Source organism: Peromyscus californicus, unplaced genomic scaffold (genome assembly GCF_007827085.1).
Source record: "Peromyscus californicus insignis strain IS unplaced genomic scaffold, ASM782708v3 Scaffold_5__1_contigs__length_169319896, whole genome shotgun sequence".
In the NCBI taxonomy this organism is placed as follows: Eukaryota; Metazoa; Chordata; class Mammalia; order Rodentia; family Cricetidae; genus Peromyscus; species Peromyscus californicus.
Window position 1 is genome coordinate 34049966 of NW_026294573.1, and position 70840 is coordinate 34120805.

Consider the following 70840-nt stretch of genomic DNA (forward strand, 5'->3'; position numbering starts at 1 on the left):
TGGCTGTGGAACTGCAGGACCAGGGCAGGCCAGAGAAAAGTGTCTGGCTACATATGGTGCCCAAATGTTTGCCAAGAATTTCCATATAAAACCTGAGAAACCTTAAAAAGGGGTTCTAGAACACATAAACGGGGCCAAGAGCTGCTTCCTAGTTCGTGTCTCTCATATGGGCCAAGGTATAGAGACGCTGTGGCATTCAAGCATGGTTGATTCCCACTGCAGTACACAGAGGCATTTCCAAGCCATGCAGCACACAATGTGATGGATTTAGCTTTTGCTAGTACAGACAAAAAAAAAAAAAAAAGGTGTCTGGGCCACACTTTGCTTGATGGAGGCATAGACCCACTGCTTCCCAGAGTTGGCGGTGAGCATGGCTCCCAGAGCCATTGGTAAACATACCTCTGCCATGTTGGGAAGCCAAATGGGGCAGAGCCAGCAGCAAAAGCCAAAGATTCAGTCCTAGCCACATAGCTCAACAGTTTAAAAACTCTCCTGGTCAGAAAAGGATTACAGATACACAATAGGACAGATTCAGTTGGGAAAAAAAAACCTCTAAACAGTTTACAGTATGTGTAAAAATGTACATAGACTTGGGAAAGAAAAGAAAAGGAATATAGGCAGTTATACAAAGAAATAAATAGTTTTAGAAAATAAAGTCTTTAAAGAGACAATAAAAGTAATGTAAAAGAAATAAGCCACATAAAAATGGAAAATACACAGAGAGTCTTGGATTATGTATATTATTATGTTTTCTTTGAATTTCTTGACTGTTAATGAGCCAACTGCAGAAAGACATTTGATTGTAAAGGCTGCTAAGTTAAACCAACATATATATTTTAAAGGCATTTTGACCTTGGGTTTAAGCATATGTTGCTTTGGCAAAGAGGTTCTGTTTTTGTTTACACAGAAGATGAGAACCAGTGGATTGCTTCCAGGTTAATATGGTTTGATCAAACAAAACCCTTGAAAAATCTCCAATGGGAACAGATGACTCAGATGATCCAACATTTCAGAGCACCTCTATTGCAGTTTCCTCTGAGTTCTGCATCCAGAAAGGCTTCAAGGCTGCTGGCTGAGATAATTCAGCCTCACAGACTACTCCAGTCAGGACTTGACCATAATACTGAATTTTCTCAGGGTCCACCAAAGATTACCAGTGCCCCCATTCAGTAGGAAGTAGCCTAGAAAATTATGCCCACATTCCCAAAATATGGATTATGGATGTTTGTCTTTGTTTAGGGGGCTTGGTTACAAATTGTTATTGGTCATAGTCAATTGCTTTCTGAAAGGAGAAAGGGGGATATGATATGGGAATGATATAGATAAAAATATAGATTATTGAATCTACTTTGATCCAAAAAACAGCTGTTAATATCAAAATACTTTACATTGATATGGATTTTGGTATAGTGATACAAATTTAAAGTTAATTTTGTTACACTGTATATATGTTTCTATCCTTGTTTAAAGGATTTTTGTATATTGATACAAAATTAAGGTTAGTTTTGTTACAACATATTGTATATATGTTTCTATTTTTGTTTAAGGTATTGTACCTATGCAGTTAATTTAAAATATAAGGTAAAGTTCTAATTTTTGAAAGCTACTACTAGAAACTATTTAAGATAATCAAAAAAATAGGTTAGTAGTTAGTCTTCTATAACAATCAAGTTTGTAGATATGTTAGGTATGTTTTCAGGATCATAAAGAGATATATTTTAGATAGATGGTTTTCAAATACTTCAAAGACCTGTAGAATATTGTATTTAAAATATTTTGTTAACATAGGTTTTTTTCATGACAATATGAGACACATCTGCTCCTGGCAGTGCCAATTCACGTCAGAGAAGATGATGGGCATTGAAGAAACTCTTTGTGGAGTTTGCTTTCATTGTGGCAAGCCTAGCCATTTGGGCAAGAAACTGCTTTTGCTTGGACTGCTTGACAGTATGTTGTATAAATTGAGCATGCAGGACCCATGGGAAAATGACCACTGAATTTTGCCAAAACAGAATGAGATGGTCCTTCAGTTTCCTGCTTCACAGAAAAAAACTGCCAGACATTCTGCATGACATAGAGAAAAGCAACTGACAAACTTTGCCAAAATAGGCAAAACAGTCCTTCAAATTTTTTGCTTCACCAAAAAGTATGCCAGAGACTCTAGGTCTGTAGGCTCAAGATGGATGCCCCAACATTACAGAGGAACTTTGGGTGTCTGTCTAGGCATCCAGATGTATCTGTCATTTCTAGACTTTTGGAAGTTGCTTACAATGCACTTCCTGTTTACTTAGGTAATATTATATCCTTCTGGGGTCTTTGATGGAGTTGAAGACTAGATAGTTGTAATTATAGTTTTCCTTAGTTATGATAAAAGATAAATTAGATATAAAACTTTAGATTCACAAAAATAAGATAATTTTCTTTAATTTTGCCAAATACAAAGAGACTAGATATTGTAACTGTTATTGTAACTGTAATTCTTGCTTAATAACTGTTTTGTTATATGTAGCTTTACTGTGTTAAAATGAAAACCTCCTTTTGATTAGACAGAAAAATGAAGTGCTGTGGGATGGTTTTTCTGTATGTTGTGTGAATATGTGTTGCTACCACTGGTTAATAAAGAAGCTGCTATGGCCTATGGCAAGGCAGAATAGAGAGTCAGGCAGGGAACTGAAGCAAAGAGACAAGGAGAAGAAAGGCAGAGTCAGGGGAAATGCTGAGCACTGCTGGGGGAGCAAGATGTAATGGAACACAGGTAACACCACAAAGTCATGTGGCAAAACATAGATTAATCGAAATGGGTTGAATTAAGTTGTAAGAACTAGTCAATGATAAGCCTGAGCCATTGGCCATCAGTTTTTAATTAACATAAACCTCTGTGTATTTACTTGGGACCAAGCAGCTGCAGGACACAGGAAAACTTCCAGCTACACCACATCTCTGTTTAAAATCCTGCAAGCTCTAGGACCTTGGCAGAAGTGAACATCATGGTTATGGAGAAATAGTGTTGCAAGTTGGGAGCCAAAATTTTCTTGGACTGCCTTAGGCCTTTCATGCACTTTGAACCTTTGCATCTGATGTAAAACCCTCATGACTATTAGGTAAAGCATAGGGATGTATCCTAAAGCATAGCAAACTGTTAGCCTCCAGTAACGCAAAGCTAAGATGCGCAAACAGTTGAAACCTATAGAAAATGTCCCCATTCTGCTGTAGCTCACCTGCTTGGCACTCCACTGATGCATTGATAAATGTGTTTACTTACGACTTTCCTTGCTCTGTGTCATGGGGTAACTTGAGTCTGTGTTCCCTGGACGGGGTAAATAAACAATGTTCCTATATCCTTGAAAGCAGAGAGGTATTTTTTTCATGTTGATGCTAGTGACTGGTTTAGGTGTGGGAAGTCTGCCTCAGGGCTTCTGAGAAAGGTTTTCCTGCTGATAAAAAGCTACATGAAAAGTGTTGGTCCTGACTTGTGCTGGATTCTGTGTGGCTGTGACCCCTGGCATCATCCTCTGGGTGTCAAAAGTGAAAAAATGGAAAAAGGTCTGGGTCCCTGATGCCAGTGAGAAGTTAAATGAATAAACTGTAGAGGTCACTTCTCACTGTTTTTGTTTATATGAGATAATACCTTCCTCTTATTGTGGAAGACAGTTGAATCTGGAATGGATGGGGTTTAATTGCAGGAACACTGGAACAGCAGACCAGCACCCTTTCATATGGCTGAAGCTCAGAGACATCAGGGTTAGATATGAATTTGGAAATCATCTATAAAGAAATACTGCATACAGCCGGGCGGTGGTGGCGCACGCCTTTAATCCCAGCACTCGGGAGGCAGAGCCAGGCGGATCTCTGTGAGTTCGAGGCTAGCCTGGGCTACCAAGTGAGTTCCAGGAAAAGGCGCAAAGCTACACAGAGAAACCCTGTCTCGAAAAACCAAAAAAAAAAAAAAAAAAAAAGAAATACTGCATACATAATATGTATTAATTGGCATTACTATAACAAAATATTTGAGATAATCAGTCTATAAAGCAGAACATTCATTTTCATCATGATTTTGGAGGTTTCAGTCCAGGTTGACTGAGCTGCTGCTTTGCAGCCTATGACAAGACAGTCTATTCTGAGACACTTGGCAGAGGAGGCAGACAGAAAACGGAGAAACTAGGGAAGGGCTGAAGTCCCAATGCCCCCATTTCCAGTGACCCAGTTTTACTAGGATCCATATCTTAGATGTTCTTCCACCTTGCAATAGCTTCACAGCCTGATGACCAAGACCTTAAGGCACCTGGGTCTCCAGGGGGACGCTTATCCAAACCACAGCATTGCACATCTTAGAAAATGGTCTTCCATTGGGGGAAACTACTTCTGTGCTTGAGGAATTGTAATGATACAACAAAACATTCCACCCATAATTGAATATGGCCATAATTGAATCCTGGACCAGGAAATCACAGAGGTGTTATTAACTGCCTGGTGAGGAAAGCTCATGAGAAAGTGGTTTTAACATCTGAATCCCCAGAGGCTTCTTGGCTTAAGCCTGGGTTGTGTGGACCTTGGTAGTGATTTGCTCATGACAACATGAGTGTGATGTCTTTGAAAGCGGGTTATAAGCAGCTTGAACTTTATTGATTCTCATATTGTCCAGCAAGTTATCATCCCAGCTGGATTATGATCTCTTCTAGATATTGTTGGAGGAAGTGTATGTAAAATGAAGCTGCAGTCATGTTGAAGATTCCACAGACTGCTTGACCTTGGTTGAGTAGAGCATCCAGGTGGTTGTGGACAGTGTAATGTCACAGGCTGGATGCCATAATTACGTTGGTATATCTTAGTCTCTCTAATAGCTGTTTGCCTTCAGGCTCTGTGACTGACCTAATCTCCTCATGACTACTGGGTAAAACTCTTGGAAAGCATTACTAAGTTTGGCAGACCTCTACCAAACCTAAAGCTGAGAATCTCTAAGATAACCTTCGATATTAACAGGAGGGAAGATATTATGGCCAAGAAAGTCATCTCCCAGGACAAGACTTACCCTTTGCACCTGGGAGGTGCTGAGCCAAGATTTCCCCAAATGCAGGAAAGTCGACTGCGTACTTTGTGGTAGTGGGAGATTGTGTTCATACGATCTCCCATTCATTAAAAAAAAAAAAAAAAAGATAACACATGAAACCAATAGAAAATGTTTCTGTTCTTAGCTATAGCTCACCTAGCTGATGCCCTACTTTACTTATCAAATATATTGATTTATGACTTTCTTGGTCCTGTGGCTATAAAAGTTTGTTTATCCTTTCCCGTGGCAGAATATGTCATTCAAGGTAAGTTGAACTCATGTTTCCAGGTCACTCATATTGGGTTCAAAATGAGCAATTTTTTCATGGCCTTTTACAGCAGAGCTCTTCTTTTTTGTCAGCAGCTCTGGTCTAATGCTACTAGACCCGTGTGAGGAAACCCAGCCAGACCTGTCCAGAGTCTTCACGGACCCTCAGTGCAGCAGTTCTTCCTCCTGGGTTGGGGCAGGATCCTTCCCGGACTAAGGATCATGTGACTGACTAGTAGACAAGGAAGGACAGGTCTTTAGGGTCCACGAGTATATGGAAGAGCGGGGACGTTATCAGCACATTTTTAGGTTTTACGTTGTCTTCTAGGAAGAGGTGATCCAGACTTTATAGCCTGCACTGGGAAAAAGACTTCTGGTTTCTATACCCCGCCTCGAGGTAGCAAGGGAATGGTAGTAACAAGGTCAGAGGGTCTGGAAAAGAATTTGTCTCTGCTCTCCTTCCATTTCAAAGTTTTCTGAGCCCTACCAATACCTGGTGGGTGACTCTGTAGAAGCCCTGTAGAGACAAGGCTACACAAAATACAAAAAAAAACCAAAAACCAAAAAACAAAAAACAGGCATGGTAGCTTGTGCCTGCAATCCCACTTCTCAGGAGACAGAGGTCAGAAGATCAGAAGTTCAAAGTCATCCCTGGCTAGATAGCAAGTTCTAGGCCAGTCTGAGTTACACGAGACCCTGTCTCTAAAAATGCCATGGAAAGCTGGGCGGTGGTGGTGCATGCCTTTAATCCCAGCACTCGGGAGGCAGAGGTAGGCAGATCTCTGTGAGTTCGAGGCCAGCCTGGGCTACAGAGTGAGTTCCAGGAAAGGCACCAAAGCTGTACAGAGAAACCCTGTCTCAAAAAACCAAAAAAAAAAAAAAAATGCCATGGAAGGTCGGTTGGGCATTGTATGACACACTACCTTTAATTCCAGCACTTGGGAGACAGAGGCACACAGATCTCTATGAGTTTAAGGATAGCCTGTAACACAAAATCTTAAAAGGTCCTATTAATCAAAAAGAAAAAAAACCCCAGAGCCAGGTATTGGGGTGAAAACTGAGAGATCAGAGGAATAGAACAAGCCAAGCTACAAGTTCTTACTGCTAGGAAATCCTCAGCCCAAGAGAGCTACTTCCTGTATACTCACGCCTATATACCTTTTGGTGCCCGTCATCTTACTTCCTCTCTCCACCCAGCTACATCACTTCCTCTTTCCGCCTAGCTCTATCACTTCCTGTCTATCTGTACAGATCTCCAGACCTCTATGGTTAACTAGTGCTGGGATTAAAGGCATGTGCTGCCATGCCTGGCTCTGTTCCCAGTGTGGTCTTGAACTCACAGAGATCCGAATGAATCTCTGCCTCCTGAATGCTAGGATTAAGGGCGTGTGCTACCCCTTCCTGACCTCTATGTTTAATATAGTGGCTGGCTTTTTCCTCTGACCCCCAGGGAAGCTTTATTGGGGTGCACAAATAAAATATCACCACAGTAGCCTGGTCTACATAGTGAGACCCTGTGCACCCCCCATCCCATCCTGCAAAACCATGCAACCTCAAGGAAATGGCAAAGGCAAGGTAGAGCCTCTAGCTACAGGTAGAGCTGTGGTTAGACCACCCTCTTTCAAAGCACTAATTATAAAACACTAGCTTACAGGTCTGTCACTTTAAGAAAATGCAGTCAGGGTCTAGGGAGATGTTGCAACCTTATTGCTGCAAAAAAAAAAAAATTCTTTTGAAAGCCCACTTATACAGAACTTTCCCAGAGTCGTATCTTAGTGAAACATGATATTCACAGTGAAATGGGCACCTTACCCAAAACGTATTGCCCATTTATAGATATCATTGTTGAGTTTGAGCTTAAAACGGTAAAACTCCTTTTGCAATAAAATAAAATAAAAAGAAGAGAAGAAAGAAAGAAAAAGATGTTTTAGGGACAGCAAGGTGGATGAGCAGGTAAAAGTGTTGTTGGACAAACCTAGTGACCTGGAGTCCATCTCAGAAGCCCACCATGGAAAGAACCCATTCCCCAAAGCTGTTCTGTGAGCCCGGCAAGCTCTTGGTGGCATTCACGTGCCCCAGTACTCAAACACACATCATAGATGCATAAGAATAATTTTAAAAAGAAATTTTAATGAGCTGGAAACGCAAATGGCTACAGTCAACCCCATAGTTATTTAGATGTGTTAGCTAGGAGCTGGTGATATGGCTCAGAGGGCGAAGGTATTGCCGCCAAGCCGGATGACCTGACTTTGAACCCTGGAGCCCACATGGTGGAAGGGGAGCACCAACTCCTGCAAGTTATTCTCTGACCTCCATGTGCAAGTCCTGGTAGCATGTCACCGGCCCACCTTGTGCACCATAAATAAATAAAAATACAATTAGTTTATTTTCAAGAACTGAATACCAGGTTTCACACTACTGTTTGCAGGTAGAATTTGCAAATGGCTAGGACCAAGGACAATATGTAAAGATGACTGGGTTGTAGGGTGGAGGCGAAATGAATTGTGGACTGGGAGGGAGGGGAACACACCAGTGTTCCTCCTAACTCAATGGAGTCTTAAACCTGTTTTAATGACACCGAGGTTATGGTAACCCAGAGCTGGTGCAAACCAGGAGAGGATGCCCAATGTAAGAAAACCAGACCCCGAGAAAAGCATAAGCATCTTTGAATTATCTGAACGCGACGCTGCTAAAATCCCAACTGCCTCCACCTCCCAGCCCAGGCTGCAGGCCAAGATCAGGGCAGACGAATCGCTCTTCTAAGGGTGAAGTCCAGCTGCGCAGTCCAGCCGTGTGACCTTGCCAGGCCGACAGTCGTTTTTGGAAGAGGCTGGTGGAGCATCTCTGTCGCGCCTCTCTGGGGGTGCAGCGCCGCACCCACCCCGCCTGCGGCCCATGGGCTCCGGAAGGGTGGGGTAGGGGGGTGGGGGTCGTACCAGCCCCGCCCGGCCGCCGCAGGCTGCGCATCTCCGCAAGCTCCCGGCCGCGTCCTCCCGGGGCGCCGCGCCGCGCTGATTGGCTGGGCGGTGGCGGCGGCGGCGGCGGCGGCGCGAGGCGATCCGGCGCATTCTCCGGCCGGGGCTGCAGAGGCGCCTGGCGCACGGCGCGAGCGGAGCCGCGGTGCTCGCCCGGGACGCGCCAGGGGGTCGCGCCGGCGGGCGGGCTGCCGCCGCTTCGGTCGCCATGTGCGCGCAGGTCTGGCTGCTGACCGACCGGCTCATTCGCGAGGACTACCCGCAGGTGCAGATCCTGCGCGCGCTCCGGCAGCGCTGCTCCGAGCAGGACGTGCGCTTCCGGGCTGTGTTCTTGGACCAGATCGCCGTCACTGTCGTCGGCGGCCACTTAGGTGAGCGCAGCCCCGGAGGGGCGGGAGGGGCGCTGGGATCCCGTGAGCCCCTGGCTCTCCGCATTGAGCCCCTCTCAGTGGTAGCCCCTCTTTGCAGCACGCTGAGGCCAACGGTAGAGAAGATGCTAAATTCACTGAGGAGACGGGTTAGTGGGGCATTCACATTCACCTGAAGCTAAAGGCACCAGACCTCAAATTGTAGATTCTCCGTGCACAGGTACCCTGCCAGGCGGGACTCAGAAATTTGAGGGATCAACCCAGAATTCACAAAATTGTTCTTAGGGTAGATGTTTGGGAAACTTTTCTACCGGTATGTGTGCACCACTGATGAATGCCTCAAACTGGCAGCCTAATTATGGGAGACAGCTGAGATAGATTGGGATTGTCTCTGGAGTTTAAGGGGCGAGAGGAGACATTTGATGATTTTCATTAACTCGTCCTCCTTCCTAAACATGTTAAATTCTGGTTCCAAAATAGCCAAGTACACACCCTTCAGACTTTAGTCATCCTTCTAATGCCGGGTCCAGGGGAATTGGGGGGTGGGGAGCAAGACATGGTTGTCATCCCTGATTCCTCTCAAAGCGTTCTGTTTTCAGATATTCTTATTATCCTCAATACAAACCGGTTTTGTATAAGCAATCCATGACTTTGGAAACTCATGTTCACTGGCTTACAGTCTGTGTTCTCAGTAAGCCCTGGAGGTATTCAGCTATTCAGGGGGTCCAGAGCTGAAGAGGGTTTGGCCCTCTTGGATACTTCTTGGAGTGCTGCTATTCATATTTCATCTTTATCTAGTTGGGTAGGAGGTCCCTTCAGCAAGGGAAGGGATTCCAAATTTTGAACAGACTACTTACAAGTGAGGTTTTGAGTACGTGTTCCTAAGTGAAATAGCTTAGTTGAACATTGTTCATCCATAAGTGTATTTAAACCTTCCATGTGTAGGATCAGATTGCATATACTTTGTTGTTGTTCTTCTTCTTCTTCTTCTTGTTTTTTCGAGACAGGGTTTTTCGGTGTAGTTTGGTTCCTGTCCTGGATCTCACTCTGTAGACCAGGCTGGCCTCGAACTCACAGAGATACACCTGGCTCTGCCTCCCAAGGGCTGGGATTAAAGGCGTGCGCCACCGCTGCCCAGCCTAGATTGCATATACTTTTGCAGAAGTATACGCAAGTATTAGACACCTCACATTTCAAAGAGATGTGGTTAAGTGTGAAGAGTACCATCTCTCAAACCTCGATTGCTAAAACCCTCCCAATTGGTTAATGAACTACATTCCTGAACAGAGAATGGGAAGGACTGTGTTCTTCTTACAGTTTTTCCGTTGGCTTTGCTTTGTGCAGATCACTTTGATTTTGATTTGGGGTTTTGTTTTGTTTTTCACGTTTAATTTTACGTGTGTGGATATTTTGTCTCCATATATGTATGTACCATATTCATGCAGTGTTTGCAATGGCCAGAAGAGGGCGTCATATCCTCTAGGACCTGATGCTACAGACCGTTGTGAGCCACCATGTGGGTTCTGGGAATCCAACCTGGGTCCTCTGGAAGAGCAGCCAGTGCTCTTAACCACTGAGCATCTCTTCAGCCCCCATCTCTTTGAATCTTGTGTCTCATATTGGAGCTGAGGTTCTTCAAGCTTGAAAAGTCCATGCTTTGGGTTCCATATTTAAGTGGAGTGATCAGTTATACTTTGGTGATCTAAATTAAGTTGCTCCAGAGATGAGTTGCTTGTTTATTTTACAGCTTGTAGAGATGTCATTGTTGAGATATGGTAATCAGATTTTCTTATCATTTGTTGGACTTTACAGGCACATCAGCAATTTAGAAAATGCTCTCTCTGTGTAACTAAAACTCCATTTTAAAGAATCAATTTTAAGAAAAGTGAAAGTTAAATCATAGTGATTCAGAAAGCATTTAAACAATTAAGTGGAATTCATGTGTGAAAATAGCTGCACTCACAAACCAGTTATTTCCTGATAGCTACAAGAAAATCTATATAGCTGCTTGCTTGATGGATGGAGAAATTGAAGACAGGCTTTTGTTGTTATTGTTGTTGCTTATTTTTGGTTATTTATTTACTTATTTATATTTTGATACAGGGTCTCACTAGGTAGCCTTGGCTGCTATGTAGACCAGGCTGACCTCAACTCACAGAGATCCACTTGCCTCTGCCGCGCAAATGCTGGGTTAAAATCATGTGCCTCCACACCCGGCTCTGTGATGGTTATTTTTTGCTTCAGTGATCTACCCTAACCAACCTAGATTTGGATGGGGGTGGAGGAGGGACTCTTAGGGAAAGAGCCACAACCTTCGGGTGCCTGAAGCAGTTCTGTGGAAAGCACCCCCTTTAGACTCTGATGGGTTAACATTGTGAAAAGCACATCTACTTTGCTTTGTTTCTTTGAGAGCCTGCAGGTTATTCAGTAAGTGTTTATTTTCCTAAACACAAATGGCGAACAAGATCAAAATGCATATAACAAATAATAAGAACAGTAATAACCTAGTCACAGTAGTAGGCACTTACACATAGACGTGTGGTTTGCGCTAGGTTCTTTTTACTTATTAACTCTCATAAACACAGTGAAGTCACTGTGCACACAGCACCAGCTGGAAATTACAGCCGTACTCAGTGGATCATCTGGCTTTTCATGTGTTAGTCGATGCTGGCTCCACTGTTGTCTCATGACTCTTGGGCCTCTACTAAATATCAGTCTGAGGTCCCATCTGGTTCCTCCCAGATGGTGGAATTTCATTCATCCCTCAAATCTAGCTCAATTCGCTGTGTCTCCTGGAGTTTTTCCCAAGCTCCCTGCCCTATCCCCATGGAGATGCTCTTCCACCTGCTACCAAACAACATCAAAGTAGCACTCATTGGATTGTACCGTGATTTATCTGTATCCCCCCCCCCCCCATATGTAGGATCCTTCAAATATGTGTTCCATACCTAGTACACAGTAGGCCTTCAGGTAATGTGTGTTGTCTGATTTGAAATATGAAGCTTGTACTATAAGTACACAAGGCTAGGGGATCATGATTGGGTGTGTGTGTGTGTGTGTGTGTGTGTGTGTGTGTGTGTGTGTGTGTGTGTTTATGATGAGCTCTTATCTGAAGACAGGTTTACTGATGATAGTTAGGCTTTCCGACCAACCTCAGGTCAGAATCATTAGCTGACTCGAATAAAGGATCGTTATAAACTCATCATCCAAGAAAGAGAGTGAGTTTGACCCGGGAAAGGGGGCCTGTGAGCATTTGTCTCCTAGGAGCAGCATGATTCAGCATTCCTTGCGCTTTCGGAGCTCAAGCTTTGGTGGCCATATCTGTTTATTTATTGATGTTTATGCAGCCCTAGGGGCTGGAGCGAGGGTCTTGTGCGTGCTCGGCAAACGATCTCCCCCTGGACATCTCCAGTGGTGTAGAGCACTTTCTGGGTCAGATTCTCTTTTATCTGTGCTACTAAAAATTGAACTCAGGGCTTTTTTCGTGTGCTAGACGAACACCCTGCCACTGAGCTACATGGCTCACCTTTTATTTTTTATTTTAAGACAACAGAGTCTTGCTTTGTTTCCAATTTAGGCTGGCCTTGAATTCAAGCTCTTTCTTACCTGGACTATATGAGACCCTGTCTCAAAAAAAAAGTGAGTGTGGGGGTGCTGATCATGGTGATCTATGCCTTTAATCCTAGTGCTTGGGAAGCAGAGAGGCAGGTGAGTCAATGTGAGTTTGAGGCCAGCCTGATCTATATAATGAGTTCCAGGCCAGCCAGGGCTACAAACTGAGATTCTTTTTCCAAACGAAATAACTCAAGACTTCACTATCAGCAAGCAATAATTCAGTTATGCTCATTTGAGGATTGAATAGAAATGGTGAGCCTTTATTCCTGTACCTCTATTATTAAATTTTAATATATGTTTTATTCTTCCGATTTCTCCATTTTACCTGTTTCGTTCAGCAGGTGTTTATTGAGCAGTGTGCCAGGCAGTGTGCTGGAGATATAGAATGGCAAATAAGAGCAGACATGGCCTTCACCCTCACTAACTCATGGGTTTGGTTTTTTTTTTTGATTCTGTCACTGACTGAATGTTTTTCTTCTGCTGACTGTATGTAAGGAATGATTCTAGGTGCCTGAATCACAAGGCCGGAAGTCACTGCCTCTCCGGGATATTGCATTCTGTATTGAGGTAGAATATAAACAAGGTAAGTAAACTACACAGACTATTTCTGAAAAGGCTGAAGAGGAAAAAAGCAGGAGGGGGGGAGTGGCTGCAATATCAGGGTGACTGGGGTGGTCCTCACCCACAGGTGTGTTCTAGTCAAGAGCTGAAGGAGGTCAGGAAATATACTATTGGATTTTTTTGTTTGTTTGTTGTTTGTTTTTAAAAAAAAAAGCTTATTTGATGAGGGGCAAGAGCTGCATGGCTCTGTGGGTATACGGATAAGCATTGAGAGTCCAAGTAGGAATCACATTGGTTTAGGAACGTGGTAGGAGTAGGTTCTCTATCTAGGGTCTGTGGCCTCTCTAACCATGGGTAGCTGGCTAAGTTTACAGTACCAGACACGAATTCCCTTCTTTTGAGTAGGCCTTACATGCAATTAGACAGCTGTTGGTTACCCCCAAGATAAAAGCAGCGCTGTTTATACCCTTGGGGCTCTCTTGCCGGGCTGGTCATTGTTGTGGATCCTAGGCTTTACAGCTGGGGAGGACTATTGATTGCATTTCTCCCTTGGCGGCATGTACAGCGCCTTCTGATGTTGTGAGAGCTAGTCCTTAGGGAAGAGGCTTGCAAGTCAGTTCCAACTCACTTCCTCCAAATCCTGTGTCTGAAGTGTATGGAATCTTCAGCAATCAGGCCTTACTTTCAACTTCTGGGAGGCAACCGAGGGTAATGGTAATAGCCTGTACTGTTTTCTGAGTCTCTTGGAGTCCCCACACCAACAATTTGAAGGGAGGTTTCCCGTGTCTGGCACTGGAGTTTTTGCTAATAGTCTATGGCTCTTGGGGGGTGGGGATAGTATCACCCATGTGGCATAACTCCATCTGAACTATATATATTATATGTGTTTTTAAGTGATCTTATAAAACACTGGTTTCCTATGACTTTTCCAAACATCTTTAGTGTTATTTAGCTCTCTATCCTCCCTTTCCCTCTGTATTATCCTCCCTGCTTCCTCCCACTCCAAGAAGTGCATTATTTAGCTGTAGAGAGGAGTAGAATCATCCAGACAGGAAGGAGCATTGAGGAGACCAGTGTGGAGGGTGGACATGAGAAGAGGCAGAAAGTTGGGATAGAGATGGGGATGAGCAGCCACACGGGGCCTTGTGGGTCAGTGATGGACGTGGGGTTCACTCCAGATGATGTTCTGGCAGAGGTGACAGCAAAAGACTAGGGGCCAATGCATGGCAGTCCCCACTGAGATCCACTGTGAGGTTTTGAGCTGAGCAGGGAGCATAGCGAGAAAACAGTCTTGAAGACTTCCTTGCAAAGAGAAATTAAGGGGCACCTACAGATGAGAGGCTTTACCTATAAAGGAATAAATTGTGGCTTGTTTATATGCTGGTGCTCGTGATCCAATGGAGAGGGAGAAACTGTGTCTCTGCATCCACCAGTGGGTAACCATAGGTAGAAAAAACAAGGGGCCAAGGACGGGCTCTGGGAACATTGTTCCTGGCCACTCAGGAGCCACATTGAGAACAGACTGGTAGTGGTGAGGGCTGAAACAGAATCACCTAGTGGCTGTGGCTGCAGTTTGGATGAGAAGTGACTGTTGGATTGGAATGATTTCTGGGAAGGAGATGGAAGATGATGGGTTTCGGATGGATTTGGAAGGCAGAGTTGGGATTTGTCTGCTGGATCAGATATTAGGGTGTGTGGAGAACCAGTCGAGGAAGACTGCCCGAGCAGCTGAAAAAATAAATGTGCCATTTACTCCCACAGAAAGGATGAGTGAAGAGTGGGTTTGGGAAGGTTTAAGTGTCTGAGATGTCAGGGGTGAGGGGTGGACGGGGTGGATGGGGACTGTCAAACAAGCGGTTTCTGCTAGAGACTGGAATGCAGAAGAAAGGCCTCGCTTGGAGATACCAAAGTCAGGGGGTGCATGTGTCTACGCCCATCATTGGCTGAGGTAGACGAAAGAAGGATTCGAGGAGAAAGCTCTGGGACACTCCATAGAGGTGGGGGAGTGAGAGGAAGAAACCCAGGAGAGGATGGCTTCCTGGGTTGTTCAAAATGAAAGCTGTGCTCAGACCACATCAAATATTGCTGTAGATCGGGTTAAGAAAAAAAAGGAAGGGAAATTGACTTAACTGTGGACTCTGCGTGAACCACTGTAAGGCACCTTCAGTGTGTGATGGACAACAGCGAAATGTACGGATTTTCTTATAAAGGGTGAGTGAAAGTAGCATTAAGTTCAAGAGGAAATGGGGATGGGAGGCTTCTCTTTTTAAAAGTTTATTATTATTATTTTTAAGTGTGTGTGTGTGTGTGTGCGTGCGTGCATGCACACGCGAGCACAGGTGCGTTGGATCCCATGGAACTGTAGTTACAGGTGAGCCACCCATCAGGAGTGGCCTCACCCACTGCTCCATCTCTCTAACCCCCAAGGGGCTTTTCTTGAAGAAATAATGACAGTTATGTGCTGTGTCAGTGTCTCAATAGAGAGGAAGAACCCAAAATTCGAGGAAGGCTCTGGTGCAAAGACGGAACCAGTCTGCCTCCATTGCAACCTTCCTGAAAAGTCTTCCTAAGCCCTTCCTTCAGCTTGGAACGTGGCACTGATGATGCTCCGTCCTTGCTGCTGGCTCTGTTCAGGGTGGACAGCGTCCACCATTAGCTTCACATCTTCCTCCTAAGACCAGACACATGGGAGTCCTGTCTGAAACAGTCCTCCATTCTCCCCTGCCCCCAGGCAGAGAGAACCATTCCCACACTCCCCTCTCCTCCGACACCATACGTGCAGTCACAGGGCACCCAGCACATTAATAACAACTGTGTGTTAGCTTTCTTCTTACATCCCAAGGACATTGTCTCACTGCCCCCATTCTCCGGCCTTAGGATAGTGTCCTGTTCTTCAGCTGTCTGGAGCCCTCCCTTGTCCCTTGCCCTTTAACCATTTGACTGCCGGGTTCCACTTCTGTCACCAGTATCTGTGTCTATCTGATGGCCTGCCGTGCTCCCCGGAGCCCGTTCTGCTAACACACCCAGGGCCAGGGAATGAAAGCTATGCCCTAAATTGGCAGCTCCCTCCCTCTCTGGTGGGTGTATTTGTGCTCAGGAGGATTCCCCTCGAGCAGGTGCTAACTCACTGGTCACAGCCTTAGCTTCCCACACTCCCTTCCCAGACTCCACCTCTCTCAGCATATCTTCAAATTACTGCCTGTTTGACTACATGAACTTAAATTGTGGTCTCAAGGTGTCCTGGGCAAACCCAAACTGAAATTGTGACACTGCCCAGTAAATTTCTGCTGAATGAGTACAAAATAACCCGTGCACTGAGTCAGACTTCAGCTTCCTCCAGGAGGGGGCTGTAAGCTCCAGGAGGGCAGAGGCTGCCTGCCTCACCTTTGTGTCCTGCTTAAGTGGTGTGTCTGCCTCAAAGAGACAGTTCAATAAAAAGCTGCATTGAATTAAGTGACCTCAGAAAAGCAGTTAGTGGGAACGGAAAAGCAGCCACTAAGTCGCTGTGGGTTTTAGTGGGGTAGAGGTGAGATTTCTTTGAGCGTCTTCCCCCATAGGACCTCAGAAGGATAAGCACAGGGGTGACCGGATCTACCCCAGAACCAAAATGACTTCCTCATGGGAGGTAGTAGGGTAGAGAAACGGAGCAGAGCTGCAGTGACACTAGCCTGTTGTGCTCTGGTGACACGGCTTCTTCCCACCACAGCAAACATCCAGAGGGTGACAGGGACGGCCACGGAGGTGACTGACTCTTTACCGGCACCTTCCAGAGCTTCAGTGCCAGTGCCGGCCACAGTTGCAGGATCCTGCTAAAACACCATAGTCCTAAAAGGTGCCCTAAGTGAGGGCCTCCTTGGTTCTCACCCTTCAGTGTCCTGCTGGTTCTGCTGCTTGCTTTGTGCATGAAAGGTTGGCTTTCCTGGTGTACTGGAATCCAGGTTAGTGTTGAAGTGTTCTTTTGTGAAGCTGGGGGTGTCTGTGTGTGCACACAGTCAGTGACTGGCGTGGGCAGTTTGGGAGAGCTGTAACCCCCAATGCATCCAGTTTGTGGAAATGCCAGGCCTTTGCAGTCAGATCCCCTCTATCCATATTATAGGATGCCTCTAAATGAGATAATAAATGTGGACGTTCTTAGGAGAGTACCCAGCACAGAGCAGATGAATGAATGCTCAGTAAAAAAATACACCAGCCAGAGTCGGAGCTGATGGACAGCACCTTTGATGGCCAGGTTTCCCTTCCTCTGTGTGGGTGATGGAGAGTGGTTCTTTGAGTTTTAAAGCTCTACCTTGGAATCATGATTTGTTTATTGCACAGTAATGCCATATATCCATTGTAGAGTACGTTTATGTGCTACTGCTCACACAAATGCACAAGTTTACTTTTGTTGAATTTAATCCATCCAAATATAGGTTATGGAAGCAGATTTGTTTCTTTGGAGAAGTTATTCTACTTTTCTGTCCTGGGTTATTATCCTTGAGTTTGTTTGTTTGTTTTGTTGTTGTTTTAAGACAAGGGCTCACCATGTAGCCCAGGCTGGCCCCAAAGCTATGCTCCTCCTGCTTCAGCCTCTGCAGTGCTGGGATTATGAGTACACTAGTTAGTTGTTTTGTTTTTATCAATTTGATACAAGCTAGAGTTATCTGGGAAGAGGGAACCTCACTTGAGTAAAGGTCTCTATCACATTGCCTATAGGCAAGTCTGTGGAGTATTATCTTGATTGATGAATGATGTGGGGAGGGGCTAGCCTCCTGCAGGTGGTTCTACCCCTGTGAAGTTATTCCTGGTGATCCTGGGAAGGATAGAAAGCAGGCTGAGCAACCCATGGAGAACAAGCCAGTAAGCAGCAGCCCTCCCTGGTCTCTGCATCAGTTCCCGCCTTGAGTTCTTATCCTGACTTTCCTCAGTGATGGACTGTTACCTGGAAGTACAAGATGAAATAAACCCTTTCTTCCCCAAGTTACTTTTGGTAGTGATGTTTATCACAGCCACAAAAAACCCAAGCTAATACAACAGGTATAGACCAGATTCATAACGTTTCTACTTTGTTCTAAGGAATTAGAATCTTTCCAAATGCAAACAGAATTCAAGAGGAAGTTGGGATATAGTTACCCGTGAAAGTAGAAGACGGAGAAAATAATGTTTCGATTTCACAAAGTTGATGTACCCCAGATGGTCACTGCACCAGCCAGTTTGACTTCTAGTCTTTCCCCTCTGTCTTTCTGACTTCTTTAAGGGCAGAGTGTTTTTTTCTTGGTTTGTTTGATTTTTTTTTTTAAAGTGGTTTGAGGCTAAACACAGTAAGTCTCAAGGCCAGCCAGGTGGGGGATGGGGAGTGGAGGAGGCCAGAAGCTGCTCACATCCTCCTCCACCTCCCTGGGTTAAAGTGCTACTCAGTCATGTTAAGTCCCTGGCTATCTGAAAGCAGGGAGGGCGGGGGGGGGGGGGGGGGGGGGGGGGGGGCTTTCCTTCCATTCACCACAGCCAACTGGAGCCCGGTCATCCAGTCCACACAGGTTCTCCATTCCCTTGCCTTGAGGCCTGGACATCACAATGAGAATTTTAAGGACCATAGGAAAGGTGACAGGTTCAGTAAGCTGTATCCCTACAGTGGGCTTAGCAGGTGCCTCCCTGAGAGTCGATGCTAATGGTGGGAATTCCTGTGTGGTTAAAGGTCTCAGACTTTGCAGGCAGGTTTGCCAGGGAGCCAGCCCCAAATGCAAATTGTTCTTGGCCACATATGGCTGCTGCTCCTACTGCAGCCAGAGTGAGAAGCAGTTTTCTCTACCTGAGGTCATGTTGTAGCAATGCAGTGATGGCCTCGGTGAAGAGACTGAACAAGGGCGTATGGAATGGCCCAGAGCAGGAGCATCAGAGATGTCCGAAGTCAAAGATGTATGGTTAGCCCCTAGTATTTGCAGGTGATTGTTCTAGACTCTTCCATCCCTTACCAAAATCCAAGGATGCTCCAGGCCCCTGCGTAACATGTGCATGTCACCTGTACGTATCCTTTTGTACTTCAGTGCACCTCCAGATCACTTAAAACGCTCAATGTAGTATAAATACAATGTAAGTAATTGTGGATTCTTTGTGGGTCTTTCTAAGGTGGGTGGGATTTGAACCCAGAGCCTTGTGTATAATTGGTGAGTTATCTACCACTGAACTATACCCCCAACCCTGGAAATAGTTGCTATACTATATTCATATTGTTTAAGGAATAATGTCAAGAAAAAAGTCTTAACAATTTCAGTATAGATACAAATTAAGTTTTTCCAGTACTTTCTATTTGCAGTTGGCTGGATCCATTGATATGAAACCTGTGGATACATGGAGCTGGTGTAACCCCAAACCCAACAGGTCCCTCTGCCCAGGGCTAGACAGCAGCATAGTCAGACATCAGACCTGCCTTCGTGCCTGGCGGAGCCGTTTGGGTCCCACTTTAACCCATTGCATTCTTCCTTTATTAAAGGCGTCAGTGGGAATGAGCCAGGCCCAAAGATTTGCCTTTGGAGAAGAGAGATGAAGTCCTGGTAAGACTTCCTAGGTGTCTGTACTGCTGCTTATAGAGGCTGAGCTCTCTCTGTGCACTGTGGTCGGTATTTGCAGAAATGGACTGGATTCTTTTCTTACTGTGTGGAAGCGTGTTTGTCCGTGGGCTCAAGCTGGGATTTAAAAGCCAGATGTTTCTCTTGCTTCTGGCTTCTCTAGGTTGCTTTTCTGTTGCCAAGCTGTTTTCTCATTGAGTGGAAAAAAAAAAAAAAAGTTGTCCTACCTTGCTTATTGGAATGTCTGTGCCATTGCAATGCCAGTGCCTTGTGTGTGTGTGTAGCATTTTGTTGGTTTTCAAAGCGTTTTTGGCCTCTCTGTCTCTCTGCATAACGATGTGCTGGGCATTCCGTACTTGTCCACATGTTGATCGATGTGGACACCTTTCTTTTTCTTCTGGTTTTGCCTTGTCTCCACTCTCCGACTACGTGTTCCGAGGGCTGAAGGGAGAGGGCATTTTTCCCAAGGCAGGCAAGGCAGCTTTAAACAATCCCGTTTCGGGTGGCCTAATGAAGCCAACCCAGGTGCTTTTTATAGACTAGCCCCGAGACAGTTCCGTCTGCTGGGCTCACCGCATCAGCAAGAGTGCTGAGAAAAATGTGGCTTGAGAACTGTCCCTCTCCATCCACACCTTAAAATCATCAGTGAAACGTCGCCTGGAATGGCCGACTTGTAAGTCAGAGCCGCACAGTCCTTTTTGTGAATGGCTTGCTTTTGGTTTGCTTGGTTTTTGTTATAGAGATTTTTCTTTTTTCTCAGCTCACAACTTCGATATTGATATACTCACTGTTGTCATTGCCATGTAGCCCAAGCAGTCTTTGAACTCTTTATCCTCCTGCCTCAACATCCCGAGGGCTGAGACTGTGGCTATGTGCCACCAGGTCCAGTTTAGGAAATAGTACTGTCCCCTGGTGGGTGGCACTGCACTGTCTAAGGAGAACCATGAACTCAGGCCCTCAGACCAGGTAGCAAGCACTCTACCATTGAGCAACACCCCGCACCTCAATCCCTGATGGAGAAATGATGACTTCATTTGTACATTTTGGTTTGGGTGCAATATGTATAAAAGGTGTGCTAAGTTAAAGCCGCCTATAAAGTGAGTCTGTAGATTGCACTTCAAAGGTTTTCTTTAGAGCATTTGGAAAATTCCTTTGAGGTTGGTTAGGAGGGAGACAGACCCAGAAAGTCCTGAAACTCAATTCTCATGGCCTCACACATTCCATGTTCCGCCTCCATCACTCCATCCCAGGGACTGGGTGCACCATACATGCTGCGTGTCCCGCCTCCCTCACTCCATCCCAGGGGCTGGGTACATCATAGATGCTGGGTGTCCCGCCTCCCTCACTCCATCCCAGGGGCTGGGTACATCATAGATGCTGGGTGTCCCGCCTCCCTCACTCCATCCCAGGGGCTGGGTGCACCATGGATGCTGGGCGTCCTACCTCCATCACTGCATCCCAGGTGCTAGGTTCACCATAGATGTTGGGTGTCCCTCCTCCCTCACTCCATCCCAGGGGCTGGGTGCCTGGAGTCGGACAAACCCTAGGGTGTCAGAGCTGAGAGACACCAAGCAGTGTGTATGATTGCCTCTACACCTTGCGTTCCCTCTGTGCTATCTTTGAGTGCCCACTCCATTCTAAAGGAGTGGAAGAGTAAATGAACTTGGTGAAGCCTGAATCTGTCTTCCTGCCACTTCTGTTCAATTCAACAAATATCAAGTGCCTACCAAGCACTAGGCACTGTTCCAGGGACTGGAGTCAGCACAAAACACATCGACAAAAATCATTTCATGGCTAGCTCTACCCCTTGGTGTCATGCGAGGGAAGCCAGAGAATTCTCCTATGCAGAAGTCCTTCAGGAACCTGTAGGTGCTCAGGGTCCTCTTGCGTCTTCACATCAAGTTGAGTCCTTGATTAGTCCAGAGTAAGGTAGATAGCCTCAGATCTTCTCACTCGTGTGTGTTACAGTTTCTTTCAATAAGTGTCATTTAATGAATATTGAGTTCAATACTTGTTAAGTATTGAATTGATTTTTTCATAGGCATTTTAAATTTTGGTTTTGTGATAAATACACTATACACTTGAAAAGACATTTTGGAAAATTCAGATAAAGAGAAAATACAAAGAAGAGCTGGTCGTAGGAGCTTATGTCTATGATGTCACTTGGGGTACTGAGGCAGGAGTGTCGCCGTGAGGCCAAGCCGCATGGGCTATATAGTGAGTGCCAGGCTAGCCAGGGCTACATAGCAAGACCCTATCTCAAGAAAAAAAGAAATTACTTGTAGCCCTATTCTCACGGTTAAAATGTGTATTGCTTTTCTCCTTTTCCAACCCACATCTATTTACATAGTTGAGAATATAATGAATTAGTTATTTTAAATCCTGAGGTGGTGGAGGAGGCAGTGTTGAGATTTTTTTTTCCCCTCTATTAAATGAGTTCAGACTGCCGGGTGGTGGTGGCGCACACCTTTAATCCCAGCACTTGGGAGGCAGAGACAGGTGGATCTCTGTGAGTTTGAGGCCAGCCTGGTCTACAAAGTGAGTTCCAGGAAAGGCACAAAGCTACACAGAGAAACCCTGTCTCGAAACACCCCCCTCCCCCAAAATAAAGAGTTCAGACTGAGCTGGGGGTTGAATCTTGCACATGTTAGGCAGGCACTTTACATAGCACCGCTAGAGTTCTGTTTCCCCATCTAACATTGACATTGGCATATATGAAATGTAACTGTATGTTGATAAGGATTATTTATCTGGGTGTAGTATAGCATAGGCCTGGAATCTCAGCCCCTGAGGCAGAAGGATCTTGAGTTTGAGCTAGTCTGGGCTACATCATAAGATCCTATTTAAAAAAAAAAAATGATATGGAAGTGGTTACATAATGTTTCAGCCAGTAGATTTTTCCTAAGGTTCAGTCACCAAGGAGTGTAGGGATTCCAAAAATGGGCGGCACTGATGCCTCTGCCTGAAGCTGTCAGCCTCCCAAGCCTCTGGCCCAGAGCAGTCCTAGCCCCGTGGGAAGCAGGCTCTGACCACAGCTGTGCTGTGGACTGACTTTTCTAACTTGCAACACTCTTGGTGCGTTGCATTCTCTTTCTCTGTTCATTCCTTGTATCATAATCACACTCGGCCTGTTTGTCAGAGGATGGTGTTGTCTTCTGCCTTGCCGCATCCACCAGCATCCACCAGGATGCCCACGCAGCTGTTTTGAGGCTCTCTTCTGGCCAGATGAGCTCTAGAAGCACAAAGCGCTGGCAAGAGCAGAGCTCACTCTAGCCCTTGCTTGCAGGCCTGCAGCTGAGCCAGAAACCCCTGACCACCTTCCCCGATGTGGTGGTTGTACGAGTGTCCACGCCCTCCGTCCAGTCAGATAGCGAAATCACCATCCTGAGGCACCTAGAGAAGCTGGGCTGTCGCTTGGTCAATCGTCCTCAGAGCATCTTAAATTGCATCAACAAGTTTTGGACATTCCAAGAGCTGGCTGGACATGGGGTCCCCATGCCAGACACCTTCTCCTATGGTGAGTCTCCCCAAAACACATTTATAACTCCTTTCCAAAATGCTGGTGTGTCTCTTCTCTCCCCCAGAAGCCTTCCTGCATCTCTGGTTGCTTTTTCTGATGAATCTGTTTACCTTTGAGGAATTAACATATTGACTGCTGGCTAGCCCTTCTGTGTGAACTGCCTTGGCTACTTTCTGTTTCTAGTCATTCATAAACGTGCACCAGCCACTGTAAGAGGCTGGCTTAGTTGCTCACTGTTCTATGGCTGTGAAGAGACACCATGCCCAAGGCAACTCTTCTAACAGAAAGCATTTACCTGGGGCTTGTTTACAGTTTCAGAGATTTAGTCCATTATCATCATGGTGAGGACCATGGATGGCGGCAGGCAGGCAGGCAGGCAGGCATGGTGCTAGAGAAGTAGTTGAGAGCTACATCCCCGATCCACAGGCAAGGAAAGAGACAAAGCCCCCACTTTGACACACTTCCTCCAACAAGGCCACACCTCCTAACCCTGTAAATCCTATCAAAGAATTCCCCCCCACTCCCTGGTGACTAAGCAGTCAAATATATAAACTTATGGGGACATTCTTTTTCAAATCACTGCAGAAGCTCTGGGCCAGAACAGTACTGTCCCCAGGGCATTCCCAGGGCATCAGAAACAAAAGGCCACAAATATACAGGCAATTCCCATGCAGAAGGTCAGTGTTTAGGTGGGGAGTCACTGCCCTTGGGTGGTACAGAAGTTCATCGGAGAGCTCTGACCACAGTGAGCAGACGTCAAGGACCATCTCCTTAAAGAGGGACCGTTCACTAAGCTAAAGATAGCCTGTGAAAAGCAGGGCCAGGAACTGAGAGCAGAAAAAGAGCCTGAAGCAGAGAGAACATGATTAGCTGTATCGTCAGTGGCTGCAGAAGGTTAAGGATGCTCGAGAGAGAATTGAGGCCTAAGATCGAGAAGATAAAAGGGTGCTGCAAGCAGCGTGCCAAGGAGATAGTGGTACCCCAAGATTAACAGGAGGCTTCTGATCAGGAAGTACCTAATCAGAGTCACCCTGCAGATCACTCTGGCCACCACACAGAGAGTAAATTACACAAGACCAAGACAGGGTAGGCCGCGGCGAGCTTCTTCAATGAGTGAGGGATGGTGTTGCAAACCAGTAGCTATGTGAGCAGACTCAGGAATTGTGAGGGCAGTAGACATTATACAGCAGAGTGACTGATTGTGTCTAGAGGGTCGGAGGAATCGAGGTGACCAGGTTCTGGCTTGGGTCACCAGATGCCAACACATTCACAGACTGAACTGGAAATGGGAGGAAGAAGCAAACTGGTTGTCAGGGTGAGCAGCTGGCAGGGGAGAGGATTTCAGTGGAGAACTTGGTCTGTTTGAGACATTTACAGTCTGTGTGAGGGAAGGTGATTGGGAGGCAGTGATCAGTGGGCTCTGAAAGGCGGGGGACGAGGATTTGAAGCCGCTGTTATGCTGAGTGAAGTGATAGGCATAGGAGGTCACTCAGTGTGAGCATGAAGGACGAAAGAGCAGGCGGCTAAGGGTCCACTGAAGGGGTTTGACATGGAATGCTTATGTTTTACATATTTACTGCAGTGAAAAGGTAAAATGGAGCTGTGTGTGGTGACACATGCCTGTAATCCTGACTCTTGGGAGGCTGAGGCAGGAGAATCATAAGTTTGAGGTCAGCCTGGGTGTCTTAGATAGCGTTTCCATTACTGTAAAGAGACGCCATGACCACAGCAACTCTGATAAAGGAAAATGTTTCATTGGGACTGGTTTACAGTTTCAGAGGTTTAGTCCATTTATCATCATTGCGAGGAGCATGACAGCATGCAAGAAAGACGAGGTGCTGGAGAAGGAGCTGAGAGTTCTACATCTGGATCCACAGGCCACAGAAAATAAACTGGGCCACACTGGGAGTAGCTTGAGCATATATGAGACCTCAGAGCCCACCTCCACAGTGACACACTTCCTCCAACAAGACCACCCCTCCCAGCAGTGACATTCCCTATAGACCAAGCATTCAAATACACACTCAGACAAAGTCTGTGGGGCCCATTCCTATTCAAACCACCATACAAGGCTACAAAGTGAGATCATCTCAAAGAAAGCAAAAGAATAAAACATAAAATTGAGGGGGGAAAAGAGAGGGACTCTTTTAGGGATTGGATGAAGACGAGCTTATAAAGGGAACCAGGTGGATGCAGTTTGAGAAATGAGGGGAAAAAGCAGAGAGGTCACAGAGGCCACTGGGAAGGATGGCGTCATCAGAAGCCCACGTGGCCCGTTCAGTGACGGGGAGAGAAGCCACTGTGAGAGGCCTGAAGAACCGAAGGGGAGCAAAGTGATGGGAACCTGTAGCTCCCAAGCAGCCTGATGGTGGATAGCAAGCAGAGTTGCAGTGAAGGGATGGTGTGGGGCCCGTTTGTTTAGTATGGGATGGAATTCCTCATGTAAGGAAACTAGAAGGGAAAAGTGGAAAGGAGAGCCAAAAAGGAACGTTCTGATGGCACACGACCTCTGAGGAGGTGACACAGCGGGTCCCCACTTCCTTATTGGCCGTCAACAGGGAGCCAGTCACAGGCCCTAGAAGCTGCCTCCTATTGCCTGCTACATGGCCCTCTCCACAGCTTGGCACTTTCTTCCTTCAAGGCCAACAGAAAACTCTCTGAAGTTTGGTTTCCTTTCAAAGGGTTCACCTGATTAGAGCAGGCCCACCAAGGATCGTTGACCTCCCCCGCTTCGATGGGCTCAAGGGTAATAGATTATTAATGTAATCCCAGGAGTGATAACCTGTGCTCCCAGAGTCACTGGCCTCTCTCGCACTCAAGAGAAGGGACTGCAGAGAGGAATGTTCACCTGGAAGGGTAGGTGCCTGGCACACCATCCCGGGATTCTGCTCCCACAGACATTGTGAAGGAACCAACTGACTATGAAATGCCGTGAGGATTAGAATAGCTGGTGTGACATTTCCATGTAGATAGTGTGACTGGTAGTAGCTTTCCTCAGTCCCTGCCTTGCACAGGACAGCTGTGTATTTGTGTCTGCTGGGTTTGGATGGATGTGGATAGATTTCATCAGAGCATTCTGAGGGAGCAAGTGGCCAGCCTCTGCCCCATCGCCATCACTTTATTGATTCTTGCTTTTTCTTGGCAGGTGGGCATGAAGACTTTTCTAAAATGATCGATGAAGCAGAGCCCCTGGGCTACCCAGTGGTGGTGAAGAGCACACGGGGTCACCGGGGTTAGTGGCGCTGCTGGGAACTGCAGTTCTGGGCACGGGCATGCTGTGCACACTCACAGTGTCTTCTGTCTGCTCTGTCAGGCTCCTCTGTCCATTTGTCAGGCTCCCATCTCTCCCTGGACTCCCCTGAGCAGATTAGATTCTCAAGTCCACGGCCGGCACATCTGCTCTTTCTCTGGAGTAGATTCTCAGGAACAGATCTGTTCCTCCTTGCTGAACACCCTCCCAAGTCCCCATGTTACCTTAGACTAAGTCCAGGTTCCCCATGATGGCGTCAAGGCCTGTGCAGATGGCCTCTTCCACTCCAGGCTGTCCTCACTCACCAGAGAGACTGTGTACACTCTGCCCCGTTAACCATCTGCTCTCTCTCGACTTCACTGGAGTACGGTCTCTGCTCATCTGTTAAGGCCAGCTCCTGACATCATTTCTTCTCTCGGCACACTCCCGGTCTCCCTCCTTTTTTTTTTTTTTCTTTCAGACAAAATCAGTCATTCTTTTGTTTCAGTAGCGTTTTGCTCTTTCTTCTAGTGCAGTGCTGAGCTGCTTGGCAGTTCTAGTTTTAAATGATTGTCAGGGTGGGGACCAGGCCCTGAGCACCTGTTTCCAGAAGGCACTGGTTCTCAATCTTCCTGACGCTGCGGCCCTTTCATACAGTTCCTCATGTTGTGGTGACCCCCCCCAGCCATAAAAGTTATTTCTGTTGCTAGCTCATAACTGGGATTTTACTACTGTTATGAATCGTAATGTAAGTATCTATGTTTTCCGACGGTCTTAGGCGACCACGGTTATAAGTCCTGCTACAGTGCTCAGTGCAGAGCAGAGGTGTGGCAGAGATCTCGGCAGGAGAGAGGAGCCCTCCTGCTGTTGTGTGTGTGTGATGCTGATGGCATAGGACACTTGGGCTCCAGGCTTCTGGAGGAAGATGCAGCAGCCTAAACAGATGCATGTTGACCCTTGCTGTGATGTAGACAGCCAGAGAAACAGTCAGTGCTTTCAAGCTCATGTAAGACAGTGCAGACCAGCACATTACAGGGTTTGTGAACAGACATGTCCATGGGCTCCTTTGAGCCTGAGGGACGGGAGAAGCTCACTCAACCTTTTTCATTTCTGTTTTTAAACTTTTAAAAAAGTTAATTGATTTCTGTGTGTATGAGTGTTTTACTTGCCTGTATCTGTGTGCCACATGTATGCAGTTCCTGTGGAGGCCAGAGAGGGTGTGGTATCCCTTGGAACTGGAGTTACAGTTGTGAGCTGCCCTGTGGGTTCTGGGAATCGAACCTATGTCTTCTGGAGGAGCATCTAGTGCTATAACCACGGAACCATCTCTCCATCCCCTCATTTCTGTTTTTAAATCTGGGCCATTCTATTCCATTAACACACACACACACACACACACACACACACACACACACACACACACACACCACTCTCCAGTGGACGCTGGCTGCCCACCTAACTGTACACTTCCTATTTCCTGCCACTTGGACATCTTCAAATAACTTGCTTCCTCTCCTCAAATTTCATTAGGCGTCTGGGGTTCCGTCACTTCAGGAATGATTAAATATTACAGTTCGTTTTATTTTTACAGTACTGAAGATCGAAGTCAGGGCTTTCAGTGTGCTTGCTAAGCACTCCACCACCATGCTACGTTTCCAGCCCTGAATGCTGGTTATAGTTCTGGGAGTTGCTTTTCAGTTTTATAAAGCCTCTAGTGTGTGTGTGTGTGTGTGTGTGTGTGTGTGTGTGTGTGTGTGTGTGCGTGCACGCTCACATGGCATGCACAGAACCCATAGGAAGGTGTCGGTATCCTCTCTCACACTCCACCTCACTGCTTTGAGGTTAGGTCTCTCTAAAGAGCTCAACAGAGAGCTCAAATTTTTTTCTACTTGTCTGGCAGCCAGCAAACCCAGTGATCCTCCTGTCTCCACCACTCTTAGCGCTGGCGTTATAGATATGCACAGGATGCCTGCTTGTTATACGGGTGCTGGGGAAAACATTTCTTTTCCGTTTTGGCCTAAAAGACTGCCCAGTCATGCATGCTCATGCCAGATTTTCAGGGCAAACCTGTTGGGAATGCTGCTCAGGCCTGTTCACTGAGATGCAGGTATAAATAGCAGGTGCTGGGGGCTTGCAGGGACACAGATGATTCCGGCAGCAAACAAGAACTTCAGAATCACAGAGGAATGCCCTCCCAGAGCGCCACAGAGTGGAGCCATTCTCTGCAGAATAAAGTGAGGATGGCCAAATGTAGCCGGAGACTTTTCTGTGTCCCGCCAGGTCCCGCAGCCGCTTATAAAATAATCATTCAGAGGCTTAATATTACTTATAAGTGTTTGGCCGATGCCTCAGGCTTAATATTAGCTAGCTCTTACATTTAAATTAACCCGTTTCTATTAATCTAAGTATTGCCACATAGCCGTGGCATTACTGGTCTGCTGGCATCTTGCTCCTCTGGCGGCTGGCTGCCTTCTCCCTGACTCTGCCCTTCTTCTCCCTGTATCTCTGCTTGGATTTCCCACCTGGCTCCATCCTGCCTTGCCATAGGCCAAAGCAGCTTTATTAATTAACCAGTGGGAGCAACACATATTCACAGCGTACAGAAAGACATCCCACATCGGCCAAATAATAAATTTTATCCACTTAAAAGGAAGAAATGGGGAACTGGGAAGACGGCTCAGTTGGCAAAGTGCCCGCTGAATAAGCATGAAGGCCTTGGTTTGGCTCCCCAGCACCCCCATAAAAAGCTAAGTGTGGCGGTGCATGCCCGGAACCCTCGCTCTGGAGACACAGAGTCATGAGGATCATTAATCTTGCCTAATGGGTGAGTTCCAGTGAGAAACCCTGGGTCCAAAAGTAATGTGGAGGAGCTGAGGAGATGGTGGAGATGGCTCCATAGATAAAACACTTCCTGTGCGAACATGAGCACCTGAGTTCGAAACCTCAGCAGCCATGTCAAAAGCTGGGTGTGGCTGACGTGCCCGGCCCCCCAGTATTGATGGTTGGAGCGGCTAGAGACAGGTGGATCCTGGGAGCTGTCTGACTAGTCAGCCAGCCAAAACAACCAGCTGCTAGTTCAGTTGAAGACCCTGTCTCAGGGCAGCAGGGTGGAGACTGATAGGGGAAGACACAAAACACCTTCCTCTGGCAACACATGTATGCGTGGGTGCATGTACCATCATGCTCTCACGCATACACTGTACATACGTATGACACACACACACACACACACACACACACACACACACACACACACAGTGGGGAGCATGAGAGCAAGGCACCTGACACTGATCTCTGGCCTCCACGCCCTCCACCTCGACATATATGTGAATGCATGCACTTAACCACAAATGAAAGTTGGAAGGGTGTCTGCCCGAGGTTCCCTCCTGTAAGCCCACAGGCCTGTCTTGTGGCAGTAGCAGGGACCTTGAGGGCCTCTTAATGTGTTGTGGTTGTCCTCCTTGTGACTCTCTCCATCCACACTTGAGATTCCTCTCAACTATGTTCACTCAATGAATCTGTAAATACAGATGAGTGTCTTCCCTGTATACTAAGCCAGTGTGAGGTCTAGAGCAAAGAGAGAGCGAGCGAGACACAGGCCCTGTGGCACCTGAGGGTGGTGGGAAGCACTGATGACTGCCGTAGGAGTCTCGGGATCTTGTTTTGTCCCCTTATCTGAGTTTCTGGAATATGTTATAGTTTGATTTTGAAAAAAGAGCAGGCTTGGGACACGCCTGTAGTCTCAGCATTCTGGAAAGCTAGGGTGAGAGGATCGGGAATTTGATTTTAGGGCAGCGTGGGTTATATACAAAGTAAGACCCTGTCTCAGAAAAAAAAAAAAAAAAAAAAAAAAAAAAAAACATGGATGTGGGGAGAAAGATGGTGAGGTTAAAATCTGAAGAAAATAAGATTTAGTGCTCTTTGATTAAGAAGAGTCTCATTAAGAGAAATGGGAGGGGCCAATACATGGAAAGTTCCTGTTTGGGGCGGGGAGGCAGGCCGGGGAGCCTGGCGTACAGGACCAAGAAGACAGGCGTACAGCTTCTCCAGCTCTTGCTCTTTATCTTTCTTCTTGAAGGAAAAGCTGTTTTTCTGGCTAGAGACAAGCATCACCTCTCTGACATCTGCCATCTGGTCCGCCATGACGTGCCCTACCTATTCCAGAAGTATGTGAAGGAGTCACATGGGAAGGACATCCGGGTGGTGGTGGTGGGCGGCCAGGTGATTGGCTCCATGCTGCGCTGCTCCACGGATGGCCGCATGCAGAGCAACTGCTTTCTAGGTAAGATGGGGAAGGCTTGAGGGAGCCCCAGGGACCTCCCTGGGCTGTTTGGTCTCAGTGAACATGTACCTGCTGCTGATTGTGGATCTCACAGAGAATGAGAGAGGAACCTTTTATGGCCATAAGCAGGCCAGGGGAGGAGCAGGAAGTCAAGGTCTGGGTGTCCTTGCCAGAAGACACAGTCCTGGGTGTCAAGACACTAAAATATGACAACTTGTGCAGATGTTAGGACTTAACGTCAGGGTTGACGAGGGAGAGACAAGAGGACCAGTGTTTGGGAAAAAGTCTGTTGCATGAATCCTAAATGCTCTAATAATTGAAAACTTGGAGCCAGGTATCAGGGTAAAAGCTGAAAGATCAAAGAAGCAGAGCAAGCCATAGCCACCACCTCACCAACTCCTCAGCCTGAAAGAGCATGAATTCCCGTCTCCTCCCGCCTTATATTCCTTTCTCTGCCCAGGCATATCACTTTTTGTCTCAACCCTCCTGCTTCTGGGATTAAAGGTGTGTGATCCCAAGTGCTAGAGTTAAAGGTTTGTGCCACCACTGCCTGGCTTTATTTCTCTTTTAGGCTGGGTTAATCTCATATAGCCCAGTGTGGCCTTGAACTCACAGAAATCCAGACGGATTCTCAGCCTCCTGAGTGCTAGGATTAAAATTGTGTGTGCCAAGCTGGGCGGTGGTGGCGCACGCCTTTAATCCCAGCACTTGGGAGGCAGAGCCAGGCGGATCTCTGTGAGTTCGAGGCCAGCCTGGGCTACCAAGTGAGTTCCAGGAGAGGCGCAAAGCCACACAGAGAAACCCTGTCTCGAAAAACAAAACAAAAAAAAAAAATTGTGTGTGCCAGCACTGCCTGGCCTCCATGGCTAACTCCGTGCCTGGCTCTGTCCTCTGATCTTCAGGCAAGCTTTATTTCCTAGATTATAAACAATGTATCACCACAAAAGTCCGTTTGAGTAAAGCATGGAAGCACAGGAAGGAGGTGAGGAGACAGCTTTGAAAACTGCAGCCACTCAGATTACCAAAGGCCTCACAGGTGTGTCCACCCTGTGACCCAAGAGCCCCAGGAGCTGTGAGTGCAGCCCAGCGCAAAGGCACAAACTTACTTAAAACATCGAGATTTTTTTCTTGCAGTGTGTGTGTATGTGTGTGTGGTGTGTGTGCAACTTGATTGCAATTCTTAAGTGTGAACTTTGTAGATGGCAAGGTTATGTTGCAGCATGAAAGGTCCACCATACCCAGGCCCTGAACTAAGTCTGTGGTCAAAAGGAACATTGTATTTGCTCTCACATTTCAATGGAAGATTTCCTTTTCCTTTCATGCACAAAACTGCCAGAAAGCTGCACTTTTCTATTTTGGCTGAATGCAGAACTCTTTAGCCTACTCAGAAAGCTTTTTCTCTATCGTGGGGAACAGAGACATTGCAAGAAGGACATATGTTCTTGTCCCCATCACAGAAAATTATGGTCAACCTTGATGAATGAATTTGGAAAAAGAAAACAGAAAAAGAAAAGCCCCACAGTTATTTCCTGACTCAAGCAGATGCATGCTCCAAGTTCATTGACTAATAAAGAGGCTCATTGGCCGACTGGGTCCTGTTTTGCTAAAAGTCCCCAAGCAGCCCCATGAGTCTTCAGTGGAGTCTGGATGACAGAGATTATGAGTCAGTTCTTGCTCTGGGCTAGCACATGGCCCAGAAGTTGTGTAGGCAAGACACTTGTGAGATACTCTGGCCACACAGGCAAATGCTGGGTTAAGTCTGACACTGTGCTCAGCCCTTCAGCGACTGTCTTCATTTACACAATAACCGTGTGCAGAGCCACATGTGGAACCTTGTGTTTGTGGGTACACGTGGTGTGTGGAGGCCCCAGGTTAATCGTATATTATTATTATTATTATTATTATTATTATTATTATTATTATCTTTCATTTTCTGGTGCTGGGGACAGACACTGATGCTCAGCCCAGCATTATTAATGGTTATAAAATATGTTGTTCCTATCTACTGTATGATAGGTAGATTATAATTTTTCATTTCCCTGACAACCATTTTCTCGAATACACACTATGCATCAGGCACTGTGATTTTCCAATATTTATTTTTAATTTTAAATTTTGTATGGTATGTGTGTATGCCATGGGTGTGTGGGTACGCATAGGGACCAAAGAGGACATTGGAGCTCCTGGAGTTACAGGCAGTTGTGAGCCACCCGAAATGGGTGCTGGGAAGCACAGTGGAGTCCTCTGGAAGCCCAGTCAGTGCTTTTAACCACTGAGTCATCTCTCTAGCTCCAATGTTCTAAAATTTAAATATCACTGTGAACAACAGTACCTGTCTCACTAGCCCTTTGACGTCTCTCTCGAAGGGTCGCCAGGAAGTGGCGTTTGTCACCTTTGTACTGCTGTGCTCTCTCCCCAGGTGGTGTGGGTGTCAAGTGCCCACTGACAGAGCAAGGCAAGCAGCTGGCCATCCAGGTATCCAACATCCTGGGCATGGATTTCTGCGGTATTGACCTTCTCATTATGGATGATGGCTCCTTCACGGTGTGTGAGGCAAACGCCAATGTCGGCTTCCTAGCCTTCGACCAGGCATGCGACTTAGATGTGGGGGCAATCATTGCAGACTATGCCATGTCCTTGCTGCCAAACAGGCAGACTGGGAAGATGGCCATCCTCCCGGGGCTGTCGAGTCCCAGGGAAAAGAGTGAGCCAAATGGTTGTGCTTCAGCTCAGGGAGTTGAGAATGTCTATACCATCAACAGTGGGTCTACCTCTAGTGAGAGTGAGCCTGAACTGGGAGAGGTCCGGGATTCCTCAGCAAAAACCATGGGGGTCCCACCCCCCCATGTTGCCCGAACCTGGTTACAGCATTAACAGGATTGCTTCAGAACTCCAGTGAAGTCCTGCTTTTTTGGCAGCATTTAAACCAAACCCTACTGCTTCCCTGAGTAGTGTCCAGTGAGTAAGATCTGGACTAATTTGATTTCATTTGCACAGAAACTAAAAAAATCCCATCCGGGCACTCAGCATTCTTTCTAACAGTGGTTTGAACAAATAGCCTAGCTTTGTGGTTTTTATGAAGACTCATATAAAAAACACTCACCAAGAACAACATCCCAAATGACCTATTTGAGACCAACGTCTACTTCCAGCACTTGGATGCAGTGGTAGGCTTTAAGGTTCCGACTCTATGCTGCTGTCCCTGGCTGTTAGCAGCATCAAACATGAGCTTGTCTCCTGGAAACACTGTTCTCACGTGTAGCCAGGAGATGGAGGCATGTGTAGGCAGGTGGGATGCTCAGAGAACGCTAGAGGATGTCTCCCCCTCCTCCACGCCCCCTCGGTCACCATCTTACCACAGTCCTCCAACACTCGGGAGGGAGCTTCCTCTCTAGAGCCATCTCACTGAAGCACTTTGTAGAAAGTGAGATGGAACGTTCTTTGACCTCATTGGTTGGCATATGTCCTGCTTTGTAACAGGGCATTTCTACAGATTGCTTTGTCACTCAGAATCTGTACCCCTGTTTCACCTAATGCCAGCTCTAGCAGCTTCACGCCCCTTTGCTGCCTTTGACCTCAACTGGAAATGCATCTGGATGAGCTATGGCCACACTTTGTTTCTTGTGCACTAGAACCCAACACTATGGATTTTTCTTCTCAATGGACTCTACTCCCTTGTCATCTGGAAGCCAGTGGGATTTTACCACAGAAAGTTACTGGACAGTGACTGTTCCTTCCCCTGCTTCTGGATGTTCTACTCCTACCCAGGCTCCAGGAACCTGCCCTTGCCCATTTTTCCAAATTGAGGAGACTCGGGCATTTGTGGAGGGGTGAGCAGGGCTGTTGTAGACATGATACACGTGCTTTCCACTTTAGCCCTTCAAGCAGTAGATGAGATCTTTCCCTTGGGAGGAATTGTAGAGATGGAGTTTTGTGTTTCTGCTTACAGGAAGTCTAACTGAAAACAAGCAATGACCAAATCTGAACAAATGCATCCTGGAGTTACCTCATTGCAGTTACCTGGGAGACCATCCTCTTGGGGTATTTTATTGCAGGTGCCAAGAACATTGAGGGTTCCTCTTTGGGATTACCTCAGAAGCCATCAAAGGAAAGAGGCCTCATAACTTTACCAAGAGGCCCTGTTTAGTTTCCTTTACCCTCTTCCCACTCCTGCTACCTGCCAAGGCAGTGCCAAGCTCCACCCCCCATTGTATTTGCCAGATAAAATACTCTTTGTCCACCACCCGTTGTATTTGCCAGATAAAAGACTCTTTGGCTATTAAAAATTATAGACCTAGCCATAAGAACAAAGATTTGCCCACTCTGAGGAAACATATAAGTTGACAATTTCCAAAGAGGGTTCTAGAAATGCGAGTTGGGTCTGCTACACTGAAATAAGCAACACCTTCCTTAAGGTGTCTACTTTGAAGGCAATACCACCCAAGAGTAAGTGCAGGCACGCAATTCTTGTCTTTACTCCACCCTAACTAAGTGTAGTGTGTATAAAGTCAAAACCGTAACATGTTTTCACAACACATTTCAATAGAAATTGGTCTTTAAAATATTGTAGTGAAAACCAGATTTCACCAACCAACAGTTGTACAACTGAAAAATGTTGGCACCATGTCACAGAGATGTCACACCTGACAGCTGTAGTTTCCATGCAGCCTCACCCCAGGGTACGTGCCACTGAACTGAAACCTGAGGAATGTGTCTGTACAGCTGAGAAAGGACAACATGTCCCCTTGTAGACTAAGACCTGTGTCTTCTTACCACTCCAGGTGGCTTTAGAAGAAGGCTAGTTATGTTCCGTTCCTGCTAGAAGCGGTCAGAGGCGAGCCCGCTGTTGGCCGCTTGGCAGCCACACTCACGCATGTCCACTGTTGAGTGCAAGCCTCTTCTCGTTGATCTGAGTCCACTGAGGCCCAGGCAGAGCTGCTCAGAGTGTTCCCAGATTCCTTTGCCAAAGGAGGCCCGTTTCCCAGCTGGCAGAGATGTCTGTCATTGGTGTTATTGTCCAAAACTAACCCTGCCTAGAGGCAGAGGGAGCTGACTTTCATCTGGATCCTAGCCCTGCTCTGGGATTTTCATCCCACAGCTGGCCATGGGCAATTACTTGAGTCTCAGCTCCGTGGCCCAGCCATACTTGCCACAGCTGCCTACACTTGGCTGGAAAGAACCTGGGGAAGCGAAGCCAGAGTCAGGTCCCACCTCTCCCAACACGGCTGGCCACCTGAGCTCTGCATCTCCATATTTCCTCTCTGTAGACAGGGGAAATGGCCTATTTTATTTACCTCTTGGTGCACTCTGAGGTTGAAGTGAGTTCATAAGCACAGCTATGCATTTGTGGGAGGTGGTGACAGACACCTCCTACATGTAGTTTTATGTTTCTCATCACTCCTCTGAGAGAGTTAAAAAAAAAGGAAGAGCCTATGAATTTTTGGCATTAGCAAGCTCAGCGGTAGTAGCGGCCAGAAGGAAAGAAAGCAGCTCCCTAGAGGCCTGCCTTCTAGCCAGAGATACTTCACAACCTGAAAGGAGTACGACTCTTGGGGTAGCCAAAGAACCTTCCAGATGTATCCTGTATAGCCTGACTCATGTACCAACACCAAGTCTTCCTCTGTAATATAGATTCAGGGTGTGTATATATGTGGTCTTCTCACTGTCTGGTAGCAACATCTTGAAACTGGTCAAAACTTGAATGTCAATAGCTCAGTCACTCAGTATACATGATTCTGCACTTGGGAAAACTATCTGCAGGTGTCTTGTCTGATTGCTTGTGTGGGGCGGACGGGAGGTGGGTTGGAGACTTCGGGTCTTTAGAATGTGATAAATTCACAGCATACATGAATCATGAGCCATCACCGTTACTCACCCAACACTCCCACCGGAGCATTCGCATGTCAAACAGGCCAGGGTGGGGAGGAAATGGGGGGAAAGGCCTGGGATGGTTTTGTGGCAGAGAGATGAAATCAGGCTCACTTAGAACTCTATAGAGGAAAGTGGGGGGGATGGCTTAAGTCATGGTAAGGACATCCTGCAAATATAGGAAAGATGGAAGCAGCTAATTTGGGGGACATCGGGTTCTAAGACCAACCAAGTCCCAGAATACCGTGTACAAAACTTAAAGTGGGGAGTGATTTCATTGTCAGGCACAACTGGACACTGCCCCTGTACTCACAGTACAGCCTCTGCTTGGTGGTAGTCTGGGCAGATATTTTTAAGAAGGACACTAGCAAGAACTATTTGTCACTACTTTCAAGTTCATGTTCTTAGATCCTGATAGAAATCCTGGTAGTGTGGCTGGAGAGATAACTTGGTAGTTAAGAGCACTGGCTGCTGTTCAGAGAAGACCCAGGTTCAATTCCCAGCACACACAATGGTTCTTTGCAACTACAAATAACTCCAGTTCCAGGGGATCCGACACACCCTTCTGGCCTCTGCAGGCACTAGGCATGCATATGATGTGAGCGTGCACGCGCGTGCGTGCGCACACACACATGCATACACACACATGTGGGCAAAATACCTATACACATAAAAAAAATAAAATATAAAAAGATTTGTTGAAAAAAGAAAAAAAGAAAAAAACCTGACATTACTGTTGGCTTAGGAACTCAAGGTTCATATAGATAATTGCTTTAAGAAATGCCTTAGTTACTTTTATGTGGTTAGGATAAAACATCACGACCAAAGCAACTTATAGAAAGGTGAGTTTCTTTGGGGCTTGTGGTTCCAGAGGGACCACTATGGCAGGGCAGCGTGGCCGCAGGCACCAGCAGGAAACAGATGAGAAATCGCATCTTGAACTGCAAGCGGGAAACAGAGATTGTACTCAAAATGAAACCTCAAGACTCACCCCCCCAGTGACACACTTCCTCCAACAAGGCCATGCTGCCCAAGCCTCCCCAAACAGCCACCAACAGGGGTTCAAGTGTTCCAATGCCCAAGACCTATGGAGGGGAAACTTTTTCCTAAAGGACCATCCTCGAAGACAAACTGTTCTAACCTTTTCCACGAACAAGGCCAGTCACTGTTCCAAATCTGTGAACCCAGGCACCTCCTCTCCTAAGGCTCACACAGCTCAGTCTGAACTCCCTTCAGGCTTTCCCATTTCCTCCTAAGGGTGCAGTTCCTACACCACCACCATGTAGGACCGCCACAAAACCAGCCTTCCAACACCATTTGGTAACCTCCACAACCTCTGAGACTCCAATGTAACATTAGAAAGGTCACCCCAGAGAGCCAGGGTGGAGACGAGTGTATTCGCCGTCTTGCAAAAGTGGATCTGAGTCCCAGAAGCGAGGGACACTGAGCCAGTCACCAGCAAGGCTGGACCTAGCATGCTGCAGGAGGCGACTCTGTTCCTCCACACAGTCAGTACTGTCTGCCATCCCACCCTCTACCCTTTCCATTCTGAAGAGCTGGTCAAGCACCTTGATGTCCAGGCCTCAGCGCTCATGTGGGTGTAAGTGGGCATGAGTGAGGTTTGCAGAGTGTAAATCTGGGCCCTTCCTAGACTAGTGGAGAGTGTGGTGCCCCACCCCGCACTTGGTGATGGGATGTGAGGGGGAAGGTTCAGGCCAAGCTGACTAAGGGCCCCCTGTGTCCCAATTTGGCTGATGTCTCACGGCGGAAGTCCTGGAGATCAAGGGTTAGGCTCAGCTGAGGGGAATCCTGTGACACATGCTCCAATTGCTGACAGCAATGATGTCAAAAGTGCCCCCCCCACTTCTGTTTGTGACACCTTTACAATCCTGGTAGACATTTGGTAGAGATTCTTCGCAATGGAGCCCAATGTCAGTGGGCAGCTATCCTTGGACAACCAGGTGGGTCTGGTAACTGAGTTTCTGTGATTTCTTTTTTTTTTTTTTTTTTTTTTTTTTTTTGGTTTTTCGAGACAGGGTTTCTCTGTGTAGCTTTGCGCCTCTCCTGGAACTCGCTTTGGAGACCAGGCTGGCCTCGAACTCACAGAGATCCGCCTGGCTCTGCCTCCCGAGTGCTGGGATTAAAGGCGTGCGCCACCACCGCCTGGCTGAGTTTCTGTGATTTCTAAAGGACTCTAAAAAGTTTAGAAACTCTAAAGTTTTCTAAAGGTGTTTCGGCAGCACATGCTGGCCCCAAGCTCCTGCTACCTCATTTTAAGCAATGGACTTGTCTTGTCCTCACACTGTGTCCATAAAGGTATAGTTTCCTTCCCTCCTCCATTTCTACACACAGCAGCATTTAATGGAGCGTATGTGCCCATGCATGTGCGTGTGTGCCCATGCATGTGTGTGTGGTGTGTGAGGGGACTTCAGAGACCGCAGCAATACAGGTGGAGTAACACACGGGACATGTCACAGAGCACAGGGGAATCTCCATTTACCTGTCTTCCATGTGGTATTTGTCTCCACTCCCTGGAACACGTCAAATGCTCCTGGATGCAGCCATTCTTTTATCTTAAACTGTGGTGGCTTTCAAAGGGATTTTCTTCAACGGGTCAGCTCCCTCCCCCAGGGGAACCTGAATGCCATCTCGGAAGGTGACACACTTCATTCTCACTACACTGACTTGGTTAACACCACAGCCACCGTTCACACTTCTAGCTCTTGGGCATACCTGTGGACGATGACATGGACTAAAGTGAATGGTCAGATCTGGTTGAGTCAGATCTGGTTCAAACCAGATAACCTTGCGTGGCACTAGACACAGCCACCACATCTTCCCAAATCTTCTGTCAGCTATAAATGTGATCAATAAACAGTCTTGAATGTGAAACAGTTTGCCACAGGCCTGGCTTTCTTTGGGTACCTTGCTCTCATTTCCCCCACTGTGAGCAATCAGAAGCAGTGTCTTCCCAGGAGCGTGGCTGAGTGACAAGGGATAGAAGCTGACATACAGCAGCTTACAGCTGGGAGAAAGAGATTGGGGGGGTGGGGGCAGGGCAGACCACTGCTGGAGCAGACTGTGGCTCAGGCTTAATGTCTGGAAGGCTCCATCCATCCTGGAGACTGTGTGGTACAGCCGTGCAAGCCACGGGAACGTATCTGGCTTAGAAAAAATCCTGGTGGAAAGGCTGCCTGGGACACCGGAGGCTGGAAGCTGCCGGAATGCCTGACCTTGCATGATTTAGCACCTGGTTTTCTTGGCTCTTCTTAGATTTGCTGGCTTTGCATCACATGGACAGAGGAGGTGCCAGGGAGTTGCATTAAACCTGTCAAAAGGAGGGTACAGGGAGTGTGGAAGTGGGGAGGGGGGGACTATGCAGAGAAAGCTGATGATACAATAGCACCATCTGGTCTTGGCGGGGATGACAGCCCTGGGGTCCGATGGAGCAAGCTAAGATGCTGCTGTCTTGGACTGGTCCTCAGGGGGACTCCCAGAATCTCCTCTATAGAAGGAATGCTGGTATCTCATAAAGGGAGAAAGAGGGACCCTGGGTGACTGGAGAACTGATTAGGTTTTTTGTGAAGGCAAGATTAGGCAGGTGCCTAGTGTGTTTAGTCTTACCTGGAGGTCCCCAGGGAGCAGTGATATGCCAGAGCTGGCTAATCCTGGCCCACAAGAAAGGACTGAAGGCTTTCGTGGAAGCCAGTGACCTGGTGAAACCTTTGTAAGTGACATGAAGTCAGGCACACTACTTGTCAACACTGCCTTTCTGCTGATTCTGTCTACCTTCTGTGTTTTTCATATGTGGGGGAAAAAATCTGTTCCCTTTGCTTGGGAAGTTTTGGAGTGATTTGTGAGACGCAGTCTCCCCTGTGGGAAACACTTGGGCTAAGTTCCCTCCGAGAGAGTCCACTGCGGGTTTCCCTTGCATAACTGGCAAACTGAAAGTGTGCTGTAAGGGAAGAGCAGATGTTAGCTGTGACATTCAGGAGCTCATTTGCAAGCGGGTCTTACAGCAACAACAAAGTTAACTCTCTCAATAGAGGAGAAATCAGTTTGAAATGATTTGCTCTTCTTTGCTTTGTTATTAAGATTATTACTGCGGACCAGAATGCTCCATGCTCCTTTGTGCTCTGCGGCTTTTGGACATCCTTTTAAGTAAGAGTCACATGCTGAGTCTTCATTTTATTATTTTCATATCATAAAATGAGGGGGGATGCTTCAGAGAGACTTCATCCTATTCACTCGCGCACCAGCTGCATTCTGAAAAACCGTAATTTTCCTTTCAAACGCAGAGTGTTGTCTGAATTGTAACAGCTCACTGCTGTCAAGATGATGGGGGGGGGGCACTGTTGCAGGTGGTGTGAGCTTGTCAGGGCTGCTCGCCATGCTCTCCTGCACTGACGAGTGAATTACAATTCAAACCGCGTGGGAGACTTGAAAGCTGTTTAAAATGGCAGTGTGGCACAGCCAGGGGTCCTCCGGGATTGAGAGTCTGTATGCCCACCCAAAGAACTGTGACAGGTCAGTGGGGCCATCATGGCTGCTCTCGCCTAACGTTTCAAGAGGCTTCTTGGGAGGAGCTGTGATAGAATGTTGAGGTGACAGGCCTGAGGTCCCTGAACTAAGGCTGCTCCCAGCAGCAGCAGCAGGCAAATCAGCTCAAGAAGAGGCGAGTCAGGGCCAGCATCAGCTGCTGCAGCCAAAACCGATTTGTAGTAAGACCCCAAGTTATGTGCTCCTGTCATCCTTCACTCCAGATGCCGTGAATATGACCTTTTTTTAAAAAAAAATTTTAAGATTTTATTTTCATTTCTGTGTTTGTATGTATTTGGGTGACTGAATGCCATGTGAGTGCAGTTCCCACAGAAGCCAGACGAGGAATCTCCGGGAATTACAAGTAGTTGTGATGCCAATTTGATTTGGATGTGGTTTTTGGTACAACTGAGCTGAGCAGTGTGGATCTGTTCCCTCCTTGATGCTGTCTCTGTTTTGGTAACACCACTGGGGAGAAGGTGGAGGTAGCCCTTGCCGCGGTCTCCACTAAGCCTGCTCTAATCTCCCAGTTCCACTCTTCACCCTCTTGCTCTCTGACCACGGAAGTGTAGAGACCGTTGGACTAGCCCGACCCAGGCTTTGCTGCAGCTCTTCCATTGGATGTTCCACGGTGTCAGTGTATGTGTGTGTGTTGGGGGGGGGGGGGATGAGAAGGTGACGTCAGGCATACCTACCATGCTCTGCTTCAAAGTCTTCAGCTCTTGGATGTCACCGCCCATTGTGTATCCAGTCCTCAGTTGTCCAACTGTCCTACAGCACTAGTATATGGGAAAGCACTGACCTCACTGGAGACACTTGTTGAGACTGAACTTGATGGAGTTCCCAGAAGCTCCTGCCTGCTTCCCCACAGAGATGTCACCTGGCCTGCTAAGTTCCTGTACACTACAGCTGTCTCTTGCAGGGACAGAGGCTGTGTCTACTGTCCTCAGTTTTCTTTCACCAAGTCTCATCAATGAGGTTTCTAATTGGACATCTTATCTGGAAGTCCTGTTTGGACAAGGGACTTCCTTTGAGGCTCATGTTGTGTGTGGATCACCAGCACAGACTAGAGAATAAAGTAACAAAGGACTTTATTGGACTCCAAATGACAAGGACCCAAGGATGTAGCTAGAGTTTTCCTGCCTGGCCCACAGTCAGGACAAATCTCTTTTACCCGCCAGTCCCACAGCTGCTCAGACCCAACCAAATAAACACAGAGACTTATATTGCTTACAAACTGTATGGCCGTGGCAGGCTTCTTGCTAACTCTTCTTATATCTTAAATTAATCCATTTCTATAAATCTATACCTTGCCACGTGGCTCGTGGCTTACCGGCATCTTCACATGCTGCTTGTCATGGCAGCGGCTGGCAGTGTCTCCTCCCACCTTCCTGTTCTCTCAATTCTCCTCTCTGTTAGTCCCGCCTATACTTCCTGCCTGGCCACTGGCCAATCAGTGTTTTATTTATTGACCAATCAGAGCATTTGACATACAGACCATCCCACAGCACAAGGATGTGACTTTTCCAGGTCACAGTTTACAAGATGGGCCTAGGGTCTCAGAAGAAGGACTGCTGGGCAGGTTTGCTGTACACTTAAGTAGTGGTTCTCGTGGCTGTCTGTCCCTGCAGAGTCTGGAATGAGCTATTTTCATTCACTCTGTCTCTAAGATGCTATCTTTCTCCTCCTCTACTTTTCCTTCACTGTTCCAAAGCCCCAGTTACCAAGAGAGAATCTCCTAAACCGATGGAGTGCTGGACAGATGACTCAGCCATTAAGAGCACCCACTGTTCTTACAAGGAGCCTGAGTTTGATTTCCAGCATCCACATGGAGATATACAATGTAAGACTGTAGCTTCAGTCTCAGGGGATCCTATACCCTCTTCTGGCTTCCACAGGTACTGTACGTGGTGTATAGATATACATTCAAGCAAATACTCATGCACATAAATTAGAAATAAAAATCTCAAATAAAAGTTTCTGTATGCCATTGTCACATGTGACAACATTAACAAGTCCTTGACATCATTAACATCCAGTCCATATCCTGATTCCCCCAGGCATCCAGAACTGCACAGAGCTCCAGCACAGGCCAGTGGGTTTGTCATGGCAAGAGGTATTAGGAGAGGGTAGCAATTGCTTTCTGGCCACCTTGTCTGTGGCTCTGACAGAAACAGGTAGAGTCAGGACCAGTGGAGAGACCTTTAGGTTAGTTACAGTCACCTCCCTGAGCTGGTAGATGTTGAGACTGCCTCTCCTTGAAGTAATGCCTAAGAGACAGCCTCTCCTTTGATTCCTGATGCCCTGTGGTCTTCCTCTGTCCCCCAACCACCAGCTTCCTGCTCCTGGTACTGCCTGTCTGTCCCACTGGTACCCACTGCTTCTCCATTGACTGCTTCTGTCACTGCAGAAATTTCCTAACTCAGAGAACAGACTTCTCCCATGCCCCATGCTCTTCCACCAAGCATAGGTTAGTTTTGTTCAGTGACTCACAGCTCTTTAGTCTCCAAGGACCTTACATCTTCATTTATTATTTATTATTATTCTACCTTGGCAGAACTCCTCAAAGCAAGAGAGCATTCGAGAAGCAAGCGCTACGCTGTCAGTCCTAAAGTCTCCGACCACAGAAATAAAGCAGCTGGGTGTTTCTTGATATCAAAGACATGGTTAGGATAAGTGGATTAGAAAAATGTGAACATGGTCTGTGTTGTATTGCATAGTATCGGATTTATGTCCACTGCCTGATGAGACTAAGAAAATGCACTGGTTCTTATATAAGATCTATATTGGGGGCTAAGATGGCATCATATCTTAATTTCAATGCTCTGAAAACAGTAGCTATGTATAGAGAAAATGATAAAGCCTGTGTGGTAGAATGGACACATGGAATGGGGAGGTGGGCACCATCGGAGTTCTGAGAACATGTGTCAGCCTCCAAGGCTCACTGCCTCCACGCTACCAGCCATTCAGTGTCCTCCCCTGGGCTCCCTTCTCTTCCTTGTCTTACATCATCCCTAAGTGTGTGTCTGTTTCCAAGGTATTCAGGACCATGCATGTGACAATCTCAGACTTCTCTCTTGAATTGTGGTTCCTTTTCATACCATCAGATGGAATATCCAGTTACCTCCCAGCTCCTCAGTGTCTCATAAGTATCTCCAAGTCACCATATCCCAACAATGTCCATGTTCTGTCCCCTCTCCCTGGGCTTTTCACCTGGGTGCACAATGCCAGCCACTTGCTCAGATCAGAAAAAAAAAAATCCACTGGTCATTTGGGCTTATCGTTCCCTACTTCCCCGTTACATACAACTTTGTTTCTTGAAGTGAAACTTCATTTTCAAACAACAAGCTTTTTTGTTATCTTTCCCTTTTCCCAACCATTTATTAAAATCTTTGGGGAAATCTACAGTCCTGACAAAAATTTGCCAGCAAGTAACAATGTTCATACTATATAATCATGGCTCAATTAATAACCTTGTTCTTATGATTTTAAAAACTCTGACTGCTGCTTATTTATGTATTTATTAGCTATTTTAAAACTTTTAAAATTGTGTTTATTTATGTACCCATAGTGTGTGTGTGTGTGTGTGTGTGTGTGTGTGTGTGTGTGTGTGTGTATGTCTATACAGATGTGCATGCACATGCCATTGTACACATATTGAGGAGTTGTGTACATAGAGGTGTGGTGATCAGAGGAATTGGTTCCCTCCTTCTGCTGTGTGGGTTCTGGGAACAGGACTTGGGTGGTCAGGTTTGGAGGCAAGTGCCTTTCCTTATGCACCATTCCACCAGCCCCATCTCATTAGCCATTGAGACTGTGCTTGCAATATGAACAAACATGAAATAAAATAGGAATCTCCACCACATTGCCATTGATCCGATAGATATTAGGAGAGATATTAATCACATGAAGTGACATAATGCTGCCATTCAACACTTGTTCATCATTTTTGAAACACTTTTATGCTAAATGTTTGTTTCATGTGAGCTCTTGTGCCTGAAAGATGTTCCTCACAGTCATTGTGAACACAGTCACTTCATCTCTACCTGGAGCTGCAGTGGAACATGGTGAGCCTATGGGTGTTGGAGCCATTTGGGCAGAATTGTGGTCATCTGAGATCCTGAAGCACAGCACAGGTCCACGATGTGTAAAGTGTTAGATGGTAAGATGCAGATCAACTCCTCAGAATGAACTTTGCTAAACACAGGTTCCCAGACATGATGTAATTTGTAACAGCACATGTGTGCTTGCAACAGAAAAAGAATCCCCCACTCCCTTTCAGGGGTAATCCCTCATCTCTGCTCTTGAAAACGTTATTTTTTGCTGCTGAAGATTTTAATACAAAGGAAAGTCACAATGATCTGGTAGGAAACTGAGCTGGTCAGTGGGGGGGCCCCAGTATCACCAGAGTACCTGTTCTTTTCTACCTGGCTATAGTCTTTGGGGTCAAGTAAACCACACTTGACAAAGAAAGCTCTTTGGAATTGGGATTATTTTCTGTATCGGTTTATTACATATAAAAATAAAATACATTTTCATTAGGAGGCAAAAGATGACGGCAAAAGATTTTCAGACTAATAAAGGAAAGAGACCCTCAGAATTTGTCATCAGCAGACCTCGTTATAGGAAATACGAAATGATTCATCAGCAGTGTGAGCCTGGATGGGAAGGATGAAAAGTAAGGACACGAGGACTTTATAAAATAATAATAAGGATATGGGTTTAAGGTTTACTTGAAATAAATGTCAGTATAGAAGTTGTGAGGAGGTAAATGTGGCTAAGATATTGTGAAGACTCTCTGTGTTGCAGGATAGATGATTCCTGAGTAAACTTAAGTTTTCTTCTGTTTTTTAAGCTTCATTTAGGGCCCAGTGTGCTAGCACATGCCTTTCATCCCAGTACCACGAGACACATTTGTGAGTTTGAGGCCAGCCTGGCCTTCATAGAGAGTTCCACAGCAGCCAGGACTACACAGTGAGATCTTGTCTCATAAAAACAGGGAAAAAATATTTTGTTTTTATTTTATTTATTCTGTGTACCTGTGTGAGTGTACACCACATGCATGCCCTGCCTACAGAATCCAGAAGAGGGTGTTAGATCCCCCGTTGCTAGAGTTACATACAGTTGTGAGAAGCCCCATAAGGGTGCTGGGAACTGAACCCAGCTTCCCGAGAAGAGCAACAAGTGCTCCTAACCACCTCTCCAGACCAGAATTTATTTATTTATTTATTTTGATACAGAATGTCATGTAGCCCCGGTTGCCCTTAGACTTACCCTGTAGCTGAGGCTGACCTTGAACTTCTGATCCTCCTGAGTGCTGGGATTACAGGTGTGGACCACCATGCCAGTTTATGTGGTACTGAGGATCCTCCCAGGGTTTCTGCAGACCAGGTAAACACCCCGCTACTTGTGCTCCATCTCTAGCCAAGAGTTTAGTTTTTTTTTTTTATTTTATACTGATATTTTTATTCAGGACAAAAAAACAAAAACAGAGCCACACAAAGACATCTACGTCACTTGCAGTATTGGTCAGCTTTCAATTTGGCTCTCCTGCCCAGAAGTGTCTCCTGCAAAAATCCATCTTTCCAAGCCTTTTAAAGAAGTTTACTGCTGGGTGGCAGTGGTGCATGCCTTTAATCCCGGCACTTAGAAGGCAGAGCCAGGTGGATCTCTGTGAGTTCGAGGCCAGCCTGGTCAACAGAGAGAGATCCAGGACAAGCACCAAAACTACATGGAGAAACCCTGTCTCAAAAAAAACCAAAAAATTAAAAATTAAAAAAGAAGTTTACTATCTTCTTTGCTTATTTTGAGTTTGTGATCTTGGAAGCTCTGAGATTTCGTCATGTAGTGGAGTTTGCACTGTTTCGAATTCCCTTTGTCTTCTGGGATGCCATCTTTTCTCTTGGCTTCTCTTTGGATCTAATCTTAATTATTTTTCCTTCTGCTGCTGTTTTATTCATGGCTTCTCTATTGCCTGCTTCATTGCATCTAATAAAGCAGCTATTTGAGACCAGTAAAGCCATTTTCCCATCTAGAAACACTGGTTCCCATTGTGCTCTTGGCCCAATTGCGTCCAAACACCCAACAAGTCCGTCTGAATCTATACCAAGATATTTTTCCATAGCCAGATTTCAGGGCAATTCTGGAATCAGACAATTCGACAGCATTCGACCCTCTGGAGGACAGGGCCCCTCATCCACTTCTCTCTCAGTGTAAAAAGGTCATTGTCCAGTGCATGATATGGGCTCCTTTATCCATTTCAATGCCAACGGCTCCTGAAATCTCCCTGAAGTTGGATACGGTCTACCAGATTCCCACAATATCAAGTTGGGTTTCCGCATCCTCTTCTGGTTTTCTCTTCTTATCTTTGCCCTCTTTCTTTTTACTCTTGGCCTTGGTGCCCTTGAGCACGAGTTTGGTGGACTTTACATAGGAGTGTTCGGCCATGCTTGGGCACTCAGAGGTGGCAGCCCCTGGCAGAGTTTCCGGAGGCTGGGAGGAGGAAGTGGAGAAGGATGGAGAGTGACTATAATGTGGGAGTTGAGCCTGAGTTTAGATTTTGATAGGACCTAGAGATGAGTGCTTAAGTTTCTGAGGTGGTCACTACAAACACAGAAACACAACAAACTAAAAGAGAGAGGAATAAAATACAATGAAACTTTTTTTAATGCTCTGAGGAAAACAAGAAACCAACCAAAACCCATCATCAATCTAAAAGAAAGAGAAACAATGTATCAGACAAGAACCGTAAAATAAAATCATAGGCTTAAACCCAGTAGATTCTGTTTTGTTTGTAGGACAGCTGTGTGTGTGTGTGTGTGTGTGTGTGTGTGTGTGTGTGTGTGTGTGTGTGTGTGTGTGTGTGTTCAACTCAGAAAGCTATTACTAGACACTTGACTGCCTCCCGAGTGCTGGGATTAACGGTGAGCGCCACTGTGCCAGGCAACTGTAGACTCCAACAACCTAGGGAGGTGAACCAGGATGGGCTATGTGTCCAAAGTCCTGTGTGTGTGTGTGTGTGTGTGTGTGTGTGTGTGTGTGTGTGTGTGTGTGTGTGTGAGACTCAGGAAACTATTACTAGAGACCTGAGCTTTGGGCTTGTCTGTGTGTGAGGCCCCAGTCTGTCCTCTGCATGACAAGGTCTTTTTTTTGCGGGGTGGGGGGTTGGGGGTGTCTCCTTGAGACAGGACAGATGGCTCAGACCTGCTTCAAATGGTCTCAGCCAGTGCTTACTGGGACTCCCTTACATCTATGCTTTGTCTTTGTTTCCTGTCTCACATCCTTTGTGTCCCCCGTTCCACTTTCACTGCGTTCTTTTCCTCTAAGTACATTGTTTTAATCCATTTGTTCATTCTTAACTATTTTAAATTATTTTCTCATTGCTTGCTCTAGGGATCATAATGGATCATTATTTTTTCCCACGGTCTGCCTCTGGTTAATGCTAACTTAATTCCGAGGTCAGAGAAACTATGTTACAATGTAATCTATCCGCTCACTTGGTGAAGGACTAGGAAGCACACTTTGGGGGCGGGGGTGGGGGGGTGGGGGGGGTGCATAGGGAACATGATGAATGGTTTACAGTCTCATTACAGCACCATTTTAGCCATGTAACTATACATTACCCAGAGCCATACAAAGTCACAATTAGCCAAGGGCAAGGCCATGATAAACAACAGCTTTATTGACTACTGTGCCCAAAGCTCTAGACATCACATGCTAATAGGGTCACCGTCCCTCAGGAAGTCGCAGGGGAGGAGTGGAGGCAGGCAGAGGACCTCTGAGCGGCTCTGAGGAAAGCATCCGTCAGTCCACAGCCCCCAAGGCACCGCCAGCACTGCCTCTCTAGGTGATGGGCTGTTCTTCCTCGGTTGAGATGATAGTCAGTAACTCTTGAATAACCCTTTGCTCCTGCACACTAAGATATTCTTCAGCTAGACTGAGGGCTCTCATGGCGTGTTCCTTTGCCTGAAACAGAATTTCAGTGGTAAGTGGAAGTGGTCCCAGGAAAGAATATCAATAAGAAACTAAATTTGTGTTTAACTCAGAAACCAGGGAGGGAACTGGTCACCTTCTCTCGCTAGCCACTGAGCTCCACGGAAAGTTCACAGACAGGTACACCTCCTCAGGAGAGTGAGAGCTGGGAAGGGTCTCCAGCCAGGGACCAGAGTTGGGAGGCAGAGAGGTCTCCTCTGGTGTCACAAGTAGATTATCCCAGAGACCCTGGGGCCCAGAGGCTTGGGCAGAGGCTCCATGGGATCTCTATCTCAGGGTAGTCTCCGGCTCCTATTTTCCCCACCCTTTCTTCTAAACACTGTTGACTGAGAAGCTGCCAGGGACCAACTACACACAGAAGTCCGTGTCCTTGTGCAGGAAAGACAACAGGCACAGTGAATAAAAAAACATGATGATACTGTTTTTATGTTTTTGAGACAGGCTTTTTCATAGCCCAGGCTGGTCTCAAATGTGCTGTGTAGCTGAGGGTGAACTTGAACTTCTGCTCCTACTGTCTCTTCCTCCTGAGTGCTGGGACTACTTGTGTACACCACCACATCCATGTTTATGACAGAATTTTAAGCAGAAATGTATGCCAAAGAACCAATGAAAGTAGAAAAGAGGTATTGGAAAGATTGGTGATGGTAGTGGATGTCCTGGTTGTTGTTTGTTTGCTTTCTCCTTTTGAGTCAGGGTTCTTCTGTGTAGCCCTGGCTGTCCTGGAACTCACTCTGTAGACCAAACTGACCTCAAACTCATGAAATCTGCCTGCCTCTGCCTCCTGAGTGCTGGGATTAAAGGCGTGCGACACCACTGCCCGGCTTTACTGGTTAGCTTTTATTGTAGACTTGACACAACCTAGAGTCACCTGGGAAGGGAGAAGCTCATCTGAAGAGTTGCCATGATCAGACTGACCTGTGGCCATGTCTATGAGTGACTGTTTTGATTGGTGATCGATGGGGAGGGCGAGGGGGGGCAGCTCACTGTGGGCGGCACCATCCCTAAGCATCATTCCTCCACGGCTTCTGCTTCAGTTCTTTTTTTTTTTTTTTTTTTTTTGGTTTTTCAAGACAGGGTTTCTCTGTGTAGCTTTGCGCCTTTTTTAGAACTCGCTTTGGAGACCAGGCTGGCCTCAAACTCACAGAGATCCGCCTGGCTCTGCCTCCCAAGTGCTGGGATTAAAGGCATGCGCCACCACCGCCCGGCCTGCTTCAGTTCTTACCCTGATTTCTCTCACTGACGGACTGTGAGCCAGAAGTATAAGTGCACACAACCCTCTCCTCCCCCCAGGTTGCCTTTGGTCATGGTGTTTATCACAGTAAGAACAGTCAAAGGAGGAGGGCGGGACCACAGCTTTAGACAGGGAAGAAAGACATGGAGGAAATGGGTGGTGATGAGTCTCCCCGTACAGATGTACAGACGGGCCCTTTTTGTCTACGCACCTGCAGGAGACCTAACATCCTTAGCATGCTTTGGAGTAATGACTTCCCCCTAAAATGGACCCTGACCTGTAGGAATGAGGTTTTAGACAATGGTAATGTGAAAATTCTCTGGAAATATTTTCCTGGTCTCTATTTCTCCCAGAATTCCGGGATTAGCACCCCTCTTCTGTGCTCCCCCAGTACCATGAGCTTCACCGTCACACTGTCTTATGACCATACTGAGCTGCCCCAGACCCGGTGCTTAACAGAAGTTCTGGAAGGAAGCGGGGGAGGGAGGGAAGGAGGGTGTGAGGAGGCAGTGTGGAGTTCTCCATGTTGCCCACATACACTTCTGTTCTATTTTTCTTTATAGCACTTTTTACTGTCTGAGGTGATATTAGACATTTACATATCTGTCTGATTAGGGTAGCTTCTCTTTCTCCAGAAGTCCCAAGTTCTACAGAGAAGTAACTTGTTTGGCTATCTGCTTCTGTCTGCTCCGTTCTTGACAGAAAGCCTTTCAAGTGGTAGATGCTCGATAAATATTTGAATGGATGAATCAATCAATAGCCTGAGATAGACCACTTACTGTCTATAACACATTGAAAAAATAATCAAGTCTTTCTGTGCCTCAGTTTCCTTATCTATAAAGAAGGGGTGAGAATTAAACATGACGGTCATGTAATGGGCTTCAGCCAGTGTCTGGCCTCCTTTTTAACAGTTGAAAGGCAGTTCCTGTCTGCCTAAATCCCCACAACAACAGGGAGCTAGGACACAGAGGCCACTTCAGTCTCCACCAGCATCTTCAGAACCTTCCTGGATGCAGCAGGTTTCCTAGCACTACCCCCACCCCATTCAGTTCATCCACACAGCCCTGGAAATGCCCCCCGAGAGAAGAAATCCCAGAGTCCATCAGACAACCGGCCTGGCAGTGTTATAGACGGAAAGCTTGCCCTGGAGGTAGCGGGCGAGAAGTAGCTGAACTGAACTGCTAGAGGCTTTGCTGTCTCTGTATAGGCAGCTTCTCTGGGGAAGCTTACCTTTGAAGTCTCCAACATCAGATAGTAAAGTATGCTCAGGGTCTTCAGAACAAGGACGGTTTTTTGGGGTGTTTTGCTGGAAGTAGATTCTCGGATGCTCAAGATTGAAGTTAGGATCCGAATGGCTTCTGCTTCCTGGGCTTCATCTGCATTGGAAGAGGAGGGAAGGCACACAGACCTCAGAGGCTGGTGGGGGTTGGGGTGGGGGGAGCTCAGTGGTTTAGAGGCTTAGTGGATAAGAAAGCTTGCTGTATGAGCACAAGGACCTGCCTGAGTTCAGAGCCAGGCAGTCATGTAAAAACCAGGTATGGCTGTTTGGCTTGTACCCAGTGGCTGGGCAGGAACAGAAACAGGCTTGCTGGAGCTGGCTACATGGGGCATGCTGCATCTGTGTACACACACACACACACACACACACAAACACACACACACACATACACACACACACACACACCTGCCCTTGTCCTAGACACTCAGCTGTGGACTTCTGCAGCCTCCTCACGGGGGTTCCAGGAGTCAGGGAAGTAGGACAGCTTGTACAGCTCTCCAGCTCGTCTAGCAGGTCAGTATCGGAGTGACCACAGCCCCCAGAGCTGCTAAGGTTTCTATTTCAGAGGCTGACATCTCCTGTGCTCCTCGACAGGGAATCTGTCAGGCAGACTCCTTGGGACCCATTCAACCACCGCCCCAGTTGCAGCTGCCTAGTTCCTCCCGCCAAGGTCAAAGACAGCTGACCTACAACAGCCTGACTGTCCCCACCGAGTCTGCTTATTTCCCCGCAGATTTTTTTCTTTGTTTGTTTTATTGAAATGCTATTAGACTTGCTATGTAGCCCAGGCTAGCCTTGAACTTCCATCCCCCTGCTTCTACCTCTAAGTGCTGGGATTATGGAAGATCCATAATCCCAAAAAACTTCCCAGAGGTTTTTGTTCCTGTGTTGATTATTATGGGTCTGCACTTAAGAGCATATATTTAAGTGATACGATTAAAGAAAAAGGCAAAAGGACATACCCATGATGCGAAGCATGGCCACCCATACATGGCATGTTTCTACTATAATGTGAACTGTGTTCCTGATGAGAAAACTGAATAAAGTTACTAAACTTCTAAACTTTATCTTACAATCTCGCCTTCAAAGTCACCCTTCCCATGGTGCCCACCGGTCCTCTTCTGGGACTCCTGTCAGGGTTTGCACTTGCAGAATATCCTTTTGCTGCTGCTCTGTGTCACCTGCCCTGGGGGTGGCTTTTGAGTGGGAACTAGATCTCCCATCTTTTTACCCTCTCAGAGAGCATGGCCCCATACAGTACTACCCAATATGCAGCCCTTTGCAGGCCTGAGGATGGAGATGGATCAAGTCTGGCCCAGGAGGACAGGGTGTCAGGAGGGATCAACAAGGCAACTTCTGCACAGAACGTCCCTGGGCTTATGGACCATGGAGGCACAACAAAGAAACAGATGCTAGGTAGAAACCACCAGGGTCTAATGGGGGTCCCCTTTTCTCTAAGTCTGCCCTTATCAGCCTCCTGAGGATTGTGTGGGATGGCGGGAGTCTGAACTTTTTCTGATACTGGTACAAGCTCTTTGAGCCCATTTTTCTCTCCAGCTGCAAAATGAGGAAGGTGGCACCAATGGGCACCGATGGGCTCTGTGAGAACACACAGAGGCGAGACCTGAGTGTTGGGGGGAAAGCCACTGTGCCACTTGCTAGGAGACCTGCCACTTACCCAGGCCGGTGTCATTCACAAACTGTTTGCCCAGTAAGTCTGTTTGTTGGGAACGAGCCCGTAAGAGGGTTTGATAGTGACCATTCAAATATGTATGCCAGATCTCCGAGACCTGTTGGGAGAGCAGGGCGATCAGACCAGCAGGTCAGGGCCAGCCACGGGCCAGCCAGGTGGGAACCTGCTGTTCAAGGCCAGGTTTCCTGACTCTAGAAGCCCTCACTGTGCATGGGAGCAGAGGGAGCCCCAGGAGTCCAGACAGGCCTGGTGCAAGTGTGTAAGACAAGGGCTGGGCAGGCTCACCAGGGCAGCCTGCCAGGGTCTCAGGTCAACGGCTACCATTAGGAAGCACATACTTACTACTCCCATTTATGTGTGAATAAACTCTGGCTTAGAAAAGTTACCAATACACTTAACTTTTGGAAATAGCCGACAAATGGCATAGCCTGACTCCATACCCAGGTCTGACTGACTCCAAAATTCACTAGGTTCAGGTACACTGAAATGCTTTTTTTTTTTTTTTTTTTTTTTTTTTTTTCCCAAGACAGGGTTTCTCTGTGCCCTGGCTGTCCTGGAACTAGCTCTGTAGACCAGGCTGGCCTCAAACTCAGAGATCCCACTGCCTCTGTCTCCTGAGTGCTGGGAATAAAGGTGTGTGCCACCATTGCCTGTCCCAAAAAACCTTTTTCTAAGAAATGGTTCTAAAATAGAAAGCCAAAGTCACAGTATGATAGCCTATACCCCAGTTGCTACCTGAGTGAGGGATTCCTGAATGGATAACTGGCATTTTCATACACTGGAAAGTTTTTACACGAAGCGTTGGGAGGCAGGAGAGAAGGCTCAGTGGATAGAGCGCTTGCTGTGCACGCATGAGACCTGAGTTCAGATCCCGGCCCCCACTGAACACAGGACATGCACCGGGTGGTGGCGGGACATGCCTGGGTGCCACAACACACACGTGGAGGTCAGTGGACAACTTTTAGGAGGCGGGCCTCTCCTTCCACCATGTGGGTCCTGGATCAAACTCAGGGAAGTTCCTTCCTTCCATATGACTGCCTCGCTGGGCTGTGTGACAGGGTGTGACAGAGCCTGCCATAAGCTCTGCCTCTCTGTGAATCGCTATGCAGATGCTAAGGATTCGCCGTTTTAGCACTAGAGAAAGGGGAAAGTGAAGGACTCGGAGGGTTAGGCTGTGTAAGCTGATGCAAGCTCACCTTTGTGTACAACGTGTCTGCCAGCTCCATTTTACTAAGACCATGGAAGATATTGGCCAGGTGGAAGTAGCCTCCTGAGGTCCTAATGTCTTCTGTTCCAAACGCACAACTGGCAAAATAAATCTATTGTGGGAGGAAGAGAAAGGCGCTTGAGTCCCCGGAACCAGGGGACAATGGAGGGCTTGTGCCCAGAACGCACAGAAAGACTCTTCCTACAGCCGGATGTAAAAATGGACCAGGGACCTGAGAAGACATTCCTCCAAAAGATACATGAATGGCTAATAAGCATGTGACAAATGCTCCAACTGCCAGTCAGTCAAGAAATGCAGAACAAAATCACAACAGTCTTCCCTCTCCTCATAGCCAGGATGATGGCTCTCTCCAAAAAGAGAAACCGGCAAGCCTGGAGAGGAAATAAAAGCCCCAGACATGGCTAAGAGGGATGGAAAATGGTGTGGCCTCTGGGCAACAGCCAGGCAGATCTTCAGAAGACTGACTATGGAGCTGCTGTGGGGCCCCGGTATTCCTCCTCTGGGTACCTTCCCAAGAGAAATGCACGGGTGTGTCCACAGAGAGACTGGTTCACAAACGTCTGTCACAGTCATTCATAACAGCCCCAGAGCAGAAACACCCATCATCTCAAGAGTAGATAAATAACCTGTGGCCCAGACAGAGTGGACAGGTCCTTGACAATAGAAGGGACCAGCTGCTGATCATACAGCAACATGAATGGACTCCAAATGCTACGCAAAGTGAGAGGAATCAGACAGATTCTCCCTTTATAAAGAGTCCGTGGAGGGCTGGAGAGATGGCTCAGAGGTTAAGAGCACTGGCTGCTCTTTAAAAGGTCCTGAGTTCAATTCCCAGCAACCACATGGTGGCTCACAACCATGTATCTTTAGATCTGGTGCCCTCTTCTGGAATGCAGACAGAACACTGTATACATAATAAATAAATCTTAAAAAAAAAAAGAGAGAGAGAGTCTGTGGAGACGAGACTGGCCACCCGGGCCTGGGATTTGAATGGGAAATGAGCGCAGATGGAGATGAGGGTTCCTTTGGAGATGGAAATGTTCCAAAACTCAATTGTGCTGCTGGTTATGCAGCTCTGTAAATGCACTGAAACTTACTGAAGTGCACACATGAAGACCGAGGTTTCTGTAGTTTGTATCCATGAAGTGTGTTTAGGGGGCGAACATCTGGGTGTGATATCAAAATCTGCAATCCCAGCACTCAGGAGGCTGAAGCAGGAGGATGGTGAGTTCAAGATCAACCTGGAGTATATAATAAGACCTTGTCTCAAAAAATGTATCTAGAGACAGGTGTGGCATGTACCTTTAATCCCAGCACTTGGGAGGCAGAGGCAGGTGGACCTCTATGAGTTTGAGGTCAGCTGGTATACATAGTGAGACCCTGTCCAAAAGAAATACAAACAAAAAGCAACAAATATGTGTCTGTCTCTGTGTGTGTCTGTGTGTGTGTGTGTGTGTGCACCCACGATTCCTCCACTGTATCTCCCAGCCTCCTCTCCCCAACTGTGCCTCCCACTCTTTAATCCCTAGCAAAGTCACACAGCAATGGCATCCAGGATGACCATGGAGGTCAGCCTCCCAGGGCAGAGAGTTGCACAGAGAGTGGCCTGGAGGTTCAGGGAAGAGTCTAAGGCAAGTGCAGAGGCAGGCAACCAAAGGCAAGGGTGTGTGCGTGGAGAGGTGAGTGGAGACACGACAGAAAGACCCCGTGGAGATGACAGGATGACCCAACCTGGAATTCAGGTGCAGGAACTCTGTCTGATATTTTCCTCTCCAAAAATTCTATGAGGAACTCCCAACTTGAGAAGAACAGCTCATCACTCCTCCTGTCCAACATTTGCACAGTTTTATAGATTGTAAGTACTTTCTTATAGATCCAGCTCATTTAAATTTAATAACCACACGCTGAAGAAGCGATGTTAATATTATTTTAACAGAGAGCCACTAAGTCCAGTGCGTACAGTCTTTTATTAATCTCTGCAATGCACTGATGTGGTTGTGTCTTACATGTGAAAGAAAGGTTAACTAATTTGTCATAGAACCAGCAAAGCTGGGAACAGAAGCACAGCCCTTGTCTTAGGCAGTGTGCAGCTCTCTTCAGAGACAACTGAGGGATGGGGGAGGTGGGGCCCGGCCACATTTGCATAGCCAGGAAGTAGAAGGATTTGAACCTGGGTCATTAGAACTGAGTTCTTGGGGTTGGGGATTTAGCTCAGTGGTAGAGTGCTTGCCTAGCAAGCGCAAGGCCCTGGGTTTGGTCCTCAGCTCTGGAAAAAAGAAAGAAAGAAAGAAAAGAACTGAATTCTTGCTGCGACTCTCGAATGGTCAGTATGAGCAGTCAGTCTTAGAGAATGCTCAGTTAAAGAAACACTGAACAGAAGTGTCCTTGGAAGTATCCAGGGGTTTTAAGTGAGCTCACTCACATCATTAGCCAGATGGTACCGGGCTTCCTCGTGGTTGTCCTTGGCTATGTAGAGAAGGCCCAGGTTCCGATGCAGTAAAGAGTGTGTGGCATTACTACAGTTAGTTGACTTGAGGACTGTCCACCGGGCTTGGGATAGATATTCTTCAGCCTGCACTATCCGGCCCAGACCTGCCAAAAATCAGTTATAAAAGATGTTATAAGCCAGGCAGGGTGGTGCATGCCTTTAATTCCAGCACTCAGGAGGCAGAGGCAGGAGGTTCTTCATGAGTGTGAGGCCAGCCTGGTCTACATAGAGATATTCTATCTCAAAAACCACCAAATAAATAAATAGGTTATAATTCAGTTTTTAAACAAAGAATATACAATGAAATATGAGTCATCATACATTCATTTATTCATTGATACAAATATTTATTGGTGCTGCAAACTGCTCATGAATGTTCCTAGCAATCTATTCATAACAAATGTTCATCAGTTGATAAGCATATCCTTCCCCATGAGTGAACTGTGACTAGTCATAAAGAGAATATGTCCTGGATCCCTGCTACAGAGCAGATGGCTTGAAAACAGCATGCTAAGTGAAAGAAGCCAGGCACCAAAAGCCACATATGGTCAGATTCCTTTTATGCGAAATGCCCAGAACAGGTACATGCACAGAGAGATAGGAGTTAGTTGTGGCTGGGGGTGGGGGAATCAGGGAAAGGAACAAGTGGGGATGTCTAATGAGGGGTAACTACTACAATTACATGGATTTTTAGAGGTGACAGAATGTTCTGTAATTAAATAGAGTGAGTTATACAACCTTTTTTTTTTTGTGGTTTTTTTTTTTTTTTTTTTTTTTTTTTTTTTTGGTTTTTCGAGACAGGGTTTCTCTGTGTAGCTTTGCGCCTTTCCTGGAACTCACTTGGTAGTCCAGGCTGGCCTCGAACTCACAGAGATCCGCCTGGCTCTGCCTCCCGAGTGCTGGGATTAAAGGCATGCGCCACCACCGCCCAGTTTACAACCTTTTAAATATATTAGATTGTACCTCAAAAGGGTAAATTTATAGATTGTGAATTCTCTCTTTCTATACACACACACTAGACCTTTATATTTTTATTTATTTATTTACTTGGTAATTTTTTGTTTTGTTTTGTTTGTTTTAGATAGGGTCTTTGTAGCTCTGGTCTTGAACTCTATGTAGACCAGATCTCTATAGAGATCCTCTTGCCTCTGCCTCCTGAGTGCTGGGAAATAAAGGTGCACACCATCATACCAGGTTTATATCAGGCTTTTAAAAATACTTTTTAAAATTAAAAAATTTTTAGGGCTGGGTGGTGGAGGTGCATTTCTTTAATCCCCACATTAGGAGGCAGAGGCAGGTGGATCTCTGAGTTCAAGGCCAGCCTGGTCTACAGAGTGAGTTCCAGGACAGCCAGGGCTACACAGAGAAATCTTGTCTCGAAAAAGAAACAACAGAAAAGTTCCCAAGGCCAAGTGCAACTGCACCCAAACAAACATCAGTCCTGAAAGGAAAGACATGCTTGGGAGAATGCACCAGGGGCTGCAGGCTTCAGAGAGCAGGGCAGGGTAAGGCAAACACGGGGCTCCAGCCCAAGGGTTCTTCGTCAGAGCTCACACTGTGCCCCATGAGTGGTCAGTCCAGGCATGCTGCCGGGGGTGGGGAGTGGAGGTGTGAAGGAAGTGAGACACTCCTGAAGGGTGACTTTACAACATATGGGATGGAAGAAGAGACCAGTGGCGTTTGTCTGGAGAGTGAGACAAAGGCTGACATTGATTAGTGGCAAACCTAGACACATTACATTATAGGGGGAGGTTCTGCAGGCCTTGGTGATGAAAGCCAAGGAAGACAGAAGGAGCAGTCACATTGAAGGTACTCAGGGGAAGGAAAGGGAGCAGCCTTTCCCAAGGATGTGGCTGCCCCACACCAGCCAGCCCATCTGAACCTGTGACAAGTCTACCAGCAATTCCAGGAAACAGTTACCAGAGGAGGAGACTGTTGTCTTTTTATTTAATTGTTGCTGCTTTTTAAGCCACAGCTGTCCGAATCAGCAGCTGCAACTCAGCCGCTACCAGCCAGCGGTTAGACCTCAAGGGCCGTAGCCAGAGGGAATTCTGTTCCCTCAAGCACCAACTCTTTCAAAGCTACAAAAGGAACTTAACTAAATCTCTGTCCCTCTAAAGGACTCAAGATTCAAAGGTTGAGGTGGAATTCTGCTCCTCAGAGAGGCTGAAGAGCAAGTAGCTCACCTCCTCTCCTTGCTCGAGTCTCCCCAAAGCCCTCGTGCTCCTTCCTCCTCGCTCCTCTTTATAAATTCTTCCCACCTGGCTCCTCCCTACCACTTCCTGTCAGCTAGTTGATGACGCAGCCTCCTGATCGAAGGTGAATTTTATTTAATCAAACACATCTCTGTATCTTTTTTTTTTTTTTTTTTTTTTTTTGGTTTTTCGAGACAGGGTTTCTCCATGTAGCTTTGCGCCTTTCCTGGAACTCACTTGGTAGCCCAGGCTGGCCTCGAACTCACGGAGATCCACCTGGCTCTGCCCTCCGAGTGCTAGGATTAAAGGCGTGCACCACTGCTGCCCGGCACATCTTTGTATCATTAAACAAATGTTCCAGAGCATAAACAAAAGTAGTACACCTTAAAATAATAATATTCTACAACAGGAAACTTCCTTCAGGTGAGGTAACTCACCTGACTCCCTGAGTCTCCATTACTGTGATCGATGTTGAGTGCACACCCAACTAAGTGTGGCCACTGATTGCAAAGGAACCTTCTGTCCAGGAGGGTAAGGTCCACAACAAACCAACCATGAAGGGCTTTGACGGAAATGACCACAGTCACCACGACAGCAGGAAGAGCCTAGACTGGAGGACTAGGACCTCTCTGTAAGGATAGATGCCTGCAGGTTGGACAGAAACCAGCAGTGTGGAAAAGGAGAAAAGTCTCCAGCCTCGAGGTCAGGAGCCCCACAGACCAGGAAAAGATAAAGACGTGAGCCCCACGAAACGCCCTCCTCGGGCTCATACCTTGTCACCTGGTCCCCAGCTGCACGCTGTCTTAGTGGTTTCTTTGGGAGGAGAGTGGCCACTAGACAAGTGTCCTTGAAAGTCATCCCGGTCAGCCCCTCCCTCTCTCCCTGCATTTTGTCCACTATGAGGAAAACTGCTCTGCTCCGCCCTGCCCTCCCCATCGCAATGGACTGAACCCTGTGAGACCGTGAGCCCAAACTAGTCCTCCCCCCCTTGTTGTCTATGCAAACTAGTCCTTCCTTCCCTTGTTGTCTATGCAAACTAGTCCTTCCTTCCCTTGTTGTCTATGCAAACTAGTCCTTCCTTCCCTTGTTGTCTATGCAAACTAGTCCTTCCTTCCCTTGTTGTCTATGCAAACTAGTCCTCCCCCCCTTGTTGTCTATGCAAACTAGTCCTTCCTTCCCTTGTTGTCTATGCAAACTAGTCCTTCCTTCCCTTGTTGTCTATGCAAACTAGTCCTTCCTTCCCTTGTTGTCTATGCAAACTAGTCCTTCCTTCCCTTGTTGTCTATGCTAACTAGTCCTCCCCCCTTGTTGTCTATGCAAACTAGTCCTTCACCCTTGTTGTCTATACAAACTAGTCCTTCCCCCCTTGTCTATGCTAACTAGTCCTTCCCCCCTTGTTGTCTATGCTAACTAGTCCTTCCCCCCTTGTTGTCTATGCTAACTAGTCCTTCCCCCTTGTTGTCTATGCAAACTAGTCCTTCCCCCCTTGTTGTCTATGCTAACTAGTCCTTCCCCCTTGTTGTCTATGCTAACTAGTCCTTCCCCCTTGTTGTCTATGCAAACTAGTCCTTCCCCCCCTTGTCTATACTAACTAGTCCTTCCCCCTTGTTGTCTATGTTAACTAGTCCTTCCTTCCCTTGTTGTCTATGCAAACTAGTCCTTCCCCCTTGTTGTCTATGCAAACTAGTCCTTCCCCCCTTGTTGTCTATGTTAACTAGTCCTTCCCCCTTGTTGTCTATGTTAACTAGTCCTTCCTTCCCTTGTTGTCTATGCAAACTAGTCCTTCCTTCCCTTGTTGTCTATGCAAACTAGTCCTTCCCCCCTTGTTGTCTATGCAAACTAGTCCTTCCCCCCTTGTCTATGCTAACTAGTCCTTCCCCCTTGTTGTCTATGCAAACTAGTCCTTCCCCCTTGTTGTCTATGCAAACTAGTCCTTCCCCCCTTGTTGTCTATGTTAACTAGTCCTTCTCCCTTGTTGTCTATGCTAACTAGTCCTTCCCCCTTGTTGTCTATGCTAACTAGTCCTCCCCCCTTGTTGTCTATGCTAACTAGTCCTTCCCCCCTTGTTGTCTATGCTAACTAGTCCTCCCCCCTTGTTGTCTATGCTAACTAGTCCTTCCCCCCTTGTTGTCTATGCTAACTAGTCCTTCCCCCTTGTTTTCTATGCTAACTAGTCCTTCCCCCTTGTTGTCTATGCTAACTAGTCCTCCCCCCCTTGTTGTCTATGCTAACTAGTCCTCCCCCCTTGTTGTCTATGCTAACTAGTCCTCCCCCCTTGTTGTCTATGCTAACTAGTCCTTCCCCCCTTGTTGTCTATGCTAACTAGTCCTCCCCCCTTCTTGTCTATGCTAACTAGTCCTTCCCCCCTTCTTGTCTATGCTAACTAGTCCTTCCCCCCTTGTTGTCTATGCAAACTAGTCCTCCCCCCTTCTTGTCTATGCTAACTAGTCCTTCCCCCTTCTTGTCTATGCAGGTGTGGCGCTCACACTGCTGTGTAGTGCTGAGAGCAGAGGCAGGGACAGCGAGGATGCCTCCGTTCTCTTTGAACTATTACTGCTAATGCCATTCCTCCTTAATTCAAACTTCCAAGTTTTGGTCAAAGAAAGACAGGAAAAGAGAGAGAAACTGAAAAGGGAAAGAAGAAAAGATGCTTGTCTGCTAAGTTTCTACTCCAGGCCGAGGAGTCTCTAGAATGAAAAGCATGTGTGAAAGGAATGTGACATATTTTAACTTTCCAAATGTTTGGCAAGGTTGTGCCTCGAGGATCTGGCCCTGTGTTGAAACCTTCCATTTCAACGGCACTTTCAGCTTTCAAAGCGCTTTCGTGATCATTCCTATGAGCTTAATTCCCAGAGCCATGCTATGAAGAGGTACTCAGACTCAACAGAGGCTTTCACGGTGACACAGCACAGAGGGTGAGGATGTGACAACCTCATGGGAGGATGGAGCTGGTTCTCCTGAGTCTAGGAGGAGAGAGGAAGGACTCTCACCAAAAAATCTATAACTAACAATGGAGTGAGTGCTCAGGACAAAAGGAAGATGTTTCTAAGTGAGTGGATTAAGAAAGAGACCCATGGAGAGTGAGTTAGCTCAACAGGTAAGGCACAGCCCTGAGCCAGACAGCCCGAGTTCTATCACCATATACGTTTGTTTATGCTGTGGAATATTTGTTTAATGATGCAAAGATGTGTTGCGTTCTTTTATGCTGCATGTGTTTAACTCTGTGAAGCTGTGTTACTCTGTCTGTCTAAAATACCTTTGGTCTAATAAAAAGCTGAAGGGCCAATAGCTAGGCAGGAAATGGATAGGCAGGGGCTGCCAGGCAGAGAGAATAAATAGAAGGACAAAAAGAAGAGGGAAAAGTGAGAGAAGGAGAGAGAGGAGAGAGGACTCCAGGGGCCAGCCACCCAGCTACACAGCAAGCCACAGACTAAGAAGGTATGTAGAATAGAGAAAGATAAAAGCCTAGAGGCAAAAGGTAGATGAGATAATTTAAGAAAAGCTTACTAGAAACAAGCCAAACTAAGGCCGGGCATTTATAAGTAAGACTAAGTCTCCATGTATTTATTTGGGAGCTAGGTGGCAGGCCTGCAAAGAGTAAAGAGTTAAGAACAAAACCAAACCAACTACAGGAAGGCTTCCAGACCAGAGAATAGAAACCTTGACCTGAGACTGAGCGACAACAAGGAACTAGTTAGGTGGAAGGGAGGGAAGGAGACATGGAGGAAATAGTTAAAGTCTTCTAGAATAAGAGTGCCCCCAAGGACTTGAGAGAAGGTCTCCATAACTAGAAGAGAGAAAAGAACAGGAGAGAGCCAATCATTCAGGGCAGACTGCTGTGGGAGTTTGTCTTCTTGGACATGTAATGGGATCACATTGTTTGGTGAAATTGAGTGTAGCTGAAAGTTTTCCTGGTCCAGCAGCCACTCAGACCCAAATGAAAACCACAGAGGCTTATATTATTTACAAATGATATGGCCTAATGGCTCAGGCTTCTCACTAGCTGGCCCTTACATCTTAAATTAACCCATTTCTATAAATCTATACCTTGCCACGTGGCTTGTGGCTTTCAGGTACTTTACATCTTGCTTCTCCTGGCAGCGGCTAGCAGTGTCTCCTCTGCTCTCCTTTCTCTTCCTGTCTGTCTGTTTGGATTTTCCACCTGCCTCTAAGCTGCCTTGCCATAGGCCAAACAGTTTTATTAGCTATAACTGTTTTGTTTTATTTTTATTAGACAAAAAAAGGGGAAATGTGGTGATATTTTATTTGTGCTTTAATAAAGCTTGCCTGGAGATCAGGGGAAAAGGCCAGCCATTTTAAGTAAACAAGAAGTCATGCAGCACACACCCTTAATCTGATCACTTATCAGTCAGGGTCTCTGTGTGTTCAAGGCCACACTAGGGAACAGAGCCAAGCGTGGTGACACACACCTTTAATCTCAGTACCAACCATAGAGACCTGGAGGTCTGTATAGACAGACAGTGACAAAGAAGTGAGGTAGCTGGACTAAGATAGCCAATGAGAGGGCAGAACAGCAAGGCAATAAAGGTATAGGTAAGACAGGAAGTAGCTTGCATTTGGAAGGTGAAGAGTTGGTGAGGTAAGGTTGGGTGCTGGCTTTCCCTATTTCCCTGATCTCCAGGCAAGTTTTATAAAAGCACAAATAAAATATCACCACATTTTAGCACAAAATAAAATATCACCACATTTCAACACAAATAAAATATCACCACAGTTGAGACTGAAGAAAAGCCACAGAAGACATGGAAATAGCAGGGAGTGAGCAGGTGGGAGATGGTGGCGCTTCAGCTTAAATGGCTTTCTCAAAGCCCCCTGGTCAGTGCCAGAGTGCATAGTCTGGGCTGTATTTCCTGGCCTGGTGCTCTTTCTACTGTCTAGAATGCAATGTCAGACCTCAGCAGGGTAAGGTGGGCATTCCTATAGGTACAAAGCCTGGTTGGCACAGGGAGCCAGAGCCCAAAAGACTAAGGACATGCATGCAGGAGAGTCAGCCCCCAAGTGAGGAGGAGAGCCCACACAGGCAGGGGAGGGCATCTTTGTTGGTGGCGGAGCTTGGACTGGAGAAAAAGGATTAGTTAGGTCCTAGAAGCCCATTATATACACAAGCACATCGATGACTGTGGGCGCCAACATCCATCCTCACTGTCGGACAAGGGGCTGCAAACTGAAGATGGGTGCACACAGGGTTTGGGTGTGCTGGCACAGACCCATGTCATGTGTGTGTGAGAAATATTAAATGTTAGCCTTGTCGGGCAAACACTATAAACCTTTGTTTATGACAAGGAATTCAAATTGTTTGATCTCCCCCACATAAAGGTGAACCCTTTATGGAAATGTTTGCATCCCCCTGACCCAGTTAGACTTTCCTTTCCACAAAGGACCTGCTGTGTCCTTGGAATTTAAGTGACTTAAATGGCCCACCCCTTCCCACTCTCCTTTATTTCCTTTTACAACTAGCCAATTGCAGAAGACTGAAGTCAGACCCCAGCCAATGAGGAAAAGACACAATCACCACCTGCGCTAGAATAAAAAATGAGTGAACTTCTTGTGGCTGTGGGCTTGCTCGCCAGGTTTGGATCTTGGACACCCTTTTTATAAAAAGGATTGCCTCGCTGGCTACTTTCGCCTTGTCCATAATTTCCTTCTGCGTGATGCTGAGATTGTTTCTAACATAGATGTCGTGTGTAGACACACACAACACAGTATTGTGTTTACACATCCATTTCTAACTCTCTACTCTGATCAGTCCTGGCAGAGGCCAGACCCCTACAGCCGTAAGTCTAGGAACAGCTTTTAGTGTCCAGATTCGTTTTCTATGAAGAAATGAAAGGGTGGGGCATCTGGGAGATAATGTGTCAGAAAGCAGGAACTCAAAAAAAAAAAAATTGGAGATGTTTCAAAGAGCAAGGAGATGCAAAGCTGGCCTGAGTGAGAGCAGCCACTGACCAAATCAGGTGTGGGCCTGAGTGAGAGCAGCCACTGACCAAATCAGGTGTGGGCCTGAGTGAGAGCAGCCACTGACCAAATCAGGTGTGGGCCTGAGTGAGAGCAGCCACTGACCAAATCAGGTGTGGGTAAGACGTGAATAACAGTAACAACTGTGGTGGGTTAAAACCTGGTGACTAAAACGGGGAAACAGGAATCACAATAAGTGGCTATAAATGAATGAATACATCAAGGGTTTGGTAAAGACTGGGATGTTTATATGACTCCAAAGTACCACTTTATAAACCAAACTAGAATCACAGTGATTCATGATAGAGAAGCGTGGCCAGCCCCACTGTAGTAAAGGTATGACAGTGAGCATTTGGGAACACATGTCCTACTTGTTGCAAGGAGGGGCTGCCTGATTCTAGACGTGCAAATAAACCCAATTAAGATCGTTAAACTTAGGCAGAGCTGGGCTGCATAGCATCCAGACACTGTAGCTGAGGATGGTCTTGAACTTCTACCTTCCTGCCTCTACTTTAGACTTCCGTATTTTCCATCTAATACCTTCTGATCACTGTTGCCTATGAGTAAGCATCAGTAATAGAAAAGTTGTGTCAGTTTATCAGATGCGTTGGGAACACACTATCATTTTGTGACATGCCTGTCTCAAATCCATACCTCAATACAATCACAAGGGAACAGCAGACAAATACAACTGAGGGGTGCTTTATAAAATGACTGGCAAGGCTGAAGAGTTGGCTCAACAGTTAAGAGCACAGACTGCTCTTCCAGAGGTCCTATGTTCAATTCCCAGCACCCACATGGCAGCTCACAGCTGTGTGTACCTCTAATTCCTAGGGATCTGGCACCCTCTTCTTGATTTCTCAGGTACTAGGAACAGATGTGGTGTACAAACAGACATGCAGGTGAAACACCCATATGCATAAAATAATACAACTTTTTAAATTGGCCAATCATCTCTGATGTTGTGGGATAATCTTTTTGTATACTGTAAAGATGTGTCTCTGCCTAAGGTGCCTTCTGATTGGTTTAATAAAAAACTGAATGGCCAATAGCTAGGCAGGAGAAAATAGGCGGGACTTCTAGGGAGAGAACTCTGGGAAGAAGAGAAGCAAAGATGCCAGTGAATCACTGAAGAAGTCTGACGTAGGGTACAGAGGAGAGGTACCCAAGTCACATGGCAGAATGCAGGTTAACAAAAACAGGTTACGTTAGAAGAGCTAAGGCCAAGCTTTCATAATTAATAAGTCTCCATGTTGTTATTTGCAGGCTGGTGGTCCTGATGAGACAATACAACTCCACTCAGAAAGTATCAAGGTCAAAAAAAGCTGAGGAAAAGCAGAGAAACGTTTCAAAGTGAAGATTTAGCATAAGGCAACAAGAGAGAAAATGTGTCTGAATTGTGACTCGTGGTGCTGCAAACACATTGTTGAAGAAGCCTGAATGGGATCTTCTTAGAAGGTGAAGTGCTTTATGGGAAATGCACACTAGAGAGCTCCAGACACAGGGACCCTCTGCATTACAGTAAGCAGTATGATCGCATGGCTTGGGTGGGCTCTTATATTACACCAACAAGCTAGGTATGTGCTTTACAGTTGAGCTATAGTACTAGCCTGAAAAATGTTATTCAAAATGATGGCTATTAAGATGTCTATGGTGCCTAAAACACTGTAGATGCTCAAGAATGTAAACTCCTCTCAGAATGCTGATCTCCTATAGCAATCCACAGGCAAGTGTCTGCCAACATCGGCTCTCACTTTAATGGTAGTGGGTTCCTCTGTTTCTGAACTTTGACCCCAGGGAACAAGGGTAGCTTCTACATTTCACCTGGATTAACAAAATTCTGTCTTCTAGGAATTGGCAAAGGAAATGAGATGCTAATCCACTTCTGCTTCTCAATTTGAATCTAGAGGACATGCAGATTTTTTTTAATTTTTTATTTTTATTTTGCAATACAATTCAGTTCTACATATCAGCCACGGATTCCCTTGTTCTCCCCCCTCCGGCCCCCCTCACCTTCTCCCCAGCCCACCCCCCATTCCCACCTCCTCCAGGGCAAAGCCTCCCCCGCGGACTGAGATCAACCTGGTAGACTCAGTCCAGGTAGGTCCAGTCCCCTCCTCCCAGGCCGAGCCAAGCAATCCTGCATAGGCCCCAGGTTTCAAACAGCCAACTCATTCAATGAGCACAGGACCTGGTCCCACTGCCTGGATGCCTCCCAAACAGATCAAGCCAATCAACTGTCTCACCCATTCGGAGGGCCTGATCCAGTTGGTGACCCCTCAGCCATTGGTTCATAGTTCGTGTGTTTCCATTCGTTTGGCTATTTGTCCCTATGCTTTATCCAACCTTGGTCTCAACAATTCTCGCTCATATAAACCCTCCTCATTCTCGATAATTGGACTCCCAGAGATCCACCCGGGGCCTAGCCATGGATCTCTGCTCTGCATCCAGATCCCTCAGTAGTTGGATGGGGTTTCTAGCACGACAATTAGGGTGTTGAGGACATGCAGATTTAACTAGATCTGATATCTGAGGGGAACTCAGCAAAGGATGTTAAAATTTAGTCTGCAGGGCCGGGCGGGGTGGTGGCGCACGGCTTTAATCCCAGCACTCGGGAGGCAGAGCCAGGTGGATCTCTGTGAGTTTGAGGCCAGCCTGGTCTACAGCACGAGATCCAGGACAGGCACTAAAACTACACAGAGAAACCCTGTCTCAAAAACACCAAAAAGCCGGGCGGTAGTGGCGCACGCCTTTAATCCCAGCACTCAGGAGGCAGAGCCAGGCGGATCTCTGTGAGTTCGAGGCCAGCCTGGGCTACCAAGTGAGTTCCAGGAGAGGCGCAAAGCTACACAGAGAAACCCTGTCTCGAAAAACCAAAAAAAAAAAAAACAAAACAAAAACAAACAAAAAAAAAACCAACAACAACAACAAAAATTTAGTCTGCAGGTAGGCAAACTGAAGTAGATACCTACAGAGGGGCAGAGACAAGAAAGAAGGCTGGAAGTAGCTGAGTTGATAGGGTATTGGCCTAGCATGCATGAAGCCCTGGGTTCGATCCCCCACAACACATGGGAATGTAGTGTTGGCCTGAAATCTCAGCACTGAAGGGTGGTGGAGGCAGGAGGATTAGAATTTCAAAGTCAGCCCTTAAGCTACCTAGTGAGTTTGAAGACAGCCTGAGTTTCATAAAGGACTCTTAGAAAGAGAGGAGAGAGAGCCTAGGAGAAAACCCAGAGCACAGGCAATTTGCTACAGCAGTCGGCCCTTTAACCCCTTCCATCACTCCAACAGTCTAATCCATTTCTTCCCTTCGCCCAGGCCAACTTGAGCCGATTTTTTTTTTTTTTTTGTAATATACAGTGTTTCTTTGTATAGCCCTGCCTGTCCTGGAACTAGCCCCCATAGACCAGGCTGACCTCGAACTTACAGAGATCTGCCTGCCTCTGCCTCCCGAGTGCTAGGATTAAAGGTGTGCGCCACCACCACCCAGCTGTTTTTTTTTTTTTTGAGACAAAGTCTCTCTTATGTAGAGTCCTAGCTGTCCTGGAACTTCCTGTATAGACTAGGGTGGCCTCCTGCCTCTGCCTCCCCAGGGCTAGGATTAAAGGTGAATGCCACCAAGCCCAGCTTGAGTGGATTTTTGTCAGCTGTGGCCATTGCCTTCCCCCTCCTTTTGCCAGACCTCATACCGAAAAGGGAGTCTTGCCCCTGTCAGGAATCAATACAGAACTTCAACAGGCTCCAGGGTTCTAAAGTCAGCCCCACTCACCAAGGCTGGCCTCAGCCAGGAGCAGGTAAGCAGGCACCAGCTCTACTGAGCTCAGGCCGTGCACACTCATGCGGAACCGAAGGGAATGCAGAGCCGCAGGGACAGCGTCTTCATGTTTTCCTTCAAAAAGATATTTCTGGGCGACGGTGTAGCAGAATTCAATCAAGTGCTTCTGTGGAAGGTGGGAATAGACACTGTGAGACAGTCTCGAGGAAAAGGCACGGGTGGAAACACCCACAGGTAATGTCAACGCCTGGCTGAAGGCACTTGGTGAGCCTGCCTGTATTAGGTGCCATGAGATTCAGGGCTGGGGTGGATAAAAATGCAAACTTGGGGCCCTAAGTCCAAGGTCCAGGAAAAGGTATCTCATTTCAGTTCAGAATTTGGCAGACAGGTGGCTCTAGATGAACAGTATACAGCATTCCTGTAGGTCTTGTTCGCAGCATCCTTTTCCATCATTGCTTTTTATTTCTTTATTTTTAAAGACAGAGTCTTATGTAGTCCAGGACAGCCTCAAACTCACTATGTGGGTGAACATATGCCGCTAGTCAGTTTTATGTGGTACCAAAGCTTGAATCTAGGGTTTGGTACCTGCTAGTCAAGCCCCTACCAACTGATGTACATCACTGGCCTTATCCTTCCAGTTCTAATAAAACTTTAATTTAGCAAAGCTATAGATGACACAGGACAATCTAAAACTTTCTATCTACAGAGACGGTAAGCACTGGAGGACTGAGACCACTGCTTCACAATCTTCTAGACACAACAGGGACACGGCACCCACAAACTCTCAACAACATGGTTGTTCATGCAAGACCAGAGCAGCCATGGAGGGGGACATTTAATAAGAGCTAGAGGTGGTCAGTGGCTGCTGAGGGACAATCAGTTTTCTTCAGGGATGAGCCATCTGAAGGCTTCCCAATCCTAAGCGGTCAGGTCCCCAATCATGTACATACAGGCAACACTACAGGATACACACACACACACACACACACACACACACACACACACACACCCCATTACAGAAGAGGGGTAGGGGAACACAGGAGGCGTTGGAAGAGAACAGGGAGGGGTAGAAAGGGTGCAAAGTGTAGCCATGTATGAAATTCTGAAGAAATTAAAATTTAAATTCAAAAAGTAAAACTTTCTGTCTTTATATTTGAGTTAATTTCAAGAAAACATCTCTTTTTCCTTCTGAAATTATCCTGCCTGGCTAATATAAAAACAACTTTCAAGTCTTCATTGTTCTCAGATGATCGTAGTTTTGTAACACTAAAATTGATGAGTCTGGTGTTTATAGATTTGTGGTTTCAGGAGGCTAATTTGGGGGGACTGGGGAGATAGCTCAGTGGGTAAAATGCCTGTTGTGCAAGCATGAGGACCTGAGTCCAGGTCCTTAGCACCTACATAAAAACATCACGGTATTCACGATAACCACAGACTGGAAAGAGGGACCCCAGGGTCTCACTAACCAGCCAGTCTAGCCAAAAGGGCGAGCTCCAGGCTCAGTGAGAGACCTTGTCTCAAAATACAAGGTGGGGAGCAGCAGAGAAAGACACCCCAAGTCAACCTCTGGTCTCCACACCTGCAAGCATACCTGCATACACATGTGTGCACATGCATACAAAGGGGGTTAATCTTCAAAATACAATAATTGATATTCTTTTTCTTTTTTTCTTTTGTTTTTTTTTTTGTTTGTTTATTTTGTTTTTCAAGAAATGGTTTCTCTGTGTAGCCCTGGCTGTCCTCAAACTCACAGAAATCCACCTGCCTCTGCCTCCCAAGTACTGGGACTAAAGGTATGCACCACCACTGCCCGGCTAATAATTGATATTCTTAATTGGGTGGTAGTAGCACACACCTTTAATCCCAGCACTTGGGAGGCAGAGGCACGTGGATCTCTGAGTTCGAGGCCAGCCTGGTCTACAGAGTGAGTTCCAGGACAGCCAGGGCTACACAGAGAAACCCTGTCTCAAAGAACAAAAAAAATTTTAAATAATAATGATAATAATTTATGTTCCTTTAATGCCATAATGTAAATTAGTTTTTATAGTCTCCTTTATACCCTGATATATTAATATCATTTTTATATCCTCTTATACCAGTGGTCCCTAATGCTGTAACCCTTTAATACAGTTCCTCATGTTGTGATGACCCCCAACCATAAAATTATTTT

The 70840-nt window shown here is 46.6% G+C and overlaps 2 protein-coding genes and 1 pseudogene across 7 annotated transcripts in view; 1 reads left to right on the top strand and 2 right to left on the bottom strand.

Annotated features, from left to right (window-relative positions):
- Positions 1 to 8411: 8411 nt before the first annotated feature.
- Positions 8412 to 36159, top strand: Rimkla (ribosomal modification protein rimK like family member A). The gene is made up of 5 exons (XM_052716013.1): positions 8412 to 8660; positions 22662 to 22892; positions 26041 to 26127; positions 30203 to 30406; positions 32826 to 36159. The coding sequence occupies exons 1-5, from the start codon at positions 8498 to 8500 to the stop codon at positions 33278 to 33280; spliced, it is 1140 nt and encodes a 379-aa protein (XP_052571973.1). The 5' UTR covers positions 8412 to 8497; the 3' UTR covers positions 33281 to 36159.
- A 5340-nt stretch (positions 36160 to 41499) lies between these two features.
- LOC128096608 (protein FRG1-like) lies at positions 41500 to 48348 on the bottom strand (annotated as a pseudogene).
- A 126-nt stretch (positions 48349 to 48474) lies between these two features.
- The window catches only part of Zmynd12 (zinc finger MYND-type containing 12), a 33352-nt gene continuing 10986 nt past the window's right edge, over positions 48475 to 70840 (bottom strand). For 5 of the 6 annotated variants that reach the window (XM_052716368.1, XM_052716363.1, XM_052716367.1 and 2 more), the window contains exons 3-8: positions 68665 to 68836; positions 56659 to 56828; positions 54205 to 54327; positions 52994 to 53105; positions 51267 to 51412; positions 48475 to 48778 (exon numbers count right to left, since the gene is read on the bottom strand). In XM_052716368.1, the coding sequence (XP_052572328.1) occupies positions 48656 to 48778; positions 51267 to 51412; positions 52994 to 53105; positions 54205 to 54327; positions 56659 to 56828; positions 68665 to 68836 (846 nt within the window). In that variant the 3' untranslated portion in view covers positions 48475 to 48655. The remainder of the gene's footprint in view (positions 48779 to 51266; positions 51413 to 52993; positions 53106 to 54204; positions 54328 to 56658; positions 56829 to 68664; positions 68837 to 70840) is intronic. The other variant, XM_052716364.1, reaches the window with a different exon arrangement.

What these genes read in the sequence shown, in the direction of transcription:
- Rimkla (XM_052716013.1), top strand. Translation starts at nt 8,498, where the DNA reads ATGTGCGCGCAGGTCTGGCTGCTGACCGACCGGCTCATTCGCGAGGAC. An exon ending in GAGCACACGGGGTCACCGGG is followed by an intron (nt 26,128 to 30,202) that starts GTTAGTGGCGCT and finishes TTCTTCTTGAAG; the next exon opens with GAAAAGCTGTTTTTCTGGCT. An exon ending in GCAGAGCAACTGCTTTCTAG is followed by an intron (nt 30,407 to 32,825) that starts GTAAGATGGGGA and finishes CTCTCTCCCCAG; the next exon opens with GTGGTGTGGGTGTCAAGTGC.